General features: G+C 38.6%; 1 pseudogene; it reads right to left on the bottom strand.

Moving 5' to 3' along the window:
* Positions 1 to 39109: 39109 nt before the first annotated feature.
* On the bottom strand, positions 39110 to 66817 carry LOC149169295 (leucine--tRNA ligase, cytoplasmic-like; annotated as a pseudogene).
* Positions 66818 to 72089: the final 5272 nt, after the last annotated feature.

Below are 72089 nucleotides of genomic sequence, written 5' to 3'. Positions count from 1 at the left end.
GAAAATTGATCTTTAATCGATGCACATGAATGTGAAATTTCACCAGATGAAGAGCAGCATCATTACCTTCCATATTTCTAAACACGGGCAAATTCTTTGACCAATCTACCTTGGGCATTTTATTTGGAAAACCTGGGATGTGATCTCGGCTCATGGGAGCGTATCTTCTTGCAATGCGATCCATCTTGAGAAATCTCAAAGCTACTGATCTCTCTGCAGTGGAGTCACCATGAAGCACAGGTTGCTGGATTCTTCAGTGAAGGGAGTCACCAGGTGAATGATTTCAGCCTTGCGGGTGTCTGATCGTTGGCCACCATCAACAATCAGATCTGAACATGATACATGTACTGGGGTAATTAACAAGTTAGATGTCACGTTTACAAGCTAGACCGAGATTGACTGAAGCAGCGTTTATCTACTTCCGCTAATGCAAAGCAAAAGCGTTTCAAAGGCTACCTGGCATAACTTCAGGCTCCGTCCGTAGCTATAAAACAAATGACATCAACAAGCAAACCATTTGTTCTTTCCCTAGTATGGTCGCCACTATGTTAACCCTCGAATCTGCCCCAGGCTGAGGAAGGCAAAACTCAAGGCAACATCAAACCACGCTCAGCCTCGTAGCTAGCCCTACGAGGACAGGAGAGGGCTCTCTCCGGGTCTATCTCGGCAAAATATAATCAATGAGGCTCGAGATGACTGAAATTATAACTAATCTTAGGCTAGGTATTAAGTGCAGAGGTTTAAAGGTGATTTTTTGGGGTTTTTGTTAAATCAAAGGGAAAGGCAATTTTGGGTGCGGGGATGAGACACAGTTTCTGCAGAGGTCTTATTGGAGCAGGGTAGGCAATTGTTTTAATGCTTTAAAAGCAATGAGGTGAATAGATTATACAGGTGAGGAGCTAAGGAGAGCAAGAAAACCTCAAGAGTTCTCCTTAAACAGATGAAAACATAGGATATCAAACAAACTTAAAGGCAGAGCATTACAGATTATGAATTCTACCTTAACACTTCATTTTTTCAATTGCAGAAGATGAGAGAGGGAAAATGATACACATAACAAAATTACAAGTACTGAAAGAAGCACACCATCAAGACATAAAGCCACAAGAATTCCAAAAAGTGCTGCAAAACCCTGGTCTTCCCTTTGCCAAAATGCTGAAGTAAAATGTACAATAAAGTCTCAAAGCCTCTTCCCAAAGAGTCCAACCCTGAAAATGACTAAGAAAATACATAATATAGGCATGCTAACTCATTCCCTTGCATCTAGGGGTCAAGCTCATCATCCTAGGAGTTGTTTCAACCAATTCTAAACAAAGCACTACAATCTAGGCAGTCAAAACAACTTGCCTCTATAAGGTAGGAAACTGATTCATTCATTTAATTTTCACTTTTTAGTGAATGAATCTTCTAGAACAAGTAATAAAGTGTCAAAATTACATAATTTTTCATTAATTACATCAAGAGGAGTGACAAATAACATCACAAGTCAAAACTGGTCAAACTGGCTTCGTTTCCTGAGCTGAAGATGAAAATTGTGCCAAAAAACCCTGATGCGCCGCGCGCCTTTCCACCTGCTTTTGGTGCACTTCCCAGCATCCAAATTGAACTCACAATAGCTCATTGGAAAGGTCTAGATGTCTATTTTCCAACCCAAGTCGAATTTTCCAATTTGTTGTCCATTTGCCCCTCCAAAAGTGCATTCTCCCAAGATTGCTTCCTGTGTATCCAAAAAGGGGCAGTGAGGTCATTTTTTGTATTTTTTTGACCTTTTGGGGACCCAAACCTTGATGAAATGCCTTGGCAATAGCTGAGAATGTATATTTCATCATGAAAAATCCAAAACTGCAAGCCATTTGTGATTTGGACCTCCCAATCTTATGGGTTGCGCGCGACGCACTACGCGTTGAGCCAAAAAACCTGTTTTTAGGACAAAATTTTCTCCAAATTTCTTGAAATTTGGGCTGGGGGTCCCCAATCAAGTACCATGCTTAGCTAAAGAGGCTTTGGCCAAAATCCGAAGATGATCAAACTCCTTTTTTCTTTTTTTGCTTTTTGACTGTTTTCTTCAATTTTGCCTTAAGACTCCTAATTCGCGCCTTGCAAACTAGGTTCCGGGCCTTGTAATGCATAGCCATGTGTTTTAATAATGCATTGTCTCTATTGGCCTCTTTCAGCCGCTCCTCCAAGTAGATGTTGACCCTCTCAAGATTAGCCTCTCGATCCTCATTTACCTGTTGCTCTAGAGAAGTGAACTCAATTTCCCTATGTTGGGCGGCTTGGCGATTCTCATGGATGTTCTGTAGCTCTATGGTCGCATGCTGGTCCTCAAGCTGCTTATTCCGCTGCTCTAGATACCTAATGTTTGACTTTGCCATCTCCAGCTGGATTTGCAAGGCTTGAATGTCCGTTTCTTGCTCTTTGATAATCCTGATATATTGGGCCTCCTCGGATTCTGAAGTTGTCTCATCATCATGAATGATAACAAATCTCGATGGCTCACCTGAAAGCCTCTCCTCATGCTTGGGCTTCTTGCCCTTATCCTGTACTTGTGGTGAAGAAGAAGGCGAGACCCTTTCCACATGATGTGGAGATAATACTCGCTTTGCTGCTGCGAACAAAGGTCTAGTGCCTCTCTAATATGTAATGAAAATAGGCCTAGTCTCATGACGCTCAAAACACTGCATAGCAAGAGGACAAGCATGCAATTCTCTAAGGTTGATTGGTTCTTCCCTGACATGTTTGCCACTTTTCTGAGGCCTCCGGGATTCCTGTTCTCTCAAGGGAGAATCACTTTCAGTCTCTGCCTCATATTCAGATGAGTGACCAGATGACATGACTGCTGATATACAAACCGCCTTGAATGAAACTGTGGTGTGCAATTGAATGTGAACTGCTTTTTTGCTCTAACAATGCTGGAAAATTGATGCAAAGCTTGGGAAATTTGATGATTTTTCAAGCAAGTTTGTGAAGTTTTTGATGGCGTGGTGCATATGGAAGGCGCGGCGCACAGAGGTTCATTTCTCAGTGCAAAAATACACTGGCGCGGCGCATAGGGAAGGCACGGCGCATATAGCCTTGTGCATAGCGCCGTTTTACAGGATACTTTTGGAGGCCTTCCCTGTGTCAAAATTAGGCATAGGATAGATTTTTGAAAAGGTATTTGAGTCTACTTTCCAACCCAATTGGAATTTTTCAATTTGGTATTCATTTGCCTTGTCAAAAATCAAATCTCCCAAGACTGGTCAAAATGTGCCAAATGAGGCTGCCTCAAGGCAGAGTGCTGTTGCAATCAACTTTTGAATGCCTTCCGCAACTCCAAATTGAACGCATGATAGCTCATTGGAAAGATATTTTTGTCTAGTTATCCTTTGATTCATCAAGAATGTTATTTGGCCAACCAAGCTAGGAGAAAACCTGATTTTCCCAAGGTCACTTCAGAGGTGCATCAATTCTCCCGAGGCGATTGTATCTTTGACATTTCTCCAAAACCATGGCACCTGTGTAAAAGGTGAGGGAGGTTTTTATTCTTTGGAATTTTGTGGACAAAAACCTCTCTCAGTTTTCCAAAATTCATCTTTGATTGCTCTGAAACATCTTTTGAGTGAAACTTATCCCGATGTGTGAAACAAGGAATTTTGTGGAAATGAAGCGAAATGAAGGGGATGAGGGGCTTGTAAATTCTTGAGGAAATTTTGGGAAGTAGGGAGGGATGTTAGGAAGCAGGGGAAAGTTGAATATTAGAGATGGAGTGAGGGGAAGGGGTCCAAAAGGGCAAAACACAGGCCTAGCCTAGAAAATTGCCAAGTTGTAGCAAGAAACTAGGGTTTGCGCGAAAATGAGGAATTTGGGGGATCTCAGTGATGGGAAGCATTTGATAAGGTACTTTAAGGATAGGGGAAGGTGTATGAACATCAGGATACAAGTTTTGCCAATGATTTGACCGGCCAAGAAAAATTTCCTTCAAAACCCTAGGAGAGGGAAATGACCTTACCTAGGCGCAACTGAAGCATGAACAAGGTGTAACATGATAATGACAACCCTATGAATGATGATAGACTCAGATGAATAGTGACATAGATTGGCATTTGGGAAATTTTGAAAAGAGTGAAAGCAAACCCTAGACCTAATGCCTAGTGACCAAATTTTGCTTGAAGACTCACTGAAATGACAAAATTTGACCTTGACACTTCAAAATCACTTTGTAAGAGCACGTTTGATCACTAGAGGAAGGCTGTAAAGACTGACACTAACAACACTGATCAACTAACAGTTATAAAAGAAAACATAAAGGAAATATAGACATCAATGAACATCAGAACAGCACAATATATATACAAACAATGATTTAAAAACAGTAAATGAAAGCAAGTAAGAAACTATACAAAGCTTTGGTGTACAGGGGCCCTCTGCAACCTCAGCCAGTCAATCACTTAGTCACAAATCAGATTCAGAAAAACTGTCTTCTCATGTATTTAAAGTGCAGAAATAAAGCAAAGTGAAACGCAGTACAGTGGGCTGATGACAACAGTCAAAATTACATTTCCAAAAACTAACTATTCAGCGTATATCAACGCGTTATTTATAAGGAAAAGGTGCTGCAACTAATTCCTAGATTTATGCTGCCAAGAGACACGTAAATCTCCTTGACCCGAGATCTAGCGTGATGGTCATCATGACAGTTGAATTCATGGAGTGGTGGCTGCTGGATTCAGTTCACGGGCTGCTCTCCAGGTGTGCCAGTACCTCTGTAAACTAAGTATCGTGCCACGCAAACCTTCACGTGGGCAAAACAGAGCTGTGCCACCGTAAAACTCCTCATTTTGCCCTTCCTTTGACCATCGTTGACCGCAACCGTTTATAAGTGATTTGGCTGATCTGAGGGGACACACTCCATGTACACGTCACTTGCAGCTTACCCATGTGGCCGGTTTCTCCATTGGATACCTGTAGCATAGCCTTTAACAAAATGGCTGCGGAAACTTGGGCTGGCTGCGGAAAGTGACAAGTTTCTGCAGCTGCTTGAACAAAAATCTAAATCAAACAACAGTCATAAACATAGTTAGGAAACCATTTCATAAGCTCTTTTTAGACTAATATGCAACGATTTGACAGCTTGGTGGATGAAGTAAATGGAAAAAGAAGGCTGAAAGGGTATATAGGGAAGTGCAGGTTTGGGACTCAACATAAGGCAAGGAAAAGGAAGGAGAAGGATTCTCATTCCAAATCGAATTCTTCTCATGGAGGGAAGAAGATTGACAAATCTAAAGTGAGATGCTTTAATTGTCATGAGGTGGGCCATTATGCAACTAGTTGCCCATTGAAGAAGTCCAAGAAGGGATCCTTGGAAGGATCTGTAGGTGAGTTATTGGCCTCTCAATTCGAATTGGATTTTACCCTCATCGCATGCATGGTTTCATCGATGATGGGTTTTGGTTGGTTTCTTGATAGTGGAGCCTCATTCCACATGACCGGCGATAAAAGTTTATTCAGTACCTTGTAGGAGAAAGACCTAAAGATTCGCATAGAGATGGGTGATGATGAAAGGTTTAGTGTTTTAGGAGTGGGCACAGTTGCTTTTCAGAGGGAGCATGGAGCTCTCATCACCTTGACAAATGTGAAGTATGTGCCTGGACTGAAGAAGAACTTGGTATCGATCGCAATGTTGGAGGACAAAGGCTATGATGTTGTCTTCAGTAAGGGAAGTTTTTCCTTCGACACATCACCACGGGACAGGTGAAGTAGATCGGTTCACGAGTCAAGAACCTATATGCTCTTGAGGTTCAAGATGCATGCAAAGCCTTGAGGAGCAAGGTAAAGGTTAGAGACTTGGTGGTTGAGAGGGAAAGTAAATTATCTCTCAACATGCAGCCCCAGAAGAAGTCTCGTACAATTTTGGAGGAGCCACAATTGGAGATGCTGAGAAGAGATCGAGTGGAGGCATCCACTCATGCAGAGACCTCCAATAGGGGGAAATTTCGAGCCAAGTGGGTAGAGGGATCACATGCAGCCATACCTCCAGGTGTGAGGTGGGGCGATGTGAAGTGATAGTCCCAAGAAGGCTGAAATTGGGCAGGGTCCATTGAGAGGTTTTATCTCATGGATCATACCTTGCTATGGGAGCCCAAAGTACATAGTAGCGGGAGGAATCAGTGGGATTGATGCAGTCAGAGATCAAAGTGATAGAGGCTAGAGCAGTTAGATACTGAAGAGCGCAGAGATGGATTGAAAACAGTGCAGAAAGGGAAAGTCAGCAGAAGCGCAGAGTTTTTAGTTGACAGAGGCAATAGCAGTCAGAGACTTTGATGACAGATGCATCATACTGATTCAGGTTGGACGTTTTTTTTGTTTCTGGAGTTGCTAAAGCATCAACAATAGAGAGAAGTGTTGCATGCAGAACATTCCAAAGGTTCAGGATTGGGATCGAGTTGAATTCCTTTCTTGTTGAGAGGGAGTGTTGAGAATAGCAACAAGAAATGCTAAAAATAGCATTTAGTATATTCCAATTTTAATTTGTCCTTGAATTAAAATTCGAATTTAGTCTCACCAGCTGCTTGGAAAATAATTATTTAATTCATCTTGAGTTAATTAGTTGGAGAAATTCAGGCTAGAAGTCTTTGGGAAGTCATGCAACAGTTATTCCTTAGATTGAGGAGATTATCCCTTAATTAAGGAGATAAGGATGAGTTGTATTTGAATTGTAATTAGTTAGCTCAATTAAGTGAGTTATGTCCAGTTAGATTAGTTCCAAACAATTTGAGGAACTAATTGTGAGTTCAGTCAGTTAATGCATGCATGCATCAAACTAGTGTACTCCAGATAACTGAATATTCTCTCATAAATAACTCATGCATGTTAGTTCAGACAAAGACCTAGTTGAGATTAAAGACGGGGACAATGTATTATCAGTTGGAGGAATTTTCCTATAAATGAAACTAATCCATGCAGAAGGAAGAAGGTTCTTTGAGGATTGCATAGTTTTACAGGGTGTGAGATCAGTGTGAGTGGTCAGTGTTACACTTGGTAACAGTAGGATCACCCAGGAGAAACTGCACAAGGAAATAGGAGGCTTGGAGGGCTGAAGAGAAGGCTTGTGAGAAGCTTTGTTTGCCTATGAGCATCCAAGAGGATTGTAGTGAGAGCTGGCTAGCTGTGAGAGCTAAAGCTTTGTGTAATCTTTGATGTATTTCCACCTTGTATGATAATACAGATAGTGGGGTTTTTAGCTGAGGCTTTCCCCTGAGTATTTTATGTGTTTCATGTGCATTGATTCTTCTTCTTCTGGTTATATGTGTTTAGCTCTATCTTGCTCAATATTTAAGCTTTCGCAAAGAAAATTGATAGTAGAAGTAGATTATTTTATTTTTCTTTGGTATATTGCATTATCGAGTTAATCTACAGTCAGATTTTCTACATAGATCTCAGAGGTAGATTTGTAGAGAATTTGTAGGAAATTTCTACACCACCATGCACTCCGTCGATGAAACCAAATGCAAAACTTGTCAAAGAATCGAAGGATGCAAAGTTTGACATATTCACACCCCTACTTCCATAAAAAAGTATCATTTACTAGGGAATTACTTGGAAAAATGCTACAGTTGAAGTTCGTAGATTATGACTTTAACGACGGGAAGAAGTACCCTCAGTTTGTACTAGGCCGGTATTTGAAATAGGTGCACTACGCAGACAGCGGAGTAACAAGGCTAGAACCACAAAATTGAGGAAATGGGTTGGTGTAGTAAGGATTATTGAATATTTTCTCATGTGATTTCTACCGAAAGACTTTATTTAATTCATTATGGATCACAGAAGCTTGAATACATAAATTATTGAATATGTTAAATGTGTCACACTTCAGCAGAAGTCCAGGGAACACAACGTGTGTGCATCAGTTGCTCGTAATGGTGCATGATGGATGCTTATGGATGGTAAATAAGGTCCCCATAGACCCAATGTTGATCTATAGGATCACGAGACTACCATACCAAGGGCGGAACCCCATGGAGGAGTTCGCTGGAAAAGATCAGGACCGCACTATAGCCGATAGTATGAAGAAGAAGTTTGGGCTAGAAAAAGGAAAAAGAGGCTACGACATGAATTCAATCAGTGACCAGGTAGTTCGCCCCACATCTCACATATTGGCTAGAAATATCATGAGAAAGTGTCGAGTGAATGAAGTTCCTATGTCAGTGGTTTCCTTAGCCACGCAATGTGCCAACGGGGTTCAGTACAACTAGGTTAAATACCTATGAAAGGAATTTATGGATGATTGTCGTGAAGTCCAAGAGAAAGGTACCACATTCCATTATGCGCGTTTATTTTTTATTATTGAAATGTTAGCATGGAGAGAGAAGGAGGATTCACAGTTCCCCTGGGTAGCATCAGATGTTTGTGAAGTTGCGCGGTATGTCTCACTATGGTTTACCACCCAGCCTTCGTGAGCAATGGAGAACAAGATGTTCTTCATATTATATCATATGGATTTGCATATGGTAGTGAAACAACACCCTTGCCTTTCACCGAGCCTATACGCACAGTATAGTGTTGTTGCAAAGTTTAAGATATATTTTCATAGAGTGTACATTTAAGCGCGCAGGGATACAAAGAAGGAATGGAATGCCCTACCATACTTAGTCACAGAAGATGATCTGTTAGCACAAGTACAGAAATGGCCCACATAATGGATGATTGCGCTAGAGTTAGAAGCACGATACAATGCGACAGAAGAAGAGGAGGACACCTCACATCATGGTGAAGCGAGTGGAAAAGACAAGGACAAGGATCAGGATGGGCATGAATCAGAGGAAGAATACCTACATGATGAGGGTCACCAGGATCCTCTAGAAGAGCAGAACATAAAATCATAAAAGATAGAGACGAACCTTGTTGTTGCTGAAAAAAGAAAGGCAGAGGGCGAAGCTGCCTCAAAGAAAAAGAAAAAGGAGAAGGCAGATAAAACGAAGGGTATCATGGTCCTTATTGATGAGGACCTAGATCAGATCAGAGATAAGATTCAGGAGGTGATAGTTGAATATTGGAGCATAGTAGAAGATTGCTATGACACATTTCTGACTAAGGTCACAGAGTAGATCAAAGAATTGAAGATATTGGTGCAAACAGTCAGACAACCAGAGAATATAGAGCAAAGGGTTGCAGTAGAAAGGCAAATAGATCCTATGCTTGTAGCGAGGTTAGTATAGATACCTACAGGAGCCCTATAGTTCATCTCAATAGAACTAAAACAATAGGCTAAGTAATGGAAGCATGTCAATATAAAAATTGCAGCAGTACCATTGCCAAGAATACCCAATTTGCACATGGAGATAATTGAAGAGTTGAAGTTGCGCAAACAACACACCTCGTAGTTAAATATTCAAGTGGAAAAATAGTGAGTTGTGCTTTGGCATAAGCTCGAGCACGTGATCCAAGAAAAGGATCAAATAACACAGGAGCACCAGAAGATCAAGGAGGCATTGAAAGCAACATGCAAGGAGATTCTGGACCTTGATCTCTGAGAGGAAGAGCCAGTAGAAGACAAGGTCGTGAAGCTCAACCTTGAAGTGAAAGGGTATGTTAGCTCTACTATATAACATTGATTCTCTAAAAGCTAGAGGAAAACTTGGTCCTTGGTCGCGCTCAAAGAAGGCCTATAATGGTTACCCTCACCTTTTCCTTTACCCCGTTCATCCTCCTTTCATCTCCATTTCCCATGCTTTTTGTTAAAAATCATATAAAGTTCCCTTGCTCTTAAGCCCCAAGCGCCAAAACCCAAACCCCATAAACCCGTGCCCATACAACTCCGCGCCTCCATAAACTCGCCACCGTAACCTCAGCCATTGATCTCCACCTCCCTATCCAATGGCTCCCCATCACATTCGATGGAAAATCCGCACGATTGTTTCCCAGCCGTTCGATCATCTCCGCCATGATCGGACGGCGTTCGCTCTCCCCGCATCCATGAAGTGTCGAAACAATAACACGCGATGGAGAGCGGTTTTCCTCTCTCCTCCACCGCTACATGTCACGCGCTGAACGACATCGTGCGCCATCGCTGTTTACTGCCCAACTCCCCAACGCCGGTGCGATCAATACCGCTTACTGCCCAGTCCTCCGTCCTCGCCCCTTAACCACCGCGCACTTCCATCGCCCGACAACCGTTGGATCTGTCCACTTGAAATCCAATAGCTCACGCTCGCTCCGCTCCCATCTCTCGCAATACCCTCCGCCAATCAATCCCTGCCGTCTATCCTCTTGATCCAACAGTTGATCTTCCTCCTTCATCCAACTCGTCTATCTGCCAGGCATTCCACGCCCCTTGACCGCTTTGTATGCCCGAAGGACAAAGGTGACCGGTCTTCCAGTACCATTTGCAGTTGCTCCTCAACCACCATATTCAACAGACAATATGGCCGAGAAGGAAAAGGACAGAGCTCAAGCAGATAACTACATTTAGCAGTTATAGAACTTCATCCTATACAACACTCCACCTGCCCGAGAGGACAACAGAGCACAGGAAAGATCAGATCCATCCACTAAAGCACGCAAATGCTCTCAGAAGCTCCATCAGGCAACTAAATGCGGTTGGTGGTCAATTATGACCCCTCCATACCTAGAATGGCCAAGTGCCTTTGTATTGAAACTCTATATATACCCAGAAACAAGATGTAATCAGGGTTGATGGTTGATGTTTTGATGTAAGGTTCAACTTCTGGAGACTGTGACTATTTTGATACTTGCAGCATCTCGTCTTCATTTTTAGCTAATACAAGCTTCTTTAGCTGTTAATTGCTCACTTTCCATTTATCTTATTTTCCAAGTTGTGCCTGATATGTTGTATTTCTGAGCTCTTGATGTTTAGCATTAGAGAAGCTGTCATCCTATCTCTGTGTTAAAGTCTTGTATGTATCAGTGGATAAGTTATTCAGGTTTCTTTTCACCTAGTGCCAGAGAGCTGTCATTCTGTCTGGGAATTATGGAATTAGATTTGCAGACTTCTTTACTTGTTGCAACCGGCCATCACATGGTCTTGTGCATCTGCTGGTGTGGTTAGTATTCTCCATATTCACCCAATCCTTAAACTGTGAGTAATTGGTGGTCTAAAGCCTTGTAGTCTGGGGGTGTTCATGCATGTCTGGAGTTAAGCATAGTAGAAGTGGTTATCTAGCTTGAATAAGCATCATTCCTTCTATTCATCCCTTTACAACAATAGTTGAATTTATATGTTCCTAGGCATCTCCGAGCTACAACCTAGGAGAGTTTCTTGGGGTGATAACATTAATTGGCGTCGTTGCCGGGGAGATAAGATTGAAGCTCAACTTCCCTAGGAGAACGACACAGTTCCATCTTTGATGATAGACAAAGTCTGGACACATTTCCGGTTGTAATCAATTATCTGGCGACTCTACTAGAGGAGCAACCTAGTGGCGACTCCACATTACAGTTCTGGCTCAGTTTGTGAGGCATACCCGGAGAAATCCTCAGAAATCACCAGCTGACCTAATGCCTGACCCTGAGAAGATTTTCAAGCAAAGGAAAACATCACAGAAAGGAGCATCAGGATTAGGTAAGCCTATGAAATCTTATGTATCTCTGCAAGAGAAGATTATAGCTGAAAATATACAGTTCGAAGATCTAGAGTCTAGCATTGTTAGTGAAGAAATACCCTCAGAGATTCATAAAGCTCCTTGTTCATTTAGTCCCCCTTTGGATCTCAGTCCAAAGAAAGTCCCCCATACAGTCCATCATATTCCTTTCTCCCTGTCAGCTATTTCACTGTTTCCTACCATTCAATCTGCCAGTATCCTTCCACCTATCCCAGTCATGGCAGGCCAACAAGTTCCCACGAAGATGGAAAGAATCATAGCTGCAAGGTATGGACCCCTGGTCTTGCTTGTTCCTTTGAATGCCATGCCTGTAGGAGAATACCAAAAATACATGCCTAAATTCACTGGTACGGAGGGAGTAACAGCTGAAGAACACCTTGAATCTTTTTATAGTTATGATAATAACCTAGATATCAGTGAGGATGATGTGTGGATGAGAATATTTGTCCAAAGCTTTGATGGTGAGGCTAGAAATTGGTTCAGAGAATTGGCTCCTAGGTCTATAACAGACATTGAAGCATTATATGATGTATTTTTGAAGCATTGGGGAGATAAAAAAGACTTGCTATATTACCATATTGAGTTTGGAAACCTCAAAAGGGAAAATGGGGAACCATTGCCTAATTTTAATAAAAGATTTAATCATATGTATAGTAAGATACCAGTTGAAGTAAAGCCTACCCCCACCTCTGCCAAACTCACCTATGCCAATGCTTTTGACTCTGATTTCTGCCTGCTTTTGAGAGAAAGAAGATGTGCCACTCTAGCTGAAATGAAAGATGCATCCCTAGAGGTGGAATCTAATATCATGGTTGCAGAAAAGCTCAAAATTCATGCTGATAGAAGGAGACAGAGAGGCGAGGCTTCTTCTTCCTCTGCTTCATCTTCAGAACCTAAGTTAGACAAAATGACTAAGATGATAGAGTCATTGGCTGTTGAAATATCTAAGCTAAAGGTCGAGCCGAGATCTGGAAAGGCAAGGCTTCCAAATACATTTAACCCAAATCCATTTAGAAGAGCAAACGAACAATTGCAGATCATTCAGAGGGGTAAAGAAGTTGGTGAAGAACAAAAGGTTAAAGCTCCCTTCCAGAACGTAGTCATGGAGGAGGAGCAATTGGAAGAAGAGGATGAAATTCATTGCATGGAAGATAAGGGCAGTGCTGCCTTTTTGACATTGGCTGCCTATGAAGAATCATTACTACAGGACCAAACCAGTCAAGAGTGGGACAGAGAGGCTGTTCTGCAGACTGATGAGCAACAAAGATATAATCTGAGATAAAAAACAAACAATGTCAAGGAGAATCCTGCCCAGAGAGCTGCTGTCCTAACAGAGCAACAGAATATCAGACAGAAAAGACCAACAGCTGATCCAGTCATCCTCAAAGCACTAGCTCAAGAGGTAAGAGGTCCTGACAAGTCCCCTTCCCCTTTCAGCTTTGAATCAGAAGTCCAGAAGTTAAAAATATCTGTGCCTCTGATAGAACTTGTAAAGAGTGAAGTTTTTAGAAAACCTCTCCTTGATGCTCTTGAGCTGAGAGCCTCACAAGCCTCCACCGATTATGTCAATTTGCAAGATGACAAACCTGCAGTTGTGCTTGGCCCAATGACTGAACCTGCTGATGATAATTCCCCATCATTTTATGTCTCCTTGACCATTCATGACAAAATCCTCCATAACTTCCTGCTAGACACAGGGGCCAGCCAAAATCTGATGCCCTAAGCTGTCATGGAAGAGTTAGGCCTTGATATCACCAGACCATATCATGATTTATTCTCATTTGATTCAAGAAAGGTAAAGTGTCTAGGATTAATCAAAGACTTGGCCATTACCCTAACTCAGCTACCCATGAAAAGCATGATGATGGACATTGTGGTAGCAGATGTCCCTCCTAAGTTTGGCATGCTGCTGTCCAGAGGATGGATTAAGAGGCTGGGTGGAACATTACAAAATGATCTATCTTATGCCACTGTCCCAGTCTTTGGAGGGGAGAGCAGGAGATTGTATAGAGAATCACAGCTGGCATACATCATCAGTGATGAGAAGAACCCTTCTAATCATCCCATTTATGCTGTGGACACTGATTTTGGGGCATGTATTCTCCAAATTGAAGAATCTCAAAAGGTCTCAATGTAGATCAAGAAACCAGTGAATTAGGCTGTGGAAGGAGAAGGAACACAGGTTTGGGAGATGTTCTTTGATGGAGCATGTTCAAGGGAAACTGCAGGAGCAGGGGTGGTGCTGATTTCTCCAAAACTAGAAAGCACACATCTGTCTTTTAAGCTGGCTTTCCAAGTCACCAACAATATAGCAGAGTATGAGGCTCTGATATTGGGCCTTAACGTAGCTAAAGACAGAGAAATCAGAGGCATAAAGGTGTTTGGAGATGCTGATCTCATCATTCAGCAAGTGAACAAGACGTTTCAAGCAAAGCACCCAAGGTTGAAAGCATATAGAGATGAGGTATGGAGACTTAGAGATTCTTTTGATAGTTTTTGTATCTCATACATCCCTAGAGTCAAAAATCAGCTCGCTAATTCCCTTGCTGTGTCTGCTAGCATGTTTATCCCTCCCATGCCTCCCAAACTAGTTTATGAAGTTCAGATGAAATATAGACTATCCTTGCCTGATAATGTCCAGCATTGGAAAGTTTTTGAGGATGATGATGAAGTGAATAGATTTCTACAAGTCATTGATGAGTTCTCTAAAATGAAAATTGACCAAGAGAATGAAGCCTTGGAAGAAAGTCCCCAGTCCCAACTTAGAAGCCAAATTGGAAAAAATAGCATTGTCCAACTACCCAGCAATCATATACCTAAAGGCCTAGTTCCTTTAGAGAAGCTGTTTGACCAGAATGATGTGGCTTATAAGGCTACCCAAAAAGAAGACCAATCTGTAGTCCATAGGCATAATATAGGGAGTCCAGAGCATCCAAGATATATAAATCTGTCCACCCATCTATCTGCTGCCCAAAGTTCTGAGTACTGCAATTTAATGAGGCAATTTGCTGATGTTTTTGCCTGGGAATATAGTGACCTGAAAACTTATGACAAAAAGATAATCCAGCATAAAATCCCTTTAGAGAAAGACACGATCCCTTTTAAGCAGAAGCTGAGGCCCATAAACCCCTTGCTCCTTCCTCTAATTGAAAAAGAAATCAAGAAATTACTAGCTGCCAAAATCATAGTCCCTCTCCGATATTCAAAATGGGTAGCCAATTTGGTAGTGGTAAGGAAGAAAAGTGGGGAAATCAGGCTCTACGTTGATTTCAGAAGCTTAAACAAATGCTCTAAGAAAGATAATTATCCTCTACCCAAGATGGAGCATTTGTTGCAGAAGGTCTCAGGAGCCAAAGTGATGTCTTTCCTGGATGGATTTTCAGGGTATAACTAGGTTGTTGTACATCCAGATGATCAAGAGAAGACTGCATTCACCACTCCTTGGGGCACTTTTATGTATTCCAAGATGCCTTTTGGGTTGATGAATGCTAGAGCCACCTTTCAGAGAGCTATGGATATAGCATTTGTAGGAGAGAAGGATAAATTCGTCCTTGTCTACCTTGATGATATAACAGTGTACTCTAGCAGCCATAAAGACCATTTGCAGCATTTGAAGAAAGTGTTCCTGAAGTGTAGAAGGTTTGGGATTTCAGTCAATCCTAAAAAGTCATAGTTTGTTTTAGAAGAGGGCAAGTTGTTAGGACATGCTGTTTCTACTGCAGGTGTCAGAATCGACCCGGAAAGAGTAAAAGCAATACAGACCTTGTCTGTCCCGAGATCAAAGAAAGATATCCAATCCTTTCTAGGAAAGATAAAGTTTGTAAGGAGGTTTATTCCTAATTTTGCAGAACTTGTAAAACACATTACCTCCATGTTAAAAAAGGGGTCAGAGATCAAATGGACTGATGCGGCAAGAAGATCCTTTGAATCCATTAAGAAAGCTATTATGGAAGCTCCTACTTTAATCAGCCCAGATTACAGCAAGAAGTTCCATATATTTTTGTTTGCCTCTAATGACACCCTTGCAGTAGTTTTGTTGCAAGGAGATGAAGAAGGCTCAGAACATCCAGTGGCGTTCTTCAGCAAAACCCTAAGGGATGCTGAGTTGAGGTATGATATCATTGAGAAACAAGCATATGCTCTTATAAAATCTTTGAAAGCTTTCAAAATTTACATTCTGCATTCCAAGGTAATTGCATATGTTCCCTCTGCTTCAGTAAAAGATGTCCTAATGCAGCCAGTTACTGATGGAAGAAGGGCTAAATGGATTGCAAAGCTGATTGAATTCAACATAGAACTGAAGCCCACCAAGCTTGTTAGGGGTCAGGGCCTTGCTAGATTGATGGCCAAAGAAAATTGCAAAATGTTCGACATGACTTTGATAAGCATAAATTCAAAAGATAGTCAGGCAACAGAAGAAACAGCTGAACTAGGGCAAAATCAGTCATTGACAGAAAATATAGCTTCTTGTGAATGGTATTCTACAATGGCTCAATTCTTGTTGAAGCTAGAAGTTCCTCCAGGCCTTAGTTCAAGCTGAGCCAGAACTATTAAGCTCAGGGCAGCTAGATACTGCATTCATGAAAATCTGCTCTATTGGAGGGACCCCTCTGGAATTCTTTTGAGGTGTCTGGACAAAGAACAATCCATGGAAGTTATGCAACAGTTTCATTCCAGCATATGTGGAGGACATCACTATTGGAAAACTACAGCTCACAAGATCCTCAGAGTTGGGTACTATTGGCCCACCTTATTTTCTGATGTCTTTTTTTTTTGTTTTAAAATCCTGTGACAGGTGCCAAAGATTTGAAGGGAAACATCAATTGAAGTCCCTACCCTTAAAACCCATACGTGCTAATGGCCCTTTTCAACAATGGGGCTTGGATTTCATTGGAGAAATCAATCCACATTCTAGTGGCCAGCACAAATGGATCTTAGTAGCCACAGATTACTTCACTAAATGGATTGAGGCCATCCCTACCAGAAAGGCTGACCATCATGTGGTCATGAGGTTCTTCACAAAAAATATCTTCGCCAGATTTGGTTGTTCACATAAATTAGTAACAGACAATGCAACAGCTTTCAAGGCAAAAGAATTGGTGGACATGCGTGACTCAATGGGCATTAAGCTAGTTCATTCCACCTCATACTACCCTCAAGGCAATGGTCTAGTAGAATCTTCCAACAAGAGTTTGATAAGGATAATTAAAAAGTTGTTGGAAGACAACAAAAATAATTGGGATTATAAGCTCAAGTATGCACTGTGGGCTGACAGAGTAACCACCAACAAATCCACAGGGAATTCTCCATTCAAGCTAGTATATGGCACTGAGGCCATATTCCCAATTCAGTTAACCATCCCTGTGGCAAAGTTTCTACAAGGAGAACAAAATGAAGAAAATGACATGGCTAGGAGGATCAGTGATTTGGTAGAGGTACATCAAATCAGAGAACAGTTGGTTGAGAAGTCTGCAGCACATCAAAAGAGAATCAAGGAAGCCTTTGACAGGAGGGAAAAAATAGATAATTTTCAGGTTGGAGACTTGGTTCTTAAGTGGGATGCACTGAAAGAGAAGAAAGGCAACCATGGGAAGTTTGATGCTCTATGGACAGGGCCTTTTATCATTTCTCAGATCCAAGGGAACAATACTTTCATACTGCAAAGTATGGAAGGGGAGACAGTTTTTGATGGCCCAGTTAATGGCCGATTTTTGAAAATTTATGTTGTTTAAGGTCTTCAGGCCTTAAAGTTGTAAATATGTCATTTTATCAGTTTTAGTGTAGACTCAGTTAGACTCCATGCCCAATGGAACACTAGGAAATCTTGCTGATATGGTTTTTGTAGGAAAGGCAATGATCTGCAGTTCTTGAGACCTCATAGGGAGGATCTCATCCCCAGAAGGAGCCAGTGTTAGCTCTGCTATATAACATTGATTCTCTAAAAGCTGGAGGCAAACTTGGTCCTTGGTCGTGCTCAAAGAAGGCCTATAATGGTTACCCTCACCTTTTCCTTTACCCCGTTCATCCTCCTTTAATCTCCATTTCCCGTGCTTTTTGTTAAAAATCATATAAAGGTCCCTTGCTCTTAAGCCCCGAGCGCTAAAACCGATACCCCATAAACTTGCGCCCATACGACTCCGCGCCTCCATAAACTCACCACCGTAACCTCAGTCGTTGATCTCCGCCTCCCTATCCAACGGCTCCCTGTCACATTCGATGGAAAATCCGCACGATTATTTCCCAGCCATCCGATCATCTGTGCCACGATCGGATGGCATTCGCTCTCCCCGCGTCCATGAAGTGTTAGAACGATAACACGCGATGGAGAGTGGTTTTCCTCTCTCCTCCGCCGCTACGCATCACGTGCTGAACGGCATCGCACACCATCGCCATTTACCGCCCAACTCCCCAACGCCGGTGCAATCAATACCGCTTACCGCCCGGTCCTCTGTCCACTTGAGTAATAGCGCTTTCCGCCACCCGACGACTGTTGGATTTGTCCACTTGAAATCCAACGGCCCACGCTCACTCCGCTCCCATCTCTCCCGATACCCTCCACCAAGAAATCCCCGCCGTCTATCCTCTTGATCCGACGACTGATCTTCCTCCTTCATCCGACCCGTCTATCCGCCAGGCAGTCCACACCCCTTGACCGCTCCGTATGCTCGAAGGACAAAGGTGACTGGTCTTCCAGTACCATTTGCAGTTGCTCCTCAACCACCATATTCAACAGACAATATGGCCGAGAAGGAAAAGGACAGAGCTCAAGCAGATAACTGCATTTAGCAGTTATGGAACTTCATCCTATAAGACACTCCCTGCCCGAGAGGACAGCAGAGCACAGGAAAGATCAGATCCATCCACTAAAGCAAGCAAACTCTCTCAGAAGCTCCATCAGGAAACTAAATGCGGTTGGTGGTCAATTATGACTCCTCCATACCTAAAATGGCCAAGTGCCTTTGTATTAAAACTCTATATATATAGAAATAAGATGTAATCAGGGTTGATGGTTGATGTTTTGGTGTAAGGTTAAACTTCTGGAGACTGTGACTATTTTGATACTTGCAGCGTCTCGTCTTCATTTTCAGCTAATACAAGCTTCTTTTGCTGTTAATTGCTCACTTTCCATTTATCTTCTTTTCCAAGATGTGCCTGATATGCTGTATTTCTAAGCTCTTGATGTTTAGCATTAGAGAAGCTGTCATCCTATCTTTGTGTTAAAGTCTTGTATGTATCAGTGAATGAGTTATTCAGGTTTTTTTTCACCTAGTGCCAAAGAGCTGTCATCCTGTCTGGGCATTAGGGAATTAGATTTGCAGAATTCTTTACTGGTTGCAGCCGGCCATCACATGGTCTTGTGCATCTGCTAGTGTGGTCAGTATTCTCCATATTCACCCAATCCTTAAACTGTGAATAATTGGTGATCTAAAGCCTTGTAGTCTAGGGGTGTTCACGCATGTCTGGAGTTAAGCAAAGTAGAAGTGGTTATCTGGCTTGAACAAGCATCATTCCTTCCATTCATCCCTTTACAACAATAAGTTAAATTTATATGTTCCCAGGCATCTCCGAGCTACAACCTAGGAGAGCTTCTTGGGGTGATGACAGGGTACAAGGAGAAAATTGTTGCAGTGCAATTCAAATATGAAATTTAGATCAGTGAGATGCAAATGAAGTTGCAGCTAACTACACTGCAGGAAGTGAGAGATTAATGGGATACTGACCTAAAAACTGTAATGGCCAGCATCTTCGCAACAGTGGTAGACTGTGGAAAACCCTTGGACAAAAGTTTGCAAATTTGGACTTTGTTGTAGGAATATCCAAATGTACAGAAACCATAGGAATAAATGCAGCAAAAGCAACAGTAGTTAGAGGAGATTCGGGCATTAGCAAAGACCTTAGCAATCTCGCAGAAGCTCGCGAAGATAAATGAGTCGAAGGACCTCGAGTAGAAAATTGAAGAGCTAAAGAAAGAAGAACAAATTTTGATAGAGAGGACTCAGCCCTAGCAAGATGAGGCCCTTTAACTATCGCAGGTAGTGGATGAGAAGCTTAAAGAGCTTTGACAGAGGAAGAAAAAGTTGGTATAGAGGGATGTAGAACATGTGATAGAGGCACTGCTGGAGGAAGTGCGCAATGAGGAAAAGTAGGTAGCAAAGCCTCTGAAGCAGTTTAATCAGGCCTACAATAACATCTCAACAAAAATCAGAGGTAAAGAAGCTGAGTGACTCGGGACGAGTCACATGTGATTGTTGGGGGCCTGTTGGGCACATCCCAACTTGGCCTAGTTTTTGGTGAAGACTCTGCATTTTGTGGAGCAGAGTGCGAAGTAAAGAATGCAGCGAAACTTGAAGTGGACCGTGCAGCAAAGCACCAAGTGGATCGCGTAGTAGATATACCGCGTGGTATATGGGCTTCGGGGTGGGCCGAAGCCCCTTCTTTTTCTAAAAGAATGTAATTTTTTAAAAGATCAATGTGTTTTAGACCATAGTAGCTTGTATTATGGGAGTCCATAGTATATGGACGATGGTATTTTGATGATATATCCCTCGATGTAATAATATATATGGGGATCAATAATAAGAATAAGAATCATATTTATGGTCTAGATATATGTTTGTGGTTGAATTATTGTGATCTATAGTTAGTGGTGAAGGAAAGGCTCTGTAGTTGAGTGTGGAAAGGCCTGAGTCTATAGTTGAGTGCGCGGACGACCTGCAACTTAGTGCATAGTTGAAGAACTATTTGTTGTACAAGATTCATTATTATAAACAATAGTTCTTGTGGACGTAGTCCCACATTAGGATGAACCACGGTAAAATTTGTGTCTTCATGTGTATTTGCTTATTATCTTTTGTAGCATAGTAGTTTTATTACAGTTACATTTTATTACAACGAAGTAATGATTATGGGTTTATATGATATGTTTATCTGATTAAATGAAAGTGGAAAAGTAATCTATGTATGTTAAAGATAAAAGAACATAAAAATACCACATCGCATCATCCCTCAAGGCTGCAGAAACCTAGTTCTGCATCCTCCCGTAATCACTTCGGGTGAGATTGTAATCTCTTTATAGGTCATTGCTGAAAGGGCCAATGATTAAGGGTTTTTTTGGTGTGCAATATACATCAAACCTGGGTCATCCAATTCTAAACCAATAATATGAAATATTAACAATTTCTCTACTTGATAATTGTTTGTGATATGTTTTTATCTTTTAGCTTATGAACCTTTCTTTGTTATCTTATAAGTGTGTTCTCTTCATCAAGAAAATTATCAAAATAAATAAATACAAGTGACAGAGTATATAGGCTTCTCCAGCCATGGCCAAAACCTCTCACCTCTTGAGAGGAAAACCCGATAAAATTATTCTTCTATATTTTCAATTGCTAAGTACCAAGACCATGACACAAACCCTTGACTATCGTATCCTCCCAAGAACCTTGTCACCCACCGTGATGTTCTACCTCTTCCTTCATTTTCCTTTCCTCCTAGAGAAAATTGGTCTCTATCTCTTATACTGCACCTTCACAACTTCCCTAGATAATCTCAGTCTCTAGGTCTTTTAGAGAGAAACTCGGTCTCTACTTTGATCTCTTAGAAGAGTCTTTCTCTTGCTGCCCCAAAAGAATTTCATTGCTCTAAATTTGCACTACCTAGAAGAAACTTCGCTATACCCAGAAGAAACTTCGCTATACCCAAAAGCTAATGTCCCAGAAGAAACTGCGCATTTATCTTTTGTTTCTCCTTCTTTGCTGTCCTTTTTAGCCCTCTCTTTGACTTTCTTATTCCTTCTTCTTTGCACTTTTCTTGTCAAGATTAGATTGAATTCTCATCTGAATTGTATGTCTCCAAATGAGGCCAAGTAGGGTTATATCTACTCTTCTTCGCTTGTCATTTAGGCCGACTTTAAAGCTGGAGCTTAGGCCGACTTCATCTAGCATCTTATTCATATTTTGTAGTCCGACTTCAAGAGGTTTGGTGACAAGTTCTTGGAGGATACTTTACATAGACAATATAAACCTTTTACAAAGTGTAACATGACTTCATTTACATGAAAATGACTCCTTTATGACTAGATGAATAAACCCTAAAGACTCTTAATGGGAGTCTTGACTAAAAAAAAATTCTCTTGCTCATGAAACCCATGAAGAAAGTCAATATAATAATTTCATTCTTCCTATTTACATCTTATTACATAAAATCATAATTACATGTCATTATGAAGACTGAACCTAGTTACACTTTTCAACAGTAATCATTGAAATCTGATCAACAGGTGTGATAGTGTCAAACCAACGTTGCGCTCAAAATCACAATGCTAAAATTTATTGAACAAAGACTCCAAAGTCATCATCATCAGAAAGAATCCATGGCAGTGGAAGAAACCACTGTTTATTTTCCATTCATTCAGTGATCCACTATAGTTGAAAAGAGGACCATTAGTCAAAGATCAGTCCCTCTGTAACCTCCGCAACTGACAAATCATTAAACCCAACCCTAACCTTGCATTATGGGTCCACCAAGTAGTCAGACCAGTCGACATAAGTCCTAGCAAAATTCAGAGAAGTGACCTGACCTAAGGGTTCATTGATTGGTGAGAGACAGAAGGAATTCAGGTAAGAATCGGGTGGTTGAAAGAGAAGCCCCAACCTTTGAATTATGTGGGAGATAGCATGGGGAACCATGAGAAAGTTGGGAAATTGTAAGAGAATGTTTTTGGTGAAATTTCGTTTAATTTTTTTAAAAGAGAAAAGAAGATCAAAAGGATTTTTCTCTCGTGAGGAAAATGAAGAGGTGAGAATGCGTGGACAATTGAGAGCATTGGAAGTGTTTCCCTATGTTTTTTTTGTTTAAAAATTTTCTAAAAAAAGAAAGACCACATTGCGGCTACATTATTTGTTGTAGAATGAAATACAGTAGATGATATATTTATTTGACATTGGAATGTTGATGTTGATGTTATGAACATATATAGGCCACGCTAGATTTGTTTTTCCTTGCAAATATTTTTTTTTTCTAGAAGGAAATCTAGTGCATGATAGATACATTTTACCTTACAATACTTGTGTTTGTTCTAAAAAAAATCTAATGCGTGCTAAATTTCTTTTACCTTGCGATGCGTTTGTTTTCACTACAAACAAATCTAACACTTGCTAGATTTATTTACCTTACAATGCTTGCTTGTGTGTTAGAAACAAATCTTATGTGTGCTATTCTTGTTTTAACTTGTAATGCTTTTGTTTGTGCTAGAAACAATTCCACTGCACACTAGATTTGTTTGACCTAGGAATGTTTGTTTTTTTTTTTCGAGAACTTCTTCTCGTGAGACCGTGCACTAGATGTGTTTGACTTTGTGATGCTTGTTTTTGTGCTAGAAACAAATATAATGCATGCTAGATTTATTTTACCTTGTGATAGCGAGACCACCCCCTCTTGCCCCTGCTTCATATGTCAAATGGGACCATACCCACTTCATAACGTCGATTTAGCAAGGCAAATAATAATCGTTTCGATGGGAAGCGAGGAACCGGGAGGCTGAACTGTGATAGTGGAACCACCCCCTCCCGCCCAATCGTATTCCAAATGGAACCATAACCACACGCATACCATTGATTTGGCTAGGAAAATAGTAGTCATTCGACAGAAGGGGTGGAAGGATAAAGCTTTATGGTAGAACCCCACGACTACGTGTCATATATTCGCATTTATTTCATAGTTTTTATAGTTTCCATGTCATTTTAGGAGCTTCTTCTCGAATATTTTTTCGAGAGTCCTATTTCAATACTTTCGAGATTCAGGTTTTGATATGGCCCACATGCTCACATATTCTCACTTTCGTTTCTCATCTGTCCAACAGTCCATGCAATATGACCGATCTCCACCTTCCACATCTTCTCGAAGAGATGAACTCAGAATTTTCTTAAAAAACATCTATTTGAATTTCCTTCGAGATTTGTCTTTTGAGATGACAAAGGAACCCATGTCATATCACACATTAACCTACACTCTAATATGTGCATGACACTTGTCTATCCCATGTAATTCCTTCTCCACTTGGCTATCGTTGAAAAGATCTTCTTTGAATTTAAATTTATCTCTTGTGGTTTTAATTAAAGTTAATTTACTCTGCATGTTGCAACATTTTCTTGTTAAAAGTGTTTCCAAGAAAAGATTGAAAATATTTTTATTTTCATTGCAATTTATAAATTTCATTATGTATATGGTTTCCTATAATAAAGTGTTATATGTATGATTAATTTATATTGGAGTGCATTCACTGAAAGCTATGTTAAAAAACAAACAAGTGTAATATCCAATGTTGTTGCTTTGTACCTACCTTTTATGCAAAATGTGATTGATAGCTATGTTAATTTGGTCTACCAAAGACGTGTATAAGTTGTACGTGGCCCAATTGTTATAAAAAGTAATGATGTATAACTAACCTGAGCATGGTTCATAATCTAATGATATGGAATTCTATTTTTTGTTTGTCCTTCAATTTGAAATCTGATGTCATCATGACTTCGATTTTTGGCCTTAATTGAAAAGTCATGGGTTGTTGTTAGAAGTTTTTGTATATTTATTTATGTTAGATTTAGCCATCATGGTCTTGTGTTTTTTGAGAGTTCTAAATTTTGAATCTTCTATAGATTTATTAATATATATTTTTTTCAATGGAATGGATAGTAGCATTTCTATCAATAAAAATTGGGAGAGGGCCCATATCCTTTACATCTATTGTGTGAGACAATAAAAAAATCTTCAATCAAGTATACAAAAAATTGTAAAAACATTTATTGTCTCATGGATTTACTAACCAGTTAAGACCAACGAGATGACAATTGTATATTCTAAAAAATAACCCAACAGAAGAATACATTTACAAAAACACATTAAAAACTAAGATAGTTGGCATAGAATGAGCTACAAAACAAAAATTTATCTCCATGGAATGCAGCAGGCATCACTAGGTGCCTCAACCATTAGCATATGATCCTCTTGGGTAAAAATATCTCTTACAAGCAGCAGAAGTTGCAAGGCCAGTGTTATCAGGAGTAGTCCTCCCAATAGAGGAGGAAACTTCCAAATATGCAACTTGAGAGCTAAGCTGATGAATTTTTTTTATCATTCCATTAAGGGAGAGTTCCATTTCAACACGGTGAACAAGCAGCTTGTCAGGCTCCAAGAACAGCTCGAAGGAACATCTTTGGCACTCCACCATATCTTCCAACTTATGGATAGTGGCAATCATAGCGTAGTGGGAATCCAACATTCTATCGATGATGTCAAACAGAAACATATTTTCAAAAGGGAAAAAAGTTTCCTCGATTATGTGGAGAGAACTCTAAACTCCAGAGACTGAAACTAAAGAATTCACACCCTCTTGATCCATATCTCAAAAAGAAACGAAAACCAAATAACCGAACACACAGAGAAACTTGGAAACCGTAAACCGACATGAGTCATCCTGCAACAAAAAGACTTGAATCTCCAAATGAAATTCACTTGAATGAAATGACACTGGTATAACATCATAACAGGACAGAAGAAATGACTTCATGCTTGCTCGAACTGCACTAGCTGCTTCAGTCGATAGGGAATTCATTAATTAAATCTTACATCAAATTAAAAATATGCGATCCCATGTGATTAGAGGAACCAGGAAAGCGAGAAATCTTTTCACCAAAAAGTGACACTTGGGAAAAATCATAATAAGTTGAGGCCGAAACCGACATGTGTAACTCTTCATAAGTTCAGAGCTTAGAACATTTTTTTTGAAATACTTTTATTGTAATGTCTTGATTCTTGACCTTTCCTGACTTTGAACCTTTCAACTTTTTATCATTTTTCGTATTTTGTCATTTTCCAAAATTTCATTTATTTGTTAGTTTAAAATGTTAAATAAATAGGGTGTGGTTTACCAATTTGCATGGACAATCGAAAAGGGCCAAAAATCAACAAATGTTTTTACAAAAAATCTAGTAGGAGGAATGTTTAAATCATGTTTTTGATGGTGTAAATGGATTCAACACTATCAAAAACCCCTAGGGCACCCAAAATCTTGAAACATGATAGCAGTAACTTGGATTTACAAAATATTGTCGTATTTTTTCAAAATTGTGCTAGAATTTCCATGGCTTTTTGTGAAATTTTGAAGCCTTGTTAGTCTATGGAAATAACAACCTTCCATGTATTTAGTGTTTTCATTTTACGAGGAATCTAAAGAGGTGACATTTTTTCCCGGAAAATAATAGGAATTCCAGCGAGTTTTTTAGAAAACTTGGAAAGAATTTTTTTAAATATGGGTTATGGTTTTCAAACTTCAAGATTTCAGGTGCCCCTAGGGTTCTTGATGGCATTGAAACCATTTCTTCCATAAAAAATAAAAAGTGATTTAAGCACTCCCATAGTAATATTTTCGAAAAAAATAAATAAATTCGTCGTGAGAAACTTGGCATCCAGGCAAAATGGTGGCCTCGGTAGACAACACCTTTTACATTTTCCATAGCCCATTGATCAACCAATAATGAAAATTGTCCATTACACATTGACAAAGCACGTCACATTTATGAAATTTTATGGAAACCTTCAGGATTCCATGCATTTAAAGTTTTAGTTTTACGACATTTTTCAAGTATGTGTTCAAGATTTACTCATAAAATTTACATTTTCATTGTAAATTTTAAAGTTTTATGCCCGAGTTTTTATATTTAGCTACATATTAAACTGTTAAGACATTTAGACGAAAACACTTTCACTAGTTCGTATTAGGTTACTTGAGAAGTTAATTTCTTCCATTATTTTTCTATCTATTCTTAATTTCTTTCTTGTTCAAGACCGCAAAATGGGAAAAAATCACCCACCTCCACACAAGTTGTTGAGGAAATAAAAGCTAAAGCGAAGTCAGTTGAGGCATCAGGGCTATTGGAAATTTATCAAAAATCCTCATTGATCTCAGATACTACATATAAAACTCAAGATGTAGGTAAGCTCCATTGGGAAAATATTTTCAATTTCTTTGAAAAAAGAGAATGGCAGGAATTAGATAGTTCACTAGTGATAATTCAGATGAGGAATCTCCCTTTGATTATGAATCCATTAGGAAAAATAAATTACATAAAATCGCAGCTAGAGTTACCATGTTTCCTTATTACGATATGATTAGATGGATATTACTACATGTTGATGTCCGAACTTGCTTTGTTATTGATTCTAATAAAAAAACAATTTCCTCATGGAAACCTAAAGTGCTAGCTACAATTTATGAACTCGATCCTCCTGAAATATTTTTTAAATATTTTTTGGGTCAATTCACTGACATTGTCCTCAAGGAAGCAAAATAAGACTATAATCAGATTGTTAGAGAGTGGCTTAGGGATGATGACCACAAACTCAAGAGAGGGAAATATTAGGTTTATAATTAAAATGATGTCTAGGCTTTATGGGGAAGTTGACCTTGGACATTGCAAACTTGAATGGGTGCCCCTAACTCATGGAATTTACAATCAATCACAAAGATTCAATTGGGAAAATATTTTTTCCAAAAGATTGTCAGACGCTATCCCAATTTCATTATCATCTGCTCCATGTTCTAAAAACATTTTATGTATGTATGATGATCTGTTAGATATTGTAATGGATTTAGTACCATTTCCTTTAATGGGATGGAGTTATTCATTTTTTAATCGATATATCATTCAAGATTATTCAACTATTTTATGGGAAAATTAATGTAAAGGTCATTTTTATGACATATGTGACAAGATAATGATTCCTTTACATCAAATTTTGTTTGGAACTTATCCTCGAATCAATAAATATTTCTAGGAAGTTGTATCTCAGATAAGGGACTCGTTTGTTGAAGAGAATTTGTCCTATATTAGAATATATGGTAGTGAGGTTGGTCCCCATGTTCTACCCAAATTTATTCCTGATAGAATAGTTATCTGAGAAATAGCTAATCAAACTGAATTATATAGGCAAGCTGGGAAATTGAGCAAAGTGCAAAAGAAAGTTTGGCCTAGTTTCCTATTAAGATTGGTCAAATGACTCTTAGAGATAGAGGCCATGCTAAATTCGAAGCAGAAGCAATCCATAGTCTTTGGTTGCATACATTTCCATTTTATAGCTATGATGTTATGAATTTTATCGCTAATTATTATAAATCGGTTTCTTATTCCAAAACTTATTAGCATCAAAATCCTTCATTTGATCATTTATTCATTCATGTTGATAGTTTTGAACATGTTATTGATAGGGGCCATTTTATGGAGGATGATGAAAAAATCAAAGTACAAAAGTTTAGAGAGGGGACTTATGAAGAATTCATTTTTGAGGAATCTAATTCCAACCATGTGCTAGGTGTTATAACTGTCCATACAAATGTGACAATTAGTTATTGTTTAGTCTAGTTCTATTGAGTTCCAGTTCAGTCATTTAATGTTAATGTTTCCTATGTAATCCATTTAATTGATTGTGAATATTGAGAATAACATCTCTGCTCCACTTTTTCATTCTCTAACATGGTATTAGAGCTCGGTCTGCATAAGACTCTTTAAGAGAGAAGCATAAATCAAAGAGTAATGTTGCATAAGACTCCAAGGAGAGCAGCATTTCAAATTTATTTTGTGCTCACAAAGAATAACAAAGGTAGTGAGGAGCTCAAGGAGGAGATGCCAAGAGAAAGTGTGGTAGAATGTAAAATGTAAAAATTTTCACATTTTAAGAAAATAAAGTGCAAAAAAACACAACAAACTTACAAAAATGCAATTTTTTGTAAATTTTTGGAAACTATCACAACCGCTCAGTGAATACAATGCAAAAGGTTGTGCAACCAGTTTGTATCGAGAAGTGCACATCTTGAAATCTTGAAGCACGTGATCAATGTAAAATCTAGAGTTGATGTGTGTCAAAAGGTTTGAAAAGCCACCATGCAATAGAAGTAGTGGTGTTATAGGCCATTTTTTACATCTAGTCAATAGGCCTGCAAACCGGATCAATCATCATCTATGAACATGTTGTCAACATCCCTACACAAATCCCTAAGCATGTCCTTTCCAAATGACTAAGTACGTGGGATTAACTACTAAAAATCAGTGCTTTTAAGCCCCCACGCATTGTGTCCCTTTGGAGACTTGCGTTTAGCATTGGCTACTCCCATCCGCACCAACATTGGTCAACGCTAGTTTCTCCTTGCTGGCGGCGCATTGGTTCTAGAAATTCAAGAAAATTAAAAATATTTTGAAAGCTTCCTCTTCCAGAAGCTTACATGGGTTGTTTTAGTCATTTACCTTGGATAAGAAGCTTGAGTCCTATCTGTTCCTACTTTGGATATTTCACCTCTTATCTAAGTGGATCTCAAGCTCATTATGGTAAATCCTAAACTACCATCCCTCTCCTATAAATTTATTTCCATCTACAACATCAAGGTTCACTTTTGGATACTGATCATGCCCTCATGCTGCTACCTTGAATCTAAGAGAGTCACCATCTTCATGCATTAGGGTAACATTGAGATGTGCTTTGTGACAAGGAAGGACAAGTTAACTTGTGGAGATATCTACAATATCAGCTACTATTTTTGGTTTTAAACTCTCTCCTATTTCTATTAATACAAAGAGTATCTTGTTTTCCTATATGTGGTGTTACATTTACATTCATGTATTTCAATGCCTCACTGATTCATTGAATAGAGTAGTTAAATTATGCTATGTAGATGTTTTGGAGCTAACAAGCCAGGAGGAAAGTAAAGCTTGCGACGGATTCCAGGTAATCTTGTTTCTCGTTATTCAATTTCTCTAAGGTAAACTCTATATTATTTTCTTCATGTTGTTCTAGACCAGTCCACTAGGTCTAGGGAAGATACTTTTGTCCACAATCATAAATTATTCGTAACAAGCAGATTGGGAGCTTAAGACAACGTACCCAAAAGTCAAAATGTCGACTAAAGGATGAAGTTTCTTTTACAAACCAGGACAGAGTGCCATGAAATTTTTTCTCAAACGAGATAAGTCACAATCCACGGAAGGGTTTGTTAAAATGTTTTTGTTAAAAGTAAAAATCCATGTTCTTAGTATTCGTAAATCCTTTTAAAAAAAGGACCCCTTTGCTCATGTAATCCATGAGTGCAACTGTATTATTAAAACCCTTATGTAATTAAAAAAAGGATCAAGTATTAAAAAAAAAAACTTCGTGGATTGCTCGTTTCAAAAAGGAAAAAGGGACATCTCATTTTCTAAGGGTCTATTAAAAAAGAAACGGGCTTATGTTTCTTTTTAAAATGACTTTCTTCATATATCATTTTTAAAAAAGGGATATTCAGAGCCTTAAAATGGGTCTATTAAGAGAAGAAGAGGGCATTATTCAAATGGTTTGTGAGCATTAAAATATGTTTTCTGAAAGGATGGAAGATATATTTGTGAAAACTTTGTGAAAGTGTTACTTTTATAGAGAACTTTTTACACCAGTCTATTTTGTGGAAATTAAGCAGCCAAGAAGCCACCACAAAGGCATTTTTATTGCAGGCAACCACTATGTTTGTAGGTCAATTTTCTTGTTGAGTCACATTCTTTTAGTGCTCAACAAATGGTAAAATCCAAGAGGTTGAGAAGGTAAAAGCGACAATAGGAAATGTTCGAGATATTTAAAGATTTGGAAACCAAAAGGAAAAAGAACGCCTTCGCATTGAAATGCATAAAAGAATTTGTAGATGACATCATTCTACCCCTCATTGCAGATGAAAATTCAACCAAGGAGGCTTAGGATACCCTTGGAAGGAATTTTGGTGTAAGGGGGAGTAACATAGTTGAAGATGAAGATGAAGAGTGTGAAGAATTTGTAGAAAAAGTAGAGAAATAGCAAAGAGATTCTCTTGAATCCCACTGTGCACTACCACAAGTTGATGACAATTTCGTTAATCGAGTAACAGAACTTGCTGATGAGAGTGAAGCTTCCATTGGAGGATTCAATGCTATGTAAAATCAATTAATTAATATAGCTTATGTAAACTTTGATGAATAATTGTTCGCTAATGATGAACGGTTGCAAAGGATGAAACATAAACATCATATCAACATGATTCTATTTAGTGAGAGAAGCCCACTTGAGTCTGAAAACCAAGTGGAAGACAACCTATTTGCAGTAGCATATGTTAATAAACAAGTGGAAGATACAAAGACAGAGGAAGAGAAGAAAGCCCACAAAGATAAAGCTCTCATTGCAGAGTAGAAAGAATATGATCCTGTAAATGTTTTTAATCTTAATTTTGATTTTGAGTGAATAGGTGTAAGCAACAACCTGGAAGAAGAAACAAATTATGAAGAATGATTAAAGTCCCTTGAAGCATGGCTTACAACACCATGTTTTGATAAAGTTTGCATAGAAGTCGCAGAAATGAATGTTGAAGACAATAGGGATGATGAAAACATTAATGAAAATTTTATGTATTGGAGTCTTGAAGAGATGAAATTGTATTATGGACTTATGTTGTAGCAAAATATTGATGATGAAAAGTGCACTATATGAAATGACATGTGGCATAAATCCACATATATGTTGATTCTTGAAGAGATTATGGACTTGCTTAGATGGCCTAGAACAATGGAAGAGTTTTACCAACAAATGACGAATCTAAAATTTGAAGCCTACAACAAAAGGAAATGCTAAAACAATTTAGAGGCTACAGGATCTGGAAAAAAAATTAAAAGGAAAAGGAAATATATTTGATGTTAAATTTTTTCAAATTGTAAACCTAGTTGATACTTAGACTAGTAGACCTCTTTATTTCAATTTTTTTGGTTGTAATTAAGGGGGAGTGTTGGAGAATCTAATTCCAACCACCTGCTAGGTGTCATAACTGTCCATCCAAGTGTCACAGTCAGTTAGAGTTTAGTCCAGTTTATTTGAGTTCCAGTTTAGTCATTTAATGTTCATGTCTCCTACATAATATATTTAACCAATTTTGAATATTGAGAAGAGCATCTATGCTCCATATTTTTCATTCTCTAACATTACCTATGAAAAGGAGTCTTAAAAGTTTAACTTCTTTTGAAAAACTTAACTTATCAGATAATGTTTCTATTCATTTTACTAAAAGTCCATCCAAACAAGAATCTGAGGTTGAAAAGGAATTAAAATATCCTCTTTATTTCCAGAAGTAGGTAAAGGTAGCAGAAGTTCGAAGAAACTCAAGGAGATTCAATATGAAATGGAGAATTTTCCTACTGAAAATAATCTTTCTAAAAAATCGCAATTGGCTCAAAAACAAATCAGTCAGGAGACATTGATTACTTATGTTAATTCAACTGAGAAAATAAATCAACTTAAAAATACTATACAAAAACCTATTGATCAGGTGAAGGTGGAGGACAATATCTGCAAGGAAGGATAATTGACTACAACACCAACAATTCCAAAATATTTTGAAACAACTTTCATGTATTTTCAAACTCCCGACTCTTCTGTAAAGATTTTGTCTTTGCAAGTGTCATTGACACCTCTTTGAACCAACACTCCTCTTAGTGTTGATCTTTTTAAACCATTATCTAAGGTTTAACTTGTAATTAATACAATACCTTCTTTTATTGATTATTATTATAATATCCAAACAAAATCAATTATAAAAAGGACTAGAAAGAGAAAGTTGGACGAGGTGGAAACAATGTCAGAGTTTAGTTGGCAAATCACAGGTGATCCAAAAAAGAAATTACAAGAATCTACTCAGGATATTGGAGCCTTTTTTAATTCCAAAAATATTTTGTAAGTGATTTCTCAATTCATTATGATAGAAAAGTTCATAGGATTAAACCATTAGAGGCGGAGCTAGAAAAATGTAAAAGTTTCAATGAAGAGGAGTGGCAAGCACACTCTGATGATCTCAAAGAAGGTTTTAATTTATCTCAACAACAATTGGAAGAAAATTTCAATGCAAAAAGAATATATTGGAAAATTAAATTACAAAGAAAGTTGATAGAAATGGAGAGCATGTATGCTTAATAGATAGAAAATCTTAAAAAGAATCGTGAAGATCAAATGAGGATTCTAAATGAAGAATCCAAAAGTAGAATAAAAGTGATTTCTACTGCATTAAATCAACAAGTTGAAACTCTATAGTTACAGGAAAGGAAAAATCAAGAGATTGATCATAGTATGAACCTTTTCAAAGAACAAGACCTAGAAGTTAATCAGTAACTGCTAGAAAATCAAAGTAAATTGTATACATAGCTAGACAATATATACAAGTTTTACCGTGACATTATTGATCTTAGTGATAGGATTGAATTTTTTATTGAAGAAGATAAAAACACGAAGCAAAGATTCATTTTAATTTTGGATTGGGAAAATAAATTCAACCCTGAAAATATTAATAAAATTCCCAAAAAATATTAAATGCTTATGTTTTCTTCACTGGGAAAAAGAGAATCTAATTCCAAGGAAATTCATGAATGGATCAAAGAAGCTGTTTAGCATTGTGATGCAACCTGGGACTTTGGTTCAGATATTGTGGAAGAATTTGATTTACCAAACACAAGGTCTCTAAGAGAAGAAGTGTCATACATCCCTCATGAACAAGAAGTTCAAGAGAAAAGAGAAAATAATGACAAACCAATCAAGGAAATAAATGTATGGACTCAGCACGACTTTTAGAAGTACCTTTAGTTTCCATTTGAACAATTAAAATTTATCTCAATATTTTATACCACTTATAAAAAGGAAAAAATATACGTTCAAAATATGATTGCCAATTGTCAGATAAGCATTGATCATTTCCCTCCTATCTACTTTTCCTCAGTCAGTCAACACTTTTCAAATTGGGAAGCCTACATTGAGGCTACTGCTCCGAACCTTCTGTGGATGGAATCCTCCAAAGCAACTCAAATCCAGGAGGTGAACTAAAATGACTCAACCACTTTTCAAGTGATAATATTTTGAGCATAGGAGTTTTACTTTTAGAAATATTTTTCAAAATCCTTCAAATTTTCTATCTTTAGCTAAAAATAAAATCTTATCCTATTTTTGTTTTGAGTAAGGGTCAAAAATTGTGAAGACTGAAGATTCTTGATTTTATAATCATACTTTTGCTTTAAAGATTTTTGAAGACCACTTTTAGAAATTGACGTGTTCTTGAGATATGAGCTTGATATCTTACAATGTTTTTAACTACTTAATGCATGCCTCTATGCTCCAACTTATTTACATATTACTTTCTATGGAAACATATTTCTATTGAAGCATTGCAATATATTTTGTTGTCAAAATTGATAAACATTTTAGATATATTATCTGTTTAGTTATCATTGACAATAATAGCTAATATTAAAATGTAAGTTGATTGATTAGTTGTCATTTTTGAGATATATATATATATATATATATATTCATTTAATCCGATATATTTCATGCAAATTTATTTAAAAAATCTTTAAATTTTTTTATAGATCAAGCATTCCTAAGCTCTTGCAAGAGTCTTAAAAAATTATCTTGTGTGGTTCACTGGACATAAATTCCAGTCAGATTCAAACACACATATGCAATACCAAATTCCGTTATGTTGGGCCCGACCTCGACCTCATATGCATGTGAACTCCTACATTGGAGTTCGACCATGACTCTGACACAATTTTTATTTTGTCACGCTAGTCCTGACCATGTCCATGAGGTCATGCCTCTGGTCGCGAAGGCCAAAGGTAAAATGGGCTAACAACCAATCACCTCCTATAAAGGCACATCTTACGCTTCATTTCCCATTGTGATATTACACATTTGGCCTACGAGAAAGATAAGGAAACCCTACTGCGTACATAACAACATATTATTGTCGTGTTAGTAATAGTTTCAACATAGCATTGGCCTTATAAGCCACAGAGGGCCATACATGATAGTATTAGTCATGCCTCAGCCTTGGTGGTTCTATAACCATTTGGACATGCGACATATTTTGACTCTTGAACTTTGGGTTATGTGAAGCACATATAGGTGCTATCGCCCTTGAGCTTACAACCAAGTTTCCCCTTCTTGGTCTCCAGAAAACATACGGTGCCAAAAGGCCATAAAGAGGCATGCACACACCAAGTCATTAAAAATCCATATATCGAAGGTTAATCATAAGCATCGACCATTGATATGAATACATAGATCATTAGAAATCCCTCCTTCGAATGGTAATCATAGGTATCAACCATGGATATGAATACATATGTGTCTATACTAAGAGCCCACGAGAATTTCATTCCTACTCGGAGCTCCATCACCTCTCTTGGGAAACTAACAAACACCAAAGGTTGTTAGAGATAATAAAGAATATATGGTGCCAATAAGCATTGCACGAAGATTGTCATACAACAAAAAAGAGGAGAAAGATCCCTCCTCAAGTTCACTAATTACCCTGCACCTTATATGTAGGGACATAAGCCTAATCAGTACCAATATAAAGAACAAGGATGCAACACTTGTGAAACTTTTTCCAAACAACCTGGCTATTTGTAGGGACACATAAATGTTGACCAAACCTCTTCCTCATTAGAAATAATTATTAATAAAGCATGGACTTATGTCACCAAATATAGAGACTAAATCTAGTCTTGGATTCAAAGATAGATAAGACATCCACCAAGTTAATTAGCCTAACTATAACCGACCATTCCATTAAATATAAATAAGGTGTTCCAACATCAGGACAACATATGAAATAAAAATCCTAGTCCTGAAGGACTAATTCAACAATATTGCATTCATAGTAGAAGTACAACATAAATGGGCCATGCTCCAAATCCAACAACGTATGGAGTCGTTGGTTCAAGATCATAATGCAATGATTATGTATACCCCACACCAGGGTATACATCCTGATTACTGGAAAATGACTCTCATACAAGGTCATAGGTTAACAAGGATAAGAAGTAGGAAACTTCACGCTACATCCTTCCTGAGCCTTTAGCCGAACCATTTTATTGTACGCTTCTCGAAGTTTTTTCCTAGAGTCCCATTTAAATTCCTTTGAGATTCAAGTTTTGCATGCTTCTATAAAGATATAAATCAGTTGCAAGATTCATTTGCAACAATTTTTTCTAAGGATTAGAATTCCAAATCAGGCTCGACATTGTAACAAGCTCCTTGTTTTTTTCTTTTTTTTAGTATTTTTAAGAAAAATTAGGAAGCGTAACTTCCATCCCTGTAGTTGTAAAAAAAACTATTTAAGTAGATGCTTAGCTTAGTGGTTCTAAAATTTTGAAGAAAAAACCCCAATTACACTGTTGTATTATACTTTCTTTCTAATTGGAAGCACCAAACCATTTGGATTTGATGTGTCAATAGAGCGGAGCAAGATTGGTACTATTATTAATTTTTCATTGCTTTTATCTTTGATTGGAATCATTTCAATTATTTATGTTTTTATCTAAATTATTTAATAATGCATTATTGTTTTGTTTTATCTTTCTTCTGTAAGAAAAATGATTTATAGTTATATGCGAATTATGTTTGTGTTACGATTTGATTAACTATTTAATTGAATTAGTTATCATATGCAAATGGTTTAATTAATGATTTAACAAGAAGATCTACATCTATGGTTATTTAGTTTCTTTCTGATTTCGCATATATAAAAGTTACCCAAGATATTATTAGGCAATAGTTTAGTTATATTTTATTCATCTTATTTCATTTCCTATGCATAGAATCATTATCCATCTTTCTATATTTCCTGTTTAGTTACTATATTTTTAAGTCTATGTTCTCTGGAGCATCTTCCATAAAAATAAACATTAAGTAAATCTATTTTTCTAATGAATACCAAACCCATGGGTGATTCACTGTCATCTAAAATACATGGTTAAACTAATAAGCTACTACATCTTAAAACTCTATAAAATACTGAAAATGACATCATTTGTAGGCCATTAAAGCTAACTAATCGAACCAATCAATGCTTATAATAGAAGGTTAAAGCTATTCATCAACTTCCCAACATGAAATCCATTGTAATCACACTTTAATTTATAAATAGTACAGATAGACATAGTCAACTTGGGTAGTTGCAAGGTGAAATAGAATTTTTTCCTACCTGCCATAGCACCATCTTCCTCGCGATGGGAAACCTCTTTTGCTCATTAGGTTCCCCAAACCTCATGATGGGGAGTGTTGGAATGATTGGCTTCTAATATCCCTTTTTGATTTAATCACAACATTTGCAAACAAAAAGTGAAGATCAAGAAAGAATGGAGGCATGGTTTTTGTGAACGTTTAGGCGGTACTTATTATTTGTGCTAGTGTGTCCACTCTTCAAATTGCAGGCGAGGAAACAAAGCAGGTGATCCTTCCACTTCAGTAAAGCAGGTTCACCATTCAATCAACAAGATCAAACAACAGACAAGCCTTCCACTTCAGTGAAGTTGGTTCAATCAAAAAACAACGTGGGTGGCGGGAACATAAACAATATTTCGAGCTTCGAGCCTTCAACATATTTATTGTAATTAAATAGCTTGAATAACTAAATATTATAGGTGATTCAAAATACCGCAGACACATCTTAGAAGCTTAAATGTAATCGGCAAATGGGCATCAACAATTATGAAACGTGAAAGCGATAGGTTGGAGATTTTAATACCCTTCATTTATGACGTGTAATTTTTAGTATACATATCAAATATGGGGAATCATACTATAATAATTCAATAGAGGATGAGTTCATATAAACTCCATATTATGAGAGTCAAATATAAGTTTGTTGCAGGTTTGAAAATAATACCACGTAACTAATTTTAAAAAATAAATCATTCATATTAACTATGGTTAAAAAAATGGTTACAAAAATTATCTACTTTAAAAACATAACATAACCTAAAATATATTAAAATATTATTTATCATTTTATTTTTGCAAAATTTCATATGTACTTTTATTAGATTTACATTATTGTTATCTACTGAATCTTATATAATAAAAAAAATATGATATATTAGTTGGAATTTTACAACTAATAGAATTTTAAAATATCAATTTAATTATAATAATAATTTGGAAATGTATAAATGAAAAATTATAATGTATACATATTATTATTTTACAATAACAAATTACATATAAATATTTCTTTGAACAAGATTTTGGTAAAGATTATTTGATAAATATTTTTTAAATACTAAATATAGAGTAGTTTTGAAAATAAATGTCAAATTAATTCAGGTCATAATGATATTACAAACATTTCACATTCTCAATTAACTAAATTAATATGTTACAATTAATTATATAACATATTCCACATAAAAGGTCACATGTTCAAATCCATAGGACATAGAGTATGTACACACATGTAGAATTCACAGTCAAATACCTACTCGAATTCACAGTGAAATACCTACTCGGAGTGGGTACCTTGTCACACAAACAAAGGAGTCTCATACACCAATTTGGTGTCTCTTTCGCCAAAACCTTCAAAATATATTATTATTATTATCATCATCATCATATGGATATAACCTATTGGAGCCAAAAATATTTATATCATTAATTGTATAAAAAAAATGATGTATATCAACTAATTCTACAAAGAGTAGTCTAACAAGATCACAATTTTTCCAGAAAATAATGGAAATTTCAGCATGATTTTGGCAAAAATACAGCAAAATTTTTGGAAAATATGGGCTACATCTATCAGGCTTCATAATTTCGGGTGTCCCAAGGGTTTTTTATGGTGTTGAATCCATTTCCACCATTAAAAACATGATTCAAACACTCTTATCCTCATATTTTTTGGAAATAAAAGGTCAGATTCTGTTGACAAATGTTTTTTGGGCAAAATTGTGGCCTCGGCAGACAACACCATTTTATAATAGTATAGTCTACCTAATAGATGTTTTTTCTCTTTTACGGTAAATTTTTCCCAAAATTTGGTAAATATCTTTAAGAATCGTAAGTTTGAGTTATATAACCTGCCAAGATTTTCTAGTTTGTTGAATCCAGTGATAGATTTAAAACATATTTTCAATAACAAGGAATCTCATTCTTTCCCAAAGGTGGCCCAAAATCCCCCCTCCCCATAAGAGCTTCCACCTTCACAAAATTGATATATGATAACTAATTCTATAATAGTGTATTGTAACTAATAGATGATTTTTCTCTTTGATGGTAATTTTTTCCCAAATTTTGGTAAAGATATTTTATAATCGTAAGTTTGAGTTGAATAACCTACTATATCTGAATTCCCCAAGGTTTCGCCACCACATCCCCCCCCCCCACAAAACAAGAGCTTCAAATAGAGTTGTCCTTCAAAGAAACCAATTATATGCCTTGGTCGAAGCATCTACCCTTACCATACTTTGCTTGTAGAATTTTCAAGAATTCTTGTTTCCAAACATCATACTTTTGTGCAACATAGTTGGATTTTACTCTTTAACGATTGTTGCAGTGATTTTTCAACCTTTCTTGGAGTTCTTTGGAGCAAATATCTGCTTCTAAAGAAGGTTCCTCATGAAAGAAAATGTATCTTACTATTGATATTAATTGTCTCACTGAAGGGTAAGATCATGAAGATCTGCAGTTGGCCACCCTAATTTGAATACAAATTCATCCTTCTTCAAAACCTCTTTCCAAACATCTTCTATGTAATAAGGGAATATGGGAGTGATTAAACTTGTTTAGACATCCATGAATCTCCAGAGTAAGTCTATACTTATTCCCCCTAAAGCACACGACAATATATACTCATTTTGAGTAGCCTAAAGATCATAAAAACTGATATTCAAAGCCTCCCTAAACATATTTGAATTGTAGTTGTGTTTATTCAACTTGACTGCAATGTTTATTTCATTAGAGAATATCTGATCTGCAATAGTTTGAGGGCCTTTCCCTTAGGACAAGTTTGCAGCCAAAATATCCTCCATCCATACAAAAAAAATCAAACAAAGGATCACAACATTAGCAATCTCATAAATAAAATTGGCATCTCCATGCCATATTGTGCATCATCCAAATAAAACTGAGTCGCATATGAAGAGAAGTCTTCTTTTGCCTCATGTAATGTTTTGAAATTTCCTCTAGACTTGAAATGGATCTTAGGGGCTAATATCTAGGAGCCACCAAAATAGAGAGAAAGAGGAGAAATAAGAACCAAAAACATACAATGAATTATTAGAAACATATGAAAAATAATAACTCTTTATTAAAATGAACGAATCATTTACCACTACATTGTCCCCTTTCCAATTTGTCCTATTATGAAGTGAGACTCATTATTTATGGCTTTTTTTTATTGAAATACCATGGGCGATTACGATACCATTGATAAATAGCATGGGCAGATACCAGGGGTAAATACCATGGGTGGACAACATGGGTAGATGCGAATTTCCATTTGGATCATTCCTCCTCCCTTAAGAAGTAACAGTCCCCATTGCGTGAAATTCCCTCTGGAGGAGCTTTTGTTGCATATGAGTTGTGGGTTTGTGGATGACCCAAAACCAAATTCTAGTGAAGACAAGAGTTTTGTGTGGTTGACCCATAACCGAGGTTTCTGGATGACCCATAACTAGGATGCACGAAGATCTGAGGATAGAGATACCCTATAATGATTGTGATCCAATTGTGATTCTGAGAGTGTGCGGCCTAGAAAATGGGCTTCACTGATAAGGGTTTTCTATGGTTGACCCATAACCATGATGAACGAAGAAGATCTGATGATAGAGATACCATGTAATTTTTTTGAGCCAACTATGATGCTGATAGTGTGTGGTCTAGCAAATTGACTTTGTTGGCAAAGGGTTTTGTGTGGTTGACCCATAAAAGAATTTTCTTACGAGTTTGTCTGGTAGAAATATGGTGACTTATCTTTGTATATTCTCATAGGACCCATTATGATAAATCGAAAAATAAATCTAAACGCCTTTTCTATGCTTGAATGGAACACCCTTTTTGAAGCTAGGTCCACTCTGATTTTTTATGCTCTTGAAGCTAGCATGAAATTTCGATATGAATGCTTCATTTGTACAACATTCAAGGCCCTTGACTTAGCATACATGTCTTTATTAGCAAGATGAATGGGAGTTTCCTTCTTGTCTTTAAATGGAAACATAACCACAAGGAAATGGGAAAACATGTGGAACATGAGCTTCTTTCCATACAAAGCTAGATCTGGTGAATGGCTTCTAATAACCTAATACATCTTCCATTGAGTGAAATATGGTTCGTCAATCTTCTTATTCCCAAACCTGCGATAACAAACAAGATCAATAACAACATCAGACTGGAAGGTCTACCACCATTTTGTGGCATGTTCGCATGCATGCATGACAACTTCAACATCATCTCCATTCGCATGGAAAATGGGCACACTCAAAGCCTTTTCCGCATCAATACAATATTGCAAGGACATGCCAGATTCAAAATCAGTAGTGAAAGAAACTTGATTACTAATCCTAATATGAATGGTCCTACCAATAGTGCTCGACACAATACCAAGATTCAAAGTCTTGTAAACCACCCCTTGTCTAGTAAAAATCTCGTATCCATGAATTAAAAATCCCTTACTCTTCATCAGATCCATGTTTGTGAAATAATATTGCTTTGCCCTGGTTTTTCCTATCATGACAGGATCCACTACCTCGAGATGGTTGTGGTTGGAAACTAGAGAGAGATGAATATGCTTACCACCATGTATTGGTTAGTCAAATGAAGTCCCAAGGTGGTATTTTTCATCCCTTGGGCTAGTATACTGCCTGGTTTCGGTATCATATAGCTTAATACCGCCACTAAATTCACTGAAAATCTATCACAAGGGTTTCCTTACCTCATTCCCCAATACATTAAACCTACCTTTATGAGCCATGCCCATAACTATACTCCCAATCCCCAAATCTATCGATATGTCAATTATCTCCTTCATGCTCAACATCAAAGTCTCTACACCATTCAGACCAAACCATTTCATGGTGGTCCATTTAGTCGCTAGAAAGTTTTCAAACGGTGCTCTCCAAATCAGCCTATCTAAAACAACCCGTTGACGGCTTTCACTATATATATTGGGAACCAACTACTTGATTATGTCCTACAACCAGTAACATTTATCATTTCCCAATATGTGCAGGTAATGGCACACTATGGTATCCCAGTAATCTTGGTCCAGGTGGTTTATTATGGCCCTCAATGTTTGAATGGGATGATTTTTCGATAGGAACCTAGCCGTCGACCACACACTAAGAAATAACTCATGGTTCAGGTCATCCTCTGTGGATCCATAAAGAAGGAGGTTCAGGTATGCTCGTACAGGCCGAGAGGACGACCCAAGATGATAAAGACTCATCTTGATGTGCCCATTGACCTGGTAAACTTGACTAGGGTTATTAATCTCATGCTTTCTTGGATAGTTTGGCTAGTTAAGGCAAGCGAAAGATCAGTCGACTACGCAAATATATTGTGAAGAAGTCAGCCCACAAATTTTCGATGCTCTGTGGATCGACTTCCCATGCCTTATGTAGCTCCCAAATGTATATATTCAACATGTTGGCCAAAACGTTGGCTATAAAGTTGCATGTCAAGTGTTGTGAAGCAGCGGCTTGTCGCGGCCTTTCGGTGGTAGTGTAAATGAAATGGTCCCTTAAAGAAGATCTGGCCATCCAATAGTTGTTGGAGGCGCTGTTGTGAAAACATATGGTGATGGTATTATACATTATCAGATCCACAACTAGATATTTTCACTGATCCTCAGATATGGGACAAACAAACTAGCCATTTCATTATCTTGTTCAAAATACTGGCATGACTGGTGTAGTGCGATGCAAAATAAAAAACACTCTAGATTAGAATGAAATGAAGCTCTCAAATGAGAGGAAGGGAACCATTGCATGCATCTGGCTCTGCTCATCAATCCCACCAGGCCAATGCCAATGAACATAAAAACCTGGATCCACTATACCACAAACAATTTATGATCATAATTGTCGAAGGTCTTGATCAGATTCCATAAGCATTGTAGTATTCCTTGAATTTCCTCTCAGCAGTGGACATTGAGATCAGCAAAGCAGAAGAACTTGGCTTCCTCTTTGAGCTCTCAGAGAACGCTGCCATCTCACAACCACACACAAAATTTCACGGTTATGTGGGACGTAGGATGGAGATGCATGGAGATCATACAACTCACACGGGCTTCAAATCAGGAACATTGACGGAACCATAGTCTAGACAAAAAAATTCCATCCATTTGAATGTCAATGATGAAAGGCTATTATCCACTCAGTGATTTTCTAAAGCCACTAAAAGTCACGTCTTCATAGATCTGACAACAATGGGTTAATTTTCATTGATACTGTGGTCCCAAAACCCTGGCTATGAATAAGAAATGGGTATCAAACTCAGATCTAAACTAACACGATCATAGAGAAACCCCATTCAAATTTTATAGATAAAAACCATAATCTCTTAGACAAATCTGTAGATCTAGAATGAAATTTAGAACCTCAGCTACAACATAAATTCCATTCAATATCATAAAACGATATACACTAAAATAGAAAATCTAACAAATAATTTAGCAGGGCAGGAATTGCCTTTCCTAATACCACTGATCTAGATCTTAGGGGTCTAAGATCAAGGAGCCACCAATGTAGAGAGAAAGAAGAGAAATAAGAACAAAAAACACACAATGAATTTATGGAAACAAGAGAATTATTCTTTATTGAAATGGAGGAATCATTTGTCACTACATTGTCTCTTTTCCAATCTTTCTTGTTATGAAGTGACTCATTATTTGTGGATTCTTTTTGTGTTGCAATACCATGGGCGATTACAATACTATGGATAAATACCATGGGTAAATACCAAGGGTGGACACCATGGGTAACTACCATGGGTGGATGCGACTTTCCATTCCAATCAAGACTTTGACATTTTTTCCAAATTCGACATAAAGTTCCTATTGCATCTAAATGAACCCAGATATTTATCCTTATTGAATATGGAAGTGTGATTGTAAATACAAAATATCAAATGGTTCTAAATTAAATCGTTGTTGGATACTCACAAATCAAAAGAATGCCAATATTCAAAATATTTCTTCATGTGTTTCAAGAGGTATGAGGAAATTTTTAATTGTGGGTCCCTCAGGGAATATACAATCTCGAACATGAGTTGTGATTTGCTACAGATTTATTAGAGCAACATTCCTACAATAATGTCCCCATTTTTCTAAACATGGGAAGTTGTGTAAGAGGTCATGTATATTGTGGAATTTGATATTATGACTCAATGAGAAATTGTCCATCCCACTAAATTCTTGTTCCAAGGCCAATTGATAAGGAACAAGCCCACTGATTAATCCAACTTAATATATGCTTAAATCCATGCTTAGCCTCATCATAATACAACTCCATATTGGTCAAAAACTCGGTTTCCTTTTCTTTCCACTTAGGTTCACCATAAGTTATGCACCATCGGTCGTTAAGGGCCACAATGCATCCATCACCTGACATAGAGATTAACCTTTTTCGCAAGTTCCCTGTACATGAATGACTCCCCTATCTCCAAAATATTTTTCTTGATTATAAGTAGACTTGCTTCTTGAATATTTTTCCCTTGACTATCATTATTCTATCGATGAAATCTACAAGATAATTTAATCTCTTTTTCTCTACAAGCTTGTATTTGTAATTTGGGAAATTTATCTTCATATCAACACATACCTTTTTAGGTGACTTATCCCCAAACTCTGGAGTGTTAATTACAAGGATTACATTAAATGGTAAAGCCCATTCATTCTTCACAAGGAATTGGGTACTAAGACCATGTTTTAAATTTAGATTCGACAAGGCCATATAATTATTTGTTGAATAACTTGGGACACTGGTTACAATTCCATTACCTTTGTATGTTACAACTATGTGCATGGGAAGGGCATACACAACCACATTGACTACCCGGGGTGACTTGAATGATAAACCAATAAAAACATGGCCAGATAGCTCTAACAAGCATGGGGACTTTTTCAGGGATCTTATATATATATATATTGATATGAAAGATTAAGGGAAGTCCTCTTAGTGATAATAAACACATCAATATCATTGATTTCAAATGCACCATGCTCACCAATCCAAAATAAATGAAAAAATAACACTATATATAGAATGGAGTCAAAGTTGAATAATTTTAAGGTGGTTTCATATATCCTAGAATTCCACAATAGAACATACTAGGATAGGAATTGTAAGTCACACACACAGCCACCACCACAAGATAACTAATCATAAAATCAAATGGATCACAAAGAGAGAGAGGATGAAAACACATGAATCTTACCAACTTGTGTCCCAAAGCTATATCGACTGAGTTTTGGGTTAGTATGAATTTTTCATATGAATATTTTAATATATGTTGTGATTTAAAACGTACTCATACACATTTTTGAGAAGTAAGATAATGACTTCACTGATTTCATACGTATTTTACCAGTACTAGTCTTTCGTTACTACTCACTAGACTTGACATATATCAATAAGAAGAATATTTCACATGTTACTGAGAAGCATGCCATACTCTAGATTGTGTGTGTGTGCTCATGTCAACAACAATAATTTGTTAATTGTGGTGCTTTTTTAGAGTATGTTACGTTTCTAATAAATCACTCAAGGTCCACCCTATATGAATAGGCCTAAAGCACTTTACCCAAGACTCTCTCAAGAATTTCCCCAAGGCTCTCAAAATTCAAGAGCATTCAAAGTAATAGTATACATTTCAAGTATTCAAGAGTGTATTTAGTAGGACATATCCTATATTATAGGTTTTATTGTTTATTTCTTTTAGTACCAAGGACCCTGATTTCTTTTCCATTGTTTTATGAGTGTTTCTTCCACATATACAATGGATCTATTATCCTTCTAAGATATTGTTGATGGTGTTGGATCCTTCCAACATGCAAGGGAGTCTTCCTTATGAAAAGGCCCAATTAGACTTCACAATGATTGTTGTGGGAACCCTTCCATAAATAAATCCTGACTGCCATATGTTCTTAGTGTTACACTAAAAAATGTCACCATGACTATTTACAGTTAGTATGGCTCAATCAACAGTCATGCTATCCTCTTAGGCAAGTCTTATGCCTCTGCTCTCCATGTCAAACTCCAAAAAGAGAGAAAGTCTTTTATAAATGTATTTATCTCTGGGGACGCAGGTTCTCTCAACCTTACCTGCGAGGACGCACCCAATTTTCACAAAAGCTGCGTCTTTGGACGCTCTGTATGTAAAGGGGCAGGTGCGTCCCCCTGTAAAGGTCAAAATGCGCAAGTTTCATCTTTAAAAAGTTACTTGTGGTCATTTCTAGAGCATTCTAGAAGGTTGTTCGACGTGTATTGAGCGCCTCCAGATGGTTCATGCACTCCTACCAAAGAGGAACTTATCCCATCAATAAGGGAGCTATCCCACCCAAAGAGAGGATTATCCCATTGATGGTGGACCTGATTAACTTCCTCTTGAGCACTATAAATATAGGCATTGGGCCAGAAGGAGAAGAGGTTGGAAGCTATACATTTCTAAGGGTAAATGCTGCAGGAATTAGGACTCCCATTTAGAAGCTTGTGAGGAGAGATTGCCATCTTTGCTTGTTCTATTTGGAAGTGGGTGAGCTTTGTCAAAGTAAAGGAGAACTCTTGATGGACCCTGGGAAGGACTTGCACAACACCAAGGCTCAGGTTGTATTTGTTCCTTTTGTTACCTATTAATGCAAATGAGTCCATTCTTCTCAATAACTTGTTATTTATGAGTTGTTTCATGTACTCCTTGGTCTATGTGTTAAATATGTTTTATTCTATGAGATTATCAAGTGCTATTTAATCGTTTGATTGTTAGTGTATGCAGGTTTCAAAGTGAAGGAGGAGCTCATCCGGATCAGAGGAGCTGGACTGCTACAACAGCGTTGGATTACAGGTAGGATCTAAACACTTGATTTCCCATATAGTAAATGCATGTTTAGAGAAGGATTGCTCTTGTTTGTCTTGTTTGTCACTAGAGAGTCTTAGGCTCCTAGGGAGGTTGGTTGTGTCCGCACAATCGACTCTTTCCGCCTGACAAATTGGCGACTCCGCTGGGGATTCCATTAATGTGAAAGTCTTTTCCTTTGTATGAACTTTGCTCTGAGAAAATTGGTTTATTTTTCTGGTTTTTGGCTCTGTGACTTTGTTTTTGGGTGGCTTAGCTTAGAGTTAGATTCCTTTTAGTTTTTCTTGAATTTTCCAGTAGGACGCACCCTCTGAGCATTGCACAGTGCGTCCCTGGACGCACTGTCACTGTGTACACAGAGCGGGCCCGCACCTGTTCTAACGGGTTGCCTGCGTCCCTTGCTAAAATTTGAGAAAATTCCATTTTTTGCATTTTTTCTCTTAGATTTTGCTTTTTCTTAGTTTTTACTGCCCAGATTCATTAGTCTCTTGTCAAAGATCTTCACCTGAACTTGTTTCGATAGCATTGAGTGTTTTAGTGGATTTCATAGAAGTTTAAGCCCTAGGGTTTGATTTTTGAGTAGGTCTTGTAGTGACTTTGGCGGTAGAAGTTGTCAAGCCTTAGATCTCTCTAGTTTTGTCAACATTCTTAGAAGTCAGACCTGTCATAAAGTCTACCTGTGTGAGCAACTTACCATTGAGTTGTCTCTTTGGCAAATTTCGAAATACTTGTTGATTAAGTCTTGAATTCCATTTTACAAAAAGAACAAAAAGATTTGAGTTTTGTTTTGACTAGTCTTTTGATTCTGCATTAGCTGGTCCTTGATTTGATTTTGGTCAAGTAAAACAACCTAGAATCATCTTTGTAAGCTTTTGCCTTGTTAGGTTTGCTTAGAGTAATTTCCTTTTTGATTTGCTTGTGAGTCAAGTTTTCATAGTTTTTATAGCTTTTAAGATTGATTTTCGTTACAATAGATTTATATGCTTTATTAAAAAGAGAAAATACAAAAATATCTCCTTTGAAGAGTTTTGTTTCAAGTAGCTTTGAAAAGTTTTGAAAGAGAAAGAGTTTTTCGTGCACGTAAGGAGTGGTCATGTTTGTATGCTTGAAAAGATAAAGAGAATTGTTTCTTTGATTGTCTTTATTAAGAAAGTTGTTTTCTATAAAATTTGCATCTCTCAACTCTCTTAGTTAAGAATTTCATTGAAAAAGGAAAAGTAGCGTAAATCATCTTAGGTGCATCTTTGTAGTGGTTTGAGTCGAGTCTACACACCATTGGTTTCACTTCCGCTACCTTTTGTCTTTAAGGAAAAACCATAAAATTAACCCTTAAAGTAAAATCGACGTAGTAACTTTTATTTACTAGGGCTCTGAAACACCAATTTAGATCAGGCTAGTGTCTTGGAGTAGGTGAGTAATTAACTCTCCAAGACAACAAAACCAAACAAGTAGCTTATCTTGTGATAGAATAAATCCAATTGTCTCATTTGTACTCTGGGAAAGCTCCTCTTAAAGGAGAAGCACGAGCTCGTGTCCGAACCAGTGAGGGGATCAATCCCCCCTCGTTGGGAACGACGCCAGACACGCACGTATTACAAACGGTAAACCTCGGATTAAACATTGTCGAGGAGCCAGGGGTCACTTGTCGGTAAACCTTGGATTATTGTCAAGGAGCCGGCAAGGGGATTGAGCTTGATACTCTGCCCTTGCGTGCTGTCGGAGTTTAGACTGTTCCCCTAGGTGCATTTGTTGCGGTTGGTAACCTTAGTGACCATTATCTTTAGGATTCTACCGAGGTGACGGTGGAGGGAAGATCCCACTGTACCTGGAGCAGACGTCGGCTAGACTCACTTGGATTTTCTGGGGGGTTCACTTCACTCGAGACGGTTAAAGTGGAGGAACTTGGTCCAGTCTATTCATTAAGCAGGTTGCCGGGGTAACTGTTCCACCCGCCACTTCTGTACTGAATCCGGCGAGGTTGGATTTCATCACCAACTAGCGCTTTCGGTCTGGAAGGCTACTGTTTGTGCTTGGTTTGACGCCCTAGATTCTTTAGGCGTGTGATTCAAATTTGTTTGGTTCTTTAGAGACTTTAGGTGGTTTGATTTGAAATTTTACTTTGTTTTCGTGTGTAGTAGTTAAAAGTTTTTAGCTGTGGCGGAATTACCGAGACAGTCCCGTAGACTTCGGGGCCAGTCTCCTGAAGTTGTTTCTGTGGCCGAATTGTTGAGAAGATCCCGTAGACTTAGGGGATCACCTCCTCGAGACGACCCGGGTAATCTCGAAGGGTTGAAGGTCCTTGTAACTCCTCCTAGTGGCAGTAGAGTAGGTTCACCTGAAGAAGGAGAATCTTCCTTGGTAGTCCATTCAGATTACCAAGGCTTAGAGACAGGTTATAATCCCGAAGCTGTTACAATTTCTGAACTTGTTGGTAGTTTTTCATCTACTAGTGATATAGGCGAAGAACCTGAAATATCTGAACCTGTCACTCCGACTTCTAGTGTTCCAGATTCACCGAGAATAGAAAGAATTATCACTGAAAATCTTCCTACTGGTTTGATTGCTATAGAAGAACTTGCTCCAGAGGAAGAAATAGGCGTCTCTAACCTTGAAGGTCAACTTACTATTGATCTAAGGGAGCGTGAATCCATCTTTTACAGCCCTCCTAGAAGTACTACTTGGTACCTTTCGTTAACCAATTATTTAGACAACTCAGGGGTAGGTTTTTCTACACCTCGTAGTCCTTTTCCACCTGGAGGTATTTATACTCCTGTAAATATGTCTCGTCAGTCGTCCGTGTTTACTCAAAGTCCTGAATCTTTCTTACACGGCGGTCCTTCTGTTCCCACCGGGTATCAATCACTTTCTGGTACCTTTGCGGGGGCATCTCCTCAACCCGTTGATCATGGGTTATTAGCTGGAAACAGTGGTAATATACCATTGGGTGTAGGAGACATTTACATGATGTCAGGTTCAGTTCCCGTTTCCCAACCTCAAGATGGCCAATTACCGCCTGGGGGGCAACCGCAGTTAACGCCTGGGGGGCAACCTCAAGGGTGGCAACCTTAAGGATGGCAACCTCAAGGGTATCAACCCCAAGGCTATCAACCTCAAGGGTACCAACCTCAAGGTCAAGGTCAACCCCAGTATCAGTATTTACCTCAAGGTTATCAACCTCAAGGTCAATACTCGAGTCAAGGTTATCAACCGCCTCAAGGTCAGTCATATGTTCCAAGTATGGGAACTGCACCTTCCAATTATCAATCCTATCCTCAATCCGGTTATGGACCTCAGTATCCTCAACCTGTTACGGGTCAATACCCTGGAATGTTAGTGTGGGATCCATCACAGGGTCAACAGGTGTTGCAGCCAAGTATACAGTTGGTTCCTCAAGCTGGACAACCCGTAGTTTCTGGTCCACCCCAGCAACCGCAACCTGTCCAGTCGAATGTTCAAGCTTCTGTAACTTCGGTAGTTACTCAGCCGCCAATTGCACCTAGTACTCCATCTCAAACGGCTGCTGCAACTACCGCTACATCTGCCACACTTACTTCTGGAGTATCGACGGCTCCAGTTTCTACTGTCTCTGTAACCACACCTCAGACATCTTTACCGTTGTCTGGATCTACGATTCAAACCACGGTCCAGATGCCTGTAGGTCAGCCTGGTATAAGTACGGTTGTCACTACTCAACCTCAATTTGTTCAACCTCCGTACCAGGGACAGTACCAACATGGGCAAGCTGTCCAACAGCCGGTTTACCAGTATCAACCGTATCCTGGGTACACTTATCAACAACCTCAACAACCCCAGTACGGTCCGGTTAATCCTGGTTTTCCAGGAGGATATAATATCCCTAATGCGATTCCTGTTCCTAGTTATCCTGGATATCCTCCTCCTGGGACTAGTCTTGTGACCCAGAGTTTTAGAGATCCTAACCGGCAGTTACCGTTTATCGCAACTTTGGATTTACCAGACTTGACGCGCCTAACGAACGATCCAATTCAATATCTTCAGTTCTAGCCGCCAATGCCAAATAAGTTGCCCAGTGATATACCCAAGTTCGAAGGTAAGTCTGGAGAGGATCCGTCCAATCACGTGATGACTTACCACCTCTGGTGTGCTTCAAATTCTATCTCGGATGATTCGATCCGCTTACGTCTTTTCCAGCGTACACTCATTGGTCTCGCGGCCAAGTGGTACATTGAGTTACCACGGGCCTCTTTTTACAATTTTAGCCAGTTAGCTACCTCGTTCCTAACTCACTTTCAGTTGCCGGTCAGATACGATAACGGCACGGAGTTATTAACTTCACTAAAACAATCGACGTCCACGTATATTTTTGATCACATTCATGAGTGGAGACGTCGAAGAAGGCTAGTGAAAGTTTTTATCCCGGACCAAATCTTAGCTGAATGGTTTGTTAAATCATTATTACCGAAGATTACTGAAGATGTAGCTAAGGCCGGAGTAGTTACTGAGGAGCAAGTCATTGCTCAGGCGCAATACCTTGACTTAGTTTACACTCAGTCTGGTACGTTACACGAGAAGATTCCGGATCTTCCAAAGTCGAATCAAATCGCTGCTGCTCCTTCGGGATCTCATGCCGCTGATGGTATGATTGGTATCGTGAATACAAAGAGCAAGAAGAAGTCTTCCAAGGCTTCAACTACTCCTATTATCACTTTGCCTGATTCCCCGACAGGAGAGTCTTCTCCTGAACTTACCGCCGATATTCACGCTGTAGAGTCATCTACGGCCAAATCAAAAAACGGTGGAAAGAAGAAAGGAAAGAAGAAGGCTAAAGCAGACAAGGCTCCAAAGGAGAAAACGGAAAAATCGGAAACCAATGACGAAAAGCGTAAACCTCGATATCCTTGTCTTATTTGTGAAGAGGATGATTTTACGAGAGATTGCCCTCATCGGGCCGAGGTTGTGAAAATAGTCAAAGGTTCTCCCACTCCTGCTGTGTTAAAAAATCCATTTCCGGAGCAGGAGAATAAGATGATAGGTTCTTCTTCGAATGCCAGTGAAGAACCCATTTTGATGATGTCTCATGTGAGGATTGCGACTCGATCGCAAGATTATGGTAGTAAGGCTCCTGTTGATGGTAAAGAAGCAGAATCTTCTCATTCTATCCCATCAACCTCAGCTCCTGGTTCCGATCCACTACAGATTGAAAAACCTAACCCGGACTTAGTAATTAAACCGCCCGCCAAGGGTGTACTTCGAAGGTCTGCTTTCAATCCACATGCCAGAGCAGCCCAGAATTACAACATTGTTGAGGACTTAGCTGTTTCACCCTCAGCAATGTCGGCGTTAGAAGTGCTGCAATCATGCCCAGCACAACGAAAATTACTTTTGTCGGCTATCGGAGCTGTTGATGTTCAGGACCTGAACCTGATAATATTCGATCTAGAAAATAGTACACCGCGTCTCCCCCATCAAATGGCTTTCCAAATTCCAGTGATAGTAAAAAACAGGCCTATTCATCGGACTGTGATTGATGAGGGAGCTTCTACGTGTATTATGTCGATTCAATGTTGGAGATCTCTTGGTTCTCCTTCGTTGAACCAATCCCCCACCATCCTTAAGGACTTTGATGGCCGTGGGTTCTGTCCGTTTGGTATTCTACAGGAATTGCCTATAGGGGTAGAAGGTAAAACCGTTAGTCTAGATGTGGAAGTGGTTGATGCCCCTCTAGACTACAACCTTCTTTTGGGTCGAAGTTGGTCATATGCTATGACAGCGGTCGTTTCATCGGTCTTCAGAGTAATTAAGTTTCCATATAACGGTAAGATCGTGACTATTGATCAGCTGACATACTTTTCATCCGACCCAGCCTCTTCAGAGAGTATCCAGCATGTCGGTAAGACGACAATCCCTTATAGGGACGTTGGCGTAGGTTTAGTTAAAGATTCCGGTTTACTGGGAACTTTTCCTTTCCCTCCAATCAACGCAGACCCTTCATTTGCAACAATTCATATGATTACATCAGAAAACATTATTTATGATGATCCTTGGATTATCCCATCTGAATCTGAGATAGACTCATTCGGTGATGCTATGCCTTTGAGTCCATATGAAATTGCTTATGAAGCTGTCATGTCTTTTACCGACTCGCGTTCAACCCAAATCGACCAAATGAATGTGGTCAGTGAAGAATCACTTTTCACCTCAACCTTAGAATGGATAGCGTTTCCCGAAGTCGTGTCATCTGACGAACAACTTCGCGAAATCCTAAGTGTAGACGATCTACCATGGGAAGATCTCCATCACAGATCTTCGTTTTTACCTAAGGATGATGCTTTTGAAAATGATTTTTCATCTATCTTTACCGCTGAATATGTCAAAGACGCTCAGGATCCAACGAAACATTCTGATTCAGAGTTGAATTTAGGGAATATTTCTCGTACTATTCCCATTGATATTTCAGTGAAGCCCAGAATTGAGGAGAACATTCATATAGGTGCCGCTTGTACAGAAGATGAAATCCAAACTTACAAGGCCCTATTCCAAGAATTCCGCGATGTGTTTGCCTGGTCTTACGAGGAAATGCCGGGAATCGATCCTGCCATTGTTGTTCATGAAATAAAGACCTACCCAGATGCTAAACCCGTCCGGCAACGGTTGCGTCAGATTCACCCTCGAAAAGCGGCTGCGATTAAAGCAGAAGTCGAAAAGCTGTTGAAAGCAGGTTTCATTTATCCGATCCCGTTAACGGATTGGGTATCGAATATTGTTCCGGTTAACAAGAAACAAGGAACAATAAGAATCTGTATCGACTATAGGGATATAAATCGAGCTTGTCCAAAAGACAACTATCCTACGCCTTATATCGATCAAATTATTGATGATTGTGCCGGAAGTGAAATGTTTTCCTTTATGGATGGTTTTTCGGGCTATAATCAAATCAATATTCTACCTGCCGACCAACCAAAAACGACATTCATTTGTCCATGGGGGACATTTGCTTATTGCAAATTACCTTTTGGGCTTAAGAATGCCAGGGCCACTTTTCAACGGGCAATGTCTTATGCATTTCATGACATCAAGCACATTGTGCAACCGTACCTCGATGATTTTCCTGCTCATTCTTTACATCGAGCTGATCACCTTGTCCACCTACGAGCAATCTTTATGAGGTGTAGGCATTATCGAATTCGATTGAATCCCCACAAGTGTGTTTTCTGTATAGAAACAGGTCGATTGCTGGGATTTGTTGTTTCAAAAACCGGCATTCGCGTCGATCCCTCGAAGGTCGAAGCTATCATCAAATTGCCTCCTCCTTCGAGTTTGCGCCAACTCCAAAGTTTGCAAGGGAAAGCGAACTTTTTACGCCGATTCATCCCAAACTACGCCGAGGTCACTAAAGGTTTTACACGGTTGTTGAAACAGAACGCACAATTCTTTTGGGACGAGATTGCCCAACAATCTTTTGATGCACTTAAACACGCGTTGACCCATGCACCGTTGTTGCATCCTCCCAACTACAACCAGGACTACTTCTTATACCTCGCAGCTTCGCATTCCACCATTGGAATGGTGTTAGTTCAAGAAGATGAATTCGGAGCGGAACATGTGATATATTATCTTAGTAGGACCTTAAATCCCACTGAGTTAAAATATTCGCATGTGGAGAAATTGGCCCTGGCAGCCGTTCAAGCTGTCCAGCGTTTTCGTCACTACATTCTTCTCTGTAAAACTACAGTTATTTCGGATTGCAACCCTATGATTTATATTTTGACAAAACAACTGCTAGGGGGCAAGTACTCTAAATGGATCGTTATCCTGCAAGAGTTCGACTTGGAGTTTGAGAAGTCCAAGTCTAAGAAATCCTTAGTTTTTGCGGAATTGATGTGTGATTTCCCGCGTGCTGACACAGAGACTGTGGCAGAGGAGTCCATTGCGGACGAATCTTTGTTTCTTATCAGTACTGTAGATCCGTGGTACGGGGATATAATCATCTATCTCCAAACCCAAACCTTTCGGCCTGAAGCTTCCAAGGCGGAACGTCAAAAAATTTGGTTTCAATCCCAGCAATACAAAATTATTGGAGATACACTTTATCGCCGGGGGGCAGACTTAGTTTTTCGACGTTGTTTAACTCACGAAGAGGCTGAGAGGGTTTTGAATGATTGTCACTCTGGAGCATGTGGCGGTCATATGTCTGGGTATGCCACAGCTCAGAAGGTGTTGCGCGCTGGCTATTTCTGGCCGTCTATGTTTAAAGATTGTATCATTGCAGTCCGGAAGTGCCACAACTGTCAAGTGTTTGATCGCAAGATGCGCGCACCACCTGCTCCTCTCCACCCTATAATTGTCGTTGGTCCATTCGCCAAATGGGGTATCGACTTTATTACTTGTAACCCTCACTCGGCCGGGGGGCACGCGTATATCATCCTCGCGGTTGATTATTTTACTAAATGGGCCGAGGCGATGCCTACATTCGACGCAAGCGGCAAAACAGCTGCAGTTTTCGTATTCAATCATATTATAACTAGGTTTGGTGTCCCACAAGCAATCATTACTGACCATGGGAGCCATTTTCGAAACATCATGATGACTGAGCTTACAAGCCAGCTTGGTTTGCGCCACGATAGCTCTACTCCTTATTATCCGCAAGCCAACGGTTTGGTTGAGTCTATCAACAAAGTTCTGGTTATCATGATCCGACGAACCATTGGTATTCATCGGTCGAATTGGCACAACATGTTATTTTCAGCGCTATGGGCATACCGAACCTCAGTGAAAACTTCAACAGGGTTCACTCATTTCCAGCTAGTTTATGGCTTGGAAGCTGTGTTACCCATTGAATGCGAAATCCCATTATTACTGACCATGGGAGCCATTTTCGAAACATCATGATGACTGAGCTTACAAGCCAGCTTGGTTTGCGCCACGATAGCTCTACTCCTTATTATCTGCAAGCCAACGGTTTGGTTGAGTCTATCAACAAAGTTCTGGTTATCATGATCCGACGAACCATTGGTATTCATCGGTCGAATTGGCACAACATGCTATTTTCAGCGCTATGGGCATACCGAACCTCAGTGAAAACTTCAACAGGGTTCACTCCTTTCCAGCTAGTTTATGGCTTGGAAGTTGTGTTACCCATTGAATGCGAAATCCCATCACTTCAAATGGCTGTCGAATTACTTCCAGCTACTTCCGAAGAGGAGAAACGTTTATTATACTTAGCTAAATTAGATGAGACTCGACGTGACGCTACATTGGCAATCGAGACTCACGCGAAGCGAATGAAAGCTCAGTATGATAGAAATGTGACCCCTCGAAGTTTTTCGGAGGGAGACCTAGTGCTATTATATGATCAAGCTAACGATAAGCTAGGTGCTGGAAAATTCGTTCCTATGTGGCATGGACCCTACATTGTAAAGCGAAAGCTAGCAAAAGGGGCTTATGAGCTGGTTGATTTTGATGGGGACTCTTTGGGTAAACCCAGAAATGGACTTTACCTAAAGAGGTATTATGCTTAAATGGTGGGTATGGAGAAATTTTTAGATAGGTTAGATTTTCTTTCTAGCTAGTATGTTTGTTAGTTAGTCAGTGTGCTTAGCTTAGAGAGTGTGTTTTTCGTCGTTATTCTGGCTTATCTTGGTTTTACTCTTGATATTGCAGATGTCGACGCCTCTCCAAACATACATTGGATTTGCTGATGGTGCTTGTCGTAGTACACGGAATATCTCTTCCGCAGCTTGGGTTATCTATTCGCCCTCTGACGAGTTAGTTTCTATGCATGGGGTAAGCCTCGGTCAAACAACGAACAACATTGCAGAATACAGTGCAGTGGTTGAATTATTATCCGAATCTATTTCATTTGGAATTCGACGTTTGATAGTGAGGTTAGATTCTAAACTTGTTGTATTACAGCTTAATAGAGTTTATGCCATTAGAAATCCTGTGTTATTAAGGTTGTTTTTGAGAGTGCGTCTCTTGGAACGTGAATTTGATTACATTGAATATCAGCATATTCCAAGGTCTTTAAATACATTAGCAGATGCAATTGCTTCTCGAATGTTGGACAGAAATTTACAATAATCATGCAAGTAAATTTAAAAACATTTCATCACATATGTTAAACAAGATAAGCCGGTAATAGTGATATATATATAGATAGGAGTGTGTCAAAAATATACATCGTCTTCGATCATAGGTTGAAAAACACCTTATGATCGGCAAAAATGATAAGTACAAAAAGCCAAAAATGTCATATGTGTCTACAAAAGTGACTAGTCAATCACTGGTGGTGCTCCCTATACGACACCACTGCACGGGCTACCTTACACAAAAATCTCCTAAACGGTCCAGGGACTGCGACTACATAGCGCTGAAGTCTGATAGGAATATCATCTATGGTAGTCTCAGGCATATCCGCCGTCAGACGCTCTAGATCCTGCTCCAACTCAGCTAGTGACTCTGCAGCCGCGTCCTGTGGGGCCGGTACCGGTGCAACTGGATGTCTCCTCTCAAAAGGCCGGAGGTTGGCTGGGCGCTGTGGACCAACATCTGCATTTTAAAAATTTTTACTGTCAGTTTTGAGACGATATATATAAAAAACAAAAAAAAATACATAATTTGAAAACTTGTGAAAAATAAAGTACCTCTGTCATCCCATTGTTCTCCCTGTGGAAGAACCATGTCCGGATCATGTCGAAAATCTACTCCGGCATACGGAAAGTCCTGGATCGAAAAAACCTGGTCCTCTAACCAGTGAAAATAACTATCAGAGAATCGAACAATCGTCGCGCCCTCGTCAGGATGCCGGGCCATCACCGTAACCCATCGTATCAGCTTTGGCTCCCGAGGACCCAAGATATCAACAGTGAGTTGCTGAGGGATCAACATCGGAACTCTCTCTAAGGCAAAGCTCACGACTAGAGGCCCATATCCAAAGGTCTTCAGTCGTCCGTTCTTTGCCCTAGTCAGTTGGCTCTTCATATTAGCCGACACAGCATCACACCAGTTGAAAATGGTGCCTTGGTAACAGTCAATCGCCATCCGCATTTGGGACCCGGAAGCAATATGTAAAGCGGCTGCGCCGCAAATTCTGGTAACCGTGAAAGCTATAACTTTGAGTTCACGCAGAGAGATGTGTTTGATTTCCACGCCTTTCGCATGGTGTGCATTGGGTGTGCACCAATCTGCCCGGAGACTAGCAAGGGATTGGCCACCCGGCCTAGTCCCGGCTAGATTGAGTTGCTCACCTCTATTCGGCAAGCCAGTGAGAAAGTATATGTCAGAGGGCTCTATCTCGAGCTGGTGCCCTCCGATGTAAAAGGATTGTTCTTGAACGTTCCATCTCTCAACCAGCCATTCCAAGAATCTTACCTGAGCCCTCATGCCAGGTATGGCCCAGTATTTATATAACCTGCATGCTTTTAGGGCATCAAGGGAAGGTTGATGTTCGATTGCAGCTTCATCAACCTCCTCGTGCTCTCTTTCTCTCCAATCCAGCATGGTAAGTGCCCTACACACAAATAAATAGGCATTAGAATTAATTTTAGGAAATTTGAATGGTTGATTTTGGAGTTTGGGGTTTCAAATTCCGCGTTTTGTGGAGGACGCACCCCGCGTTTAGAACACAGGGCGTCGGGACGCAGCTGGCCTGAAGGTGGGCTGCGTCCCCCGACCTTTTTCCTGTATAGGAAAAATTCGGGGGACGCAGGTCACCCAAAGGGCACCTGCGTCCACCGCAGAGCGCATTTTGAAACCTAAAACCCCCCAAAAATCAAAACTAAAACCTAAAATACAATTTTAATCGGATGAAATTGAAGAGTAGGATGTTGTAAAATACCTGGAAGAGACGGCGTTCGATTCTGACGGTCGGATTTTCCGCAGCGACCACGGGAAGTTTCTTGCCAAAAGCCCTTTTTTCAACCTCAACAGTAAAATGGTAAAAATGACATGGTAAAAAGTCTTTTTATAGATTTTTTGGATGAATTTGTTCATTTTTCACCATGAAAGGATGTTTTTCGATGTATTTTTGCCTAAAACAAGTATGAGTAATGTGTTGCTTTTGTGCAGGACAAAGGGATTTAGAGGGAAAATTGTCATTTTTCACGAACCAAAATATCAGAGTCATCTTTTAAGCCCTTTTCTGACTCCTAAAAAATGAAAAGATTGCCGAGTGTTTCTTTTACACTCGTTAAAACGGAATTAAAAGACCGTCCCCTTATAGCTCTTTTCTGACCGTAAAATCAGGAAAAGATTGTCGGGTTTTTGTCGTTTCAAACTCGATAAGGAAATAAAACGACGTGTCCTTGATCACTTTTTACTTTTCAGATCAGTGGCACTAATTATGAAAGTACTCCTTGGTCGCAAGATCAAGCGGTTCCCCCAGGTATTATTTTATACTTTTTCGGGCTTGAGGGACACAAATCTACGAAAAAGTTCAACTTGGAGTCTTCTTAAGTTTTTCAGACTCTCTAAAATTGAAAAACGCCGAGTTTCTCCTATACTGGGCTCGTTAAACATTTTACAGTAAAGGACCTGTTCAATTACAAACGGGAACGAACCACTCCTTCCTAGGGTTCGAATCAAAACTAGGTTGGACTCATCCGAAGGATGAGCTTATAATCAAGCATATGTTATCCTCCTCAAGCTTGTTAAAAATAAAGAGGTACTTGCCAGAAATGGTGGGGGAAAAGAGAGAAGAATGAGCCTATTTGTTACCTTTTGTCTCAGAAGAAACTTTATTACCACTCTTGAACACGACACTTTTCATTCACCTGGGTTGGGAAATCCTTTACCTCACAGTTGATCAAACCACTTTGAAAGTCTTCAGCCGGGTTCCGGGGATTAACTTTGAGTTATTCATCACCAAGCCATCTGTCGTGTCGTTATGTGTTCAAGAGGTCTGCAAGCAAAACTTTCATCTGCAAAATACTTGTCATCCATTTGACCATCCCTGAGTCAGTCCTTACAGCAACATTTCTTCAACTTGAACAATGATTTCGTGTTGTGGGCTTGCCTGCAACGGGTCGCTTTCTATCGACATCAGCACATTATCTAGAGAGATGACTTAGAAATCGTCAGTACCTTGAAGTCTGCATGCATCAATGGCAGGTTTCTCGCCTTTGACGTCAGTTTACATCATTGACTTTCGATCGAAGGATTCCGTGAAATGTTCGACATCAACTCATGCATTCACATCTCATGGATTGTACTGGGTACTTTGAGAACCATTGACATTACTGGTGGTCTCTCTCACGCTTGTTAACAGTTTACATCATCGACTGGTAATCAAGTGGTTTCTACCATGTTCGACATCGACTCATTTATTCGCATGGCTAGAATCGTACCAATTCGGGAAGTAGAAATGAAGACCCTGGATCTAGTTTCCACCATCCAGGCTGCGAGGAGTTTTGTATTCATTATCTAAGTAGACTAATCATAAACAGATGGCTGCGCCCATACTGTGTCTACAAAAGTCTATGATTATGATGTACTGCAAGATCATTCCTGTATCAGAGTAGTTAGTCTGTTAGTTAAAGTTTTAATCTGAGTATGGGAATGCCTACCTCAGTGATGATATAATCTTATACATGTATTTTGTGTTGAAAATTGCAGGTTCTGACCAGGCTCTCCACGAGATAATCCTTGAAATGATAAAGCGCTTCACCCTTCCTAGATAATACAAACCCTAATCTATTACAGGCTTCGCACTTTAGGGGGCAATCTGTTACACTAAAAAATGTCACCATGACTATTTACAGTTAGTATGGCTCAATCAACAGTCATGCTATCCTCTTAGGCAAGTCTTATGCCTCTGCTCTCCATGTCAAACTCCAAAAAGAGAGAAAGTCTTTTATAAATGTATTTATCTCTGGGGACGCAGGTTCTCTCAACCTTACCTGCGAGGACGCACCCAATGTTCACAAAAGCTGTGTCTTTGGACGCTCTGTATGTAAAGGGGCAGGTGCGTCCCCCTGTAAAGGTCAAAATGCGCAAGTTTCATCTTTAAAAAGTTACTTGTGGTCATTTCTAGAGAATTCTAGAAGGTTGTTCGACGTGTATTGAGCGCCTCCAGATGGTTCATGCACTCCTACCAAAGAGGAACTTATCCCATCAATAAGGGAGCTATCCCACCCAAAGAGGGGATTATCCCATTGATGGTGGACCTGATTAACTTCCTCTTGAGCACTATAAATATAGGCATTGGGCCAGAAGGAGAAGAGGTTGGAAGCTATACATTTCTAAGGGTAAATGCTGCAGGAATTAGGAATCCCATTTAGAAGCTTGTGAGGAGAGATTGCCATCTTTGCTTGTTCTATTTGGTAGTGGGTGAGCTTTGTCAAAGTAAAGGAGAACTCTTGATGGACCCTGGGAAGGACTTGCACAACACCAAGGCTCAGGTTGTATTTGTTCCTTTTGTTACCTATTAATGCAAATGAGTCCATTCTTCTCAATAACTTGTTATTTATGAGTTGTTTCATGTACTCCTTGGTCTATGTGTTAAATATGTTTTATTCTATGAGATTATCAAGTGCTATTTAATCGTTTGATTGTTAGTGTATGCAGGTTTCAAAGTGAAGGAGGAGCTCATCCGGATCAGAGGAGCTAGACTGCTACAACAGCGTTGGATTACAGGTAGGATCTAAACACTTGATTTCCCATATAGTAAATGCATGTTTAGAGAAGGATTGCTCTTGTTTGTCTTGTTTGTCACTAGAGAGTCTTAGGCTCCTAGGGAGGTTGGTTGTGTCCGCACAATCGACTCTTTCCGCCTGACACTTAGAGATTTTCCTTGGCTCTGATGGTCAACACAAGAGAGTTATAATGTAAATGTACTTTTGGATGAACAAGTGAGTATGCCTTGTGGAATGTTTAATTGCCTAATGTATCAAGGTTCTTCTACCGAAGGGGAAATAAAAGTGAGCCTTTAAAAGAGGAGTAATACTATTGATCCAATAAAGACACACACACACACATTATGAATATTAATGAATTGTTGATCAACTAGTGAAAAAGTTCACATAGAAGCAATGATTGTTAAACACATACAACACACCTTCAACAATATAAGCACCAAAGCCACCGAAATAGTTCAATTTCTTTAGTACAAATGAAAACAACATATATAACAAACATTCAAACGATAGTCTTGCAACATTTATGGAATCCACACGAAAGTGTGTTGGATCAAAGAGCTTCAAGTATTAAGCAAAAGTTCCAAGATACATTATTACAATGAACACCACTAGCTCCAATAGTGGAGCATCAGAGAAACCACTTTCTCCTCCAAAAGAACTATATTCCTCTCTATTGCCTTGTAGGAGGAGCCAAGGTGAAAAGTATTTTTCATGAGCTATGAGGGTGTATATATAAAAAATAGGTTGACTCTTCACCTCCTTTGTGACTTTTGGGTTACCCTCTCTGACTTCCATATGACCTTTTGACTTCTTAGTGACTTTTCACATTCTACAGATGACTCTTGCACTTCCACATTACATTACATTCTCATACATTGAAAATTACATAATCATATCTGTCAGACCAGGAGGTAACTCCTCAAATCAAATCATATTATTCATTCAGGCTGTTCATTATTATATACAGGAGGGAGTGACTGTTCAGTTCATCTCCCGATGACTCTCCATCTTCTCTATTATTTATTTACACTAATTATAGTTGTTCACACAATCCCTATGATTAGGTGTCAACATTCCCCCCCTTAATATGAAGGGATGTTGGTGAGTCCAACCATCGTTCTGAATCTTTCAAGCTTTTCTCTTCCAAGCTCTTTGGTGAAGATTTTTGCAATTTTCTCATTAGTGGAACAATGGCGGAGATGGATTGTTTTGGCCTCAACATGATGTCAAATCAGATGATATTTAGTATTGATGTGCTTCGTTCGATCATGGAACTTTGGGTTCTTGGCCAACTTTATTGTCGAGGTATTGTCAATCATGAGTGGAGTCGATTGTACTTGTTTTACCTGCAAATCTTCAAGAATTTTCCTGAGCCACACAATTTCTTTTGTTGCCTCAGCTGCTGCCACATATTCTGCCTCTGTTGTGGAATCTGTTGGAACTGATTGTTTGCGTGATCTCCAGGAGACAGCTCCTAATCCGAGACTCATAACATAACCTAAAGTAGATACCCCAGTTTCTTTGTCTCCATCGAAGTTTGAATCAGAGTATTCAATCAAGCTGAAGTTGCCCACTTGTGTATACTTGATTCCAAAGGCTTGAGTTCCCTTCAAGTACTTTAGAACTCTTTTTGCAACAGACCAATGTCCCTCACAAGGCTTTTGCATAAACCTGGAGAGGATTCCAATAGCAAATGAAATGTCTGGTCTGGTAGTAGTTAGGTAGTTGAGACTTCCTACAAGCTATCTATACTTTGTTGCAACCTCAAATTATTTTCCTTCAATGGATGTGAGCTTTAAGTTTTGCTCCATTGGAGTAGTCAAAGGATTGCATTCAGTCATGCTAAACCTGTTCAACAGATCTCCAATGTACTTCTTTTGAGAAAGGAATATGAACTTCAGATGTTGAGTTACTTCAATACCAAGATAGTAATGAACATAGCCCAAATCAGTTATTTCAAAACCTTTCCTCAATTCCTTCTTTATGGACGCAAAGTAGCTCTCATTGTTCCTTGTCATCAAAAGATCATCTACATATACCAAAAGATATACAATTGTTTTGCCAACCTTCTTAACAAACAAAGTTGCATCATCAAGATCATAATGTTTGAAATTGAGTTTCAGAAGATGCTCAGTTAATTTTTCATACCAGGCTCGCGGTGCTTGTTTGAGGCCATACAAGGATTTCACAAGTTTGCATACTTTATGTTCATGTCCTTTCATAGCAAATCCTTCAGGCTGGGACATAAAAACATTCTCTTTTAGATCTCCATTCAAGAAAGAAATTTTTACATCCATTTGATGGACTTTCCAGCCATTCTGAGCTACTAGGGCAAAGAGTGCCCAGATGGTAGCCCATTTTGTTGTGGGGGAAAAAGTCTCCTCATAATCGACCCCTTCCTTCTGTGAAAAACCTTTTGCCACAAGGTTGGTTTTCTTCTTGTCAAGTGAGCCATTAGCTTTATACTTGTTCTTGTAGACCCACTTGCAACCAATTGGTTTGGTTCCCAATGGAGGATCAACCAGCTTCCAAGTGCCATTCTTTATCAAGGCATCATACTCCTTTTGCTTCGCTTCTTTCCATTCATCATGAGAAGCAGCTTCTTTGAAGGAAGTTGGTTCAAAATCTATAGACAAATTCAATTCACAATCATAAGAAACATCCATATCAACAGGTGAATCAGAGTCATCTACATCACCTCCATTTTCCCGGTATGCATTTCTAGTTCCTGTCTTTCCAACCTCATCAGGATGAACACTTTCAAGTGTCTTTGTCAGCCACTTTGGGGGACCTTTCTCAGATGGTCCAAGATGCTCCGTTCATTGAGTTGGGACTGAATCAAGATTGAGTCTCCCAATTTTGTCAATCACATTGTTGACACCTAATCCTCACGATTGGGTGAATTCATGTAAATAATTAAATTAGGAATGTGAACAATCATCAGGAGATGAATTGAACAGTCACACCCTTTTGTATATAACAATAACATACCTGATGGAATAATACGAATCAGTTTTACTGCCTATTGGAGTTCCTACCTAGCCTGACACACATCACTCAAAGTATCATCCGTTGTTGGAGTTTCATGCGGGGGAGAGAGTGCTTCAGAATAATTTTCCACTGGTTGATCTAGTATAGGAATCCCCCCTTCAAGATGTGGAATCTGATTATCAAATTCTTGAAATGATTTTGCATTTGCGAATCTATCCAAGCGATCAAGTTGCCGCTCAACAACATTTTCAGTTTTGGATGATTCAAGAAAGATTACATCTCTAGATACAACAAACTTTTTATTGACTTCATCATAGAGACAGTATGCTTTGGAGGTGTTTGAATACCCCGGGAAGATACACTTACGAATTCTTGCACCAAGTTTGTTTCTATGTACCTTTGGTATCAAGGCATAACATGTGGAACCAAAGACCCTAAGATACTTTACCGAAGGAATGTGCCCATACCACATTTCATGAGGAGTCTTGTTTCTAATAGCATTAGATGGACATATATTCTTTACATATACAGCACATAGAACTGCATCTGCCCAAAATATCAATTTTACATTTTTGAAAAACATCATGGAGTGTACCATATTTAAGATTGTCCTATTCATTCTTTCAGCTACTCTTTTCTGTTGGGGATTATAAGGCACAGTTGTTTGATGTTTGATCCCATGTTCACGAATATAGTTTCCAAATTCATTTGAAATGTATTCTTTTCCATTATCAGTGCGAATAGAGCCAATATGAGATTGTGCATCATTTTCAATCCATGTATGAAAGTTCTTGAATGTTTGAAAAGCATCATATTTGTTCTTCAATAAATAAACCCAACACGTTCTGGTGTAGTCATCATATATTTATTTCCATTTGCAGAAGGAACAGGCATTGGACCACATAAATCTGAATGAATGAGTTCAAGTTTTCTATGTGCTCTGGAATGTGAATCATGAAAAGACTATTTGCTATGCTTTCCTAGAATGCAAGCATCACATTGCTTAAGTTTCGTAGGAATTGTAGGCAAACTAGTAACACCATTTTTCTTCAACAAGCGGAGGCTGTCATAGTTCAAGTGTCCAAATCTACCATGCCATAATAAACTTGATGGAAATGTACTTTCTTCATAATGAGAAATTTTGTGCACAAGCAGAGGCACCCTATAGCTTGAGAAGCCTTTCTTCTTCTATCCCTGTCATGACAAGTGAGTGGTCTGATGCTTTTCTCACCTCAAGCTTGCCATCAAACATATGAATGGAGTGTCCTTGCTCGTGGATGTGGACCAAGGACAGCAAGTTTCTCCTCAACTGTGGGAGATATAGAACATGATGCAAAAGAAAGTCTCGAAGACCGGGAAATTTAAGCCTAATTGTGCCAAACCCTAATGGCTTGAGTTTTGATTTTTCTGCAAAGTATACTACTCCATCAACATTGTCAATAAATTCTTCAAAAAAATCTCCTCTAAAAGTCATGTGGCAAGTTTCTCCTAAATCAAGCAACCAATCATTTTTCCAAGAAGCAAGTGAAGCATTAAATAAGCCTTCATTTACTCCAATATTATAGTGTGCCACAGCATAGTGAGCGGATTCAGGTGCTTTACCTTTCTCTTTGTCATTAGTTTTACCTTTGGGTTGGTTTCTTTCCTGCTCAATTCTGTCCCAAGGCAACTTGCATGTGGATGCATCATGTGATCCATCTCTTTTGCAGCATATGCAGTGAAAATCTAACTTTTCTCCTTGAGAGTGTCTACCCCCCCTGCCTCTGAAATTTCTTCCTCTTCCTCTTCGACCACCTCTTCCTCTGGAAGAATCTTGAGCAAGATTATTTTCTCTATGAGCAAGGCACACAACCTCTTCAGAAGACTCAGGAGTTGTCTTCTTCCCAAAAGCTTTCTCTCTTTCAGCAAAGTTTTTCACAAGGGAGTCAAAGATAATATCTTTGAGGTTTCCATTTGCTTGCAATGACTCATGATAATTTGAGTAAGTGGGATAAAGTGCCTTAAGAAAAGCTATCAGAGGAACATCGAGTTCAACATTAGTGACTTTCATATCATGCATTATAAATTTTACTTCTGATGCAAGCGCAAGAGGATCATTATTTTGTAATTCTAGGGTGAAGACTTTAATCATGAGTTGAACAACTTCAAGTGCAGAGTGTGAGTCATAGAGTTCCTTCAATTTTTGTAAGGCTTCGAAAGCATTTGAACATGGTGAAATATGGCGACTCACCTCATTTACTGATGCTGCAATCAATGCATAAGCCTTGTTGTTCTTATTTTCCCAAATGACGATTTCTTTGTCTAAGGTAGGTTGTTCTGGCTCTTTGTCTCTGTCTCCAACACACACTCCTTTCCACAGCTCATTAAAAATGAGAGTGTGTTTGATTTTCTATGACCATTCAGGATAATTCTCCTTCCCATTGAGAACCACTCCCACGATAGATATTAATGAATGCATTGTAAAATCTGTGTACTGTGGAAAAAAAATACTTCTGCTGCAAAATTTTACTCCTAAAAAAAATCTAATTCTGATGTATGAAGACAAAGGTATTATGGGAGGAGGTAATTATGATAGCAGTGTATTATGATATCAAATGGGAAATGCAGTTGAAACAGTCCAACAGGTTTGTTTGGTGTAGGACTTCTTGAGTTGCAACAGGTTCAGCAACAACTTACATAGAACCCCAACATGATTAGTGAAATGATGAATATACCTGCCATTCAGAACCTTATGAACAACCCCAATTTGATGCTAAACTTGATTATGAGTAATCTGCAGATGCAGGAAATTATTGACAGGAACCCAGACCTTGCGCACATACTCAATGATCCTGGCACTCTTAGACAGACTTTGGATGCAGCAAGGAATCCTAAACTCATGCGAGAGATGATGAGAAATATTGAAGGCTTTAACATGCTCCGTCGTATGTATGAAATAGTTCAAGAGCCATTTCTCAATGTGACAATAATGGGAGGTGATAGTGGGAATGACTTGGGCTATAATCCTTTTGCTGCTCTGTTTGGATAGCGTTATACTGGAGCAGATTCACATATGCCAAAGGCCAGGTATAGACTGTGTATGGAGGAGGGCCATGGAGGAGGGTCATGGAGGTATCAACGAGCAGTTGTATGGTAGCAGCGTTCAAAACTGGGAGGCCTTTAAACTGAAGTTAGCAGAAAAGGGAGAGCGCAGAAAAGGTTGATCGTTTTGTATGCAGGTATCAAAGTAGCAACAAGAGCAGCGTAGCAGAGAAGGTAGCACTACAAAAACGTTCAAGTCAATGAATACCATGTCAGACTAGTGGAAGCATCAGCATCAGAGCTTCTAGGCTTAGCCAGAATGGTAAATCTGATGAGTAGAAGAGCCCGAAAAAAGAAGAGTTACAAAGGTGCATGCAGAATGCCTAAACCTAGAGACCTGAGCTCTGATACCATGTCAAACCAGGAGGTAACTCCTCAAATCAAATCATATTATTCATTCAGGTTGTTCATTATTATATACAAGAGGGAGTGACTGTTCAATTCATCTCCCGATGACTTTCCATCTTCTCTATTATTTATTTACACTAATTACAGTTGTTCACCCAATCCCTATGATTAGGTGTCAACAATATCCACAAGTGATGTGGAAAATGACTCATATAACATTTTGACATGACACCTTAACAAGACATGACCTAGACTAAATGATGATATGGAAATGTCAATCCATTTTTTCTACTACTATCTTGGTGTCTTCTTGAAGCATGGTACATGTTCTTATTCTTCCTCCTCCATAAGGCTTGAAGGTAAGGAGTCTTCACTATGATCTTTACCTCCAATTGTTGTGGCAATTTGGTGTCCCTTAATCTTCTTGTTTAACAATCAACTTGTCTTTGCGGCTACAAAGGTGTATTCTAGTAGGATCTCCTCCTTCATTTCCTTCATCATCATCCTATCATAACAAGATATAATAGTTGCAACTAAAATCCACTCATGACAAGATGACATAAGTCTGAAAATTCCTTGTACAACATTTGTTGGGTCTTGAAAATGTCATTCATTTCCATTACACTTTCACTATTATGTCCATTATATCACCTCAATTTCACCTCCATTTCACTACTATGTCACTACATTCATCCCACTTTCATTATCATTGGGCCACATTTATGTTTTTCCAAACTTTATTAATTCTTAGCCTTTTTAAGTGAATTTGTAGTTAAAAATTAGAAAATAATGTGCATATGCTTATACCTAACAAGTGGGTTGAGATTGTTGACATGTGTAGGTCAAAAGGAGGCTTCTAGAAGACCTTTATGTGGCACTCTAAGGCCAAATTCGAATTTGAGTGGAGAGAATCATGGGATCATGAGGATATGTGTCACATCTCCTATTTGTATTGAAACTCTAAAAAGACATGTGTCTTATCAGTTCCTATTTTGATTAGGACTCTAGAGGTAGAGGGAGAGATTCATGGACTCTCATTAATGAGATGGCTTCTCATCTTTTTGTATAAATAGGAGATCTCTCTCCTTCATTTGTTAGCTTAGCTTTTTAGTTCTTAAGCTTGTAGCTTTTTGGTAGCTCTTTAGCTTGGAGTTTGTAGTTCTTCCTTGATGGCTTTGGAAAGCTTTGGAGAGCTTTGTTGTACTTTGTAATTTTGAAGAATTTGAATAAAGCTTTGATGTTCTCAACATGGAAGGAGATGTGAAGTAGATGTCATGGAGCACATTAGAATGTAAGGTAGAGTAGATTTTGTTTTGAAGTTTTGCTTTGATTTCATTCAAGTATGTCATTTTATTGCTTTCAAGTTTGATAGTTTAGATTTTCCATTCATGCAATTTTAATTCATGCAAGTGTGTTCAACCGGTTGATTGTAGATTTATCTAACTGTGTAATTTATGCTTGACAAAATATTCCAAGAAAGTAGTCTTCCTATTTTCTGATTGGTGAATTGGAGCATAGAGAACACAATAGATTAGTTTTTCTTTACATGTTCTTGCTTTTTTCTTAGTAGGATACTCATTACATAAGTTCATGTCTCATTGAGTCTTTTTAGTTCCTTAAGAACGAAATTGGCAATATGTGAAGTTATGAATGGGATTTGATTTGTTTACATGTTCTTGCTTTTTGCTTAGTAGGATACTCATTACATAAGTTCATGTCTCATTGAGTCTTTTTAGTTCCTTAAGAACGAAATTGGCGATATGTGAAGTTATGAATGGGACTTGATTTGTTTTTATTTCTTTCTGTTTATTGTAGTCTTTCGTTCTCTCATGATTATATGATGATGTTTCTAAAGCCAACATTGGCGGAATGTTATGATTATGAATGAGATGACTTGCTTTCCATTAGTATAGCATTAGATAGTTTAGTGTCATTCTCTCATCCCATATAATGATGTTTCTAGAGCCAACATTGGCAGAATGTTTTGATTATGAATGAGATTATTGACTTGCATTTCATTAGTTTAAGAACAGTTTCAAGTTTTACTTTTGCGTTTAGTTTAAATTGCAACAACTTTATTTTTCTTGCTTTCTCTTCTTAGATATTTTTCCGGCTTAGATTAATCTAACTGTTCAAAGTTTTGATTTGTTTCATTTTCTCTTTTCTTTAGAAATTAGATTCTAACATAAGAAACAAAACCCCCAAAAACAACATAAACTATAAAACAACGAAGTAAGAAAAAAGGTTAACTAAGAACATATGGTGCACCACACTTCATCAGTTTAAGATACCCAGATTGATAATTTATGTAGAGAAATTTAGGACATTAAATTGACTAAACAACATGCTTCATGAAAATCATCGACTGAGCTGGAACTAGGTGTTGGGTTGAGAGACTAGCTCAGGGATTGCGCAATTGTGTAGCTCAAGAGGTCAGGAGCGAGGACTAAGGCTTGATACTGTGTAGTTCATAGTTCAAGAAGGCTAGGGTTGGGAGATTGCGCAATTGAGGGGCTCAAGGAGGAAGGCCTAAGTCTTGAGGCTTGAGGTTTCCCACTACATAGTTATGGAGAGAGATAAGTCTAGGGATTTTGCAATTATGTAGTTCAAGGAGTTAGGATGGGAGCTTTAGGCATGAGACTGTACAGTGCATAGAAGTGGATTGACTAGAGGTTGATCTATGTAGTTCTTGGGCTCAAGGGGTTGGGATTGAGCTCTAAGACTATGCATTACATAGTTTACAATGTAGGAATTGTGCATTGCGAAATTTCAAGAGGAAGGGGACGATATTAAAGGTCGAGACTGCGTAGTGTGCAGTTTAGGAAGGTTGAGTGAAGCCAAGTTGCTTGGGCAAGAAATTTTCAAAATTTGGCTAAGTGCGGGATCAGTGAGGTCAAAGTGAACAAGGACAAACTTGACAATGATCACACATTAAAAAAAATCGGCCACACAAAATTGATCACTCAGAACACATGAACAAAAAAATCCCTCAATGTGAATACAATACGACAAATTTCCCCAGGTGCAACACTTAAGATACAATTTGCGATGACAATGACGACACTTGTGTGACAGTGCATAAAAATTTGGGAATGAGTGTAATACATGTCTACATGATAAGTAGGACTCATTGGCACCAAAGTTACCCCTTTTAATGAACCATAACTACATTTATGTGATATGTGACACTTTCCAAGCCAAAATATGATACTTTGGTTTTCTTCGAAAAGGGACTTGAAAACTTAGAGAAAACACATGGGATGACTCTTACTACTAGAAACAATAGCATGAAAAGTCAAAGTAGGCTCCAAAATTTAGATGTAGGCCAAATTTTTTGAGGGTGTTGTAGCAGCGACAACACTTGGCGACACACTGGTTGAACTTCAACTTCTTTGCCTTGGTCTAACTTTTGTGCAGGCTCTAATCCTTTAGGAAGTATTGATTCATCGTGCAGATTACTTCAGCTTCACCACTTACCCTGTTTATAGACATAATCCCCTTCATCCCTTTCTTGGTTGAACTGTAGAAATTCTGACTGTAGATTAACCTGATAATGTAATATAACTAAAGCAAAATACTTTAATCTACTTCTACAATCAAACTTGAGGAAGCTTAATAGATTTGAGCAAGATCAAGCTGAATACATAAAACCAAAAGAAGAATCAATACACATGAAACACAGAAGAATACTATGGGGAAAGCCTCAGCTAAAAACCCCTCTATTTGTATTATCATACATGTGTAAATATATCAGGATTACACAAAGCCTTATCTCTCACAGCTAGCCAGCTCTTAGTACAATCCCTCATTGATGCTCGCAGACAAAATAGACTACTCATATGCCTTCTCCTCTACCCTCCAAGCTCCTATTTCCTTGTGCAGTTTCTCCTAGGTGATCCAGCTGTTACCAAGTGTAACACTGATCACTCACACTGATCTCACACCCTGTAAAACTGTGCAAATCTCAAGGAATGAATTCCTTCTGCATGGATGAGTTTTTTTATAGGAAAACTCATGCAACTAATAGTACATTTTCCCTATCTTTAATCTCAACTGGGTCTTTCTCTGAATAGACATGCATGAGTTATTGATGAGAGAATCTTCAGTTATCTGGAGTACACTAGTTGGATGCATGCATGCATTAACTGACTAAACTCACAATTAGTTCCTCAAATAGTTTGGAACTAATTTAACTGGAATTAACTCAGTAAACTGAGCTAACTAATTACAACTCAAATATAACTCATCCTTATCTCCTTAATTAAGAGATCATCTCCTTAATTTAAGGGATAGCTATTGCATGACTTCACAAACACTTCTAGCTTGAATTTCTCCAACTAATTAAAACTCAAGATGAATTAATTAATTATTTTTCAAGCAGTTGGTGAGACTAAATTCAAATTTTAATTCAAGGACAAATTAAAATTGGAATATTCTTGTTGCCACATTTCAACACTCCCTCTCAACAAGAAAGGGATTATCTTCCACCCCGATCCTGTCTTTATGGAACTCGAATTTACACTTTTACAATGCC

The sequence above is a fragment of the Pinus tabuliformis genome, chromosome 4_2 (assembly GCF_031772625.1).
Source record: "Pinus tabuliformis cultivar Carrire ecotype Pingquan chromosome 4_2, CPIR1, whole genome shotgun sequence".
Lineage (NCBI taxonomy): Eukaryota > Viridiplantae > Streptophyta > Pinopsida > Pinales > Pinaceae > Pinus > Pinus tabuliformis.
This window is presented reverse-complemented; position numbering and strand designations above follow the sequence as displayed.